Source organism: Dioscorea cayenensis, chromosome 6, assembly GCF_009730915.1.
Source record: "Dioscorea cayenensis subsp. rotundata cultivar TDr96_F1 chromosome 6, TDr96_F1_v2_PseudoChromosome.rev07_lg8_w22 25.fasta, whole genome shotgun sequence".
NCBI classification, from domain to species: domain Eukaryota; kingdom Viridiplantae; phylum Streptophyta; class Magnoliopsida; order Dioscoreales; family Dioscoreaceae; genus Dioscorea; species Dioscorea cayenensis.
In genome coordinates this window covers 21,479,564-21,540,511 of record NC_052476.1, presented here as the reverse complement: position 1 = coordinate 21,540,511, position 60,948 = coordinate 21,479,564, and the positions used below count along the sequence as shown (strand labels likewise).

General features: G+C 37.3%; 5 protein-coding genes and 3 pseudogenes across 5 annotated transcripts; 6 read left to right on the top strand and 2 right to left on the bottom strand.

Moving 5' to 3' along the window:
* The first annotated feature begins 3,363 nt into the window (after positions 1–3,363).
* Positions 3,364–6,455, top strand: LOC120262904 (annotated as a pseudogene).
* A 6,248-nt stretch (positions 6,456–12,703) lies between these two features.
* Positions 12,704–14,870, top strand: LOC120263279. The gene is made up of 4 exons (XM_039271145.1): positions 12,704–12,976; positions 13,081–13,098; positions 13,518–14,175; positions 14,284–14,870. Exons 1-4 carry the CDS (start codon positions 12,704–12,706, stop codon positions 14,868–14,870), a joined length of 1,536 nt encoding a protein of 511 aa, XP_039127079.1.
* A 6,981-nt stretch (positions 14,871–21,851) lies between these two features.
* Positions 21,852–23,793, top strand: LOC120263278. Its single transcript, XM_039271144.1, has 3 exons — positions 21,852–22,252; positions 22,607–22,867; positions 23,427–23,793. The coding sequence occupies exons 1-3, from the start codon at positions 21,852–21,854 to the stop codon at positions 23,791–23,793; spliced, it is 1,029 nt and encodes a 342-aa protein (XP_039127078.1).
* A 325-nt stretch (positions 23,794–24,118) lies between these two features.
* LOC120263277 lies at positions 24,119–34,894 on the top strand (annotated as a pseudogene).
* Positions 29,219–31,457, bottom strand: LOC120263511. The gene is made up of 6 exons (XM_039271444.1): positions 31,224–31,457; positions 30,154–31,074; positions 30,011–30,082; positions 29,879–29,941; positions 29,735–29,809; positions 29,219–29,654 (listed from the first exon to the last, which is right to left on the bottom strand). Exons 1-6 carry the CDS (start codon positions 31,368–31,370, stop codon positions 29,478–29,480), a joined length of 1,455 nt encoding a protein of 484 aa, XP_039127378.1. The 5' UTR covers positions 31,371–31,457; the 3' UTR covers positions 29,219–29,477.
* Positions 34,735–36,828, bottom strand: LOC120263512 (annotated as a pseudogene).
* Positions 36,829–43,178: 6,350 nt separating this feature from the next.
* On the top strand, positions 43,179–44,129 carry LOC120263276. Its single transcript, XM_039271143.1, has one exon. It carries the CDS (start codon positions 43,179–43,181, stop codon positions 44,127–44,129), a length of 951 nt encoding a protein of 316 aa, XP_039127077.1.
* A 528-nt stretch (positions 44,130–44,657) lies between these two features.
* LOC120263275 (zinc finger MYM-type protein 1-like) lies at positions 44,658–48,025 on the top strand. The gene is made up of 7 exons (XM_039271142.1): positions 44,658–44,705; positions 44,938–44,994; positions 45,162–45,282; positions 45,871–46,415; positions 46,496–46,829; positions 47,080–47,348; positions 47,441–48,025. The coding sequence occupies exons 1-7, from the start codon at positions 44,658–44,660 to the stop codon at positions 48,023–48,025; spliced, it is 1,959 nt and encodes a 652-aa protein (XP_039127076.1).
* The last annotated feature ends 12,923 nt before the right edge of the window (positions 48,026–60,948 follow it).

Below are 60,948 nucleotides of genomic sequence, written 5' to 3'. Positions count from 1 at the left end.
TTTTGTCTCTCTATTCAAAAATGCTATCAGGTAGTTCTTTTACTCTTAAAAATAGGCCCACTTATGCCCTCTAAGTTTGAAAATGTGCCAATTAGCCCATGTTTTTTCAAGGGTAGAGGGATTAGTTGGGAAAAGACTAAAAGTAAATTGAGTGGGTCTATTTTCAAGAGTAGAGAGACTGAGTAGAGTGACCAAAAAAAAAAGAGAAAAAAAGTAGAGAGACTAATTCGGGTATTATACCTTTATATTTTATTCTCCAAAGCTAACATTAACCGAAGAAAACATCCTAAACATTTAACAGTAACTGTGCATGATTTGCAATTAATAGGAAAGCATCCTTTAATTTGATCATTAATAATTAATCATTAAAAAAACATACAAGTCTTAATCCCATTCATGATCAAATTAAAAAACTGAAGAAGAAAATTGAAAGCCAATAAAACTAAAAATAATAATCATTCAAAACAATTTCGTTAATTTGAATGATTATAATTTTCAATAATATAAACCTAAAAATATCTAAAAAATTATAGATTGTGGGGCTATGCACGATCATGTTGGGTTATGTAATGTAATAAACACATGTAACTTTGTAGTTATTCGAGATAGAATATCACTTTTTATAGATTTTATTTATTATTTATTTTGTATTTGATAAAAAAATTGACTAGTTAATTTTAAAAATATTTGACTATGAAAAAAATATAAATTACTGTATATTATTTTTTTTATTTGATTTTAATTTTAAATTTATTTTATTAATTAGCATGAAAAACCTATAGTGTAAGACATCCATTGCTAGTAATTGTTTATTACTAGACTTCTACATAAACAATCAAAATTTAACATATAAGTGGGTTCAACTTGCTTGGTTTGAGAACTAGATAAGTCACTAGTTTTGACCTATCACATGTTACCACGTGTCCAATCAAAATATTAATTCACAAAAACTCTTATTATTTGAGGCCACATAATATCATATTTTTACTTTGTTTCACATACAAATTCAAATAATTAAATTTGAAGAGAGAAAAAATTGACTTTCATATTGTCAAGAGGATTTTGTGCAAAATCTTTATAAAGCAATTTTGATCTATCAAATATATTTATTTATTTTGTGATTTAATCAAGTATTGATTAAAAATATCATTGTTGATCTAATTTGATTAGGAGAATCCGCTAAACTTATAGTCCTAATTAGATTTGAAGTGATTTCAACAATTAATCTAATTTGGAATCAAATAAAATAAATTGATATATATCTTTATCATTAAAATCTTATATTAATCTTAATAATAGATAATTTAGATAATGATATACTTTAAAAATTAGAGTCATAACTTTTATAAAAAAATATTATATATATATAAACCAGTACCATGAGCATTCAATCTATTAAAATCAATATCAAATTAAGTCTCTTTTTGCATACGTTCTGGTATAATAACTTTGTTTGGAGGTAAGCATCCACGTTTCTGTTGATTATTACATATACTTCACTAATTATCATTGCGCAACTATTAGGTCTATTTAGATTTGGTATATTATATAATTTTAGCATTTTATAGTCTGATGAGAGCTTTGTAGTCAGCCAGTGCTGCACCAAGATCGGGTTCTAATTTTAAAATCATGTATAACTTTATTTATTTTAAACAAAAATTTGATTACCATCATCACAAAAATAATTCAAATAAAATTTACACTAATATTTATTAGAGATATGATGCTATATTAAACTCCATTTTAGGCTGGGTATATATTTTAAGAGAAGATATTCTATGTATTTATTTTGTTATAATTCTTTTTGCTATTTTAGGTTAAAATTATTTGCTTGGGTAGAAGTTATGAGTAATTTGTGAATCTCAACTTGTATATATATATTGAATTGTATTGGTTTAATTAGAAATAAAGAAAATTTTTACTAGACCACTTTTACAATTTTACACTCTACCAATCTTTGTAGATAAAATGTCGTCACCTGATCTTGTCATCGGCATGACCATCTCAAGGGAAAAATCCAACATCTTTCATTATTGGTGGAAAAAGACGGAACGTGCAACTGTTGTTAAATTGGGAAAAGCACGAACATCATCTAGAAATATCACCAGGAGTCACCTTAGTAATCCCAAGTACTGTCCTAGTATCGATGAACACCACACCAACCAACACCATCATCACTGTAAGAAACCCAAGGGTTGATGGAGTAACAAACATCGTTTGCAAGTCTTCCCAATAATTAATTTGACTTCATGAAATTTGTGGAGTGCTAGTTCGGATTTTATTGTCTTTGTCATTTTATTTAATATTAGCTTCAATTTGATTTGTTCACCAACACAAGTAGTAGTAATTTGATTTGCTTTTCAATTTTTATTATATCAAGTGGTACGAGTGCCACTCTGAAGAAACCTCTCCCTCATCTCCTTGTGGTGGGTTGCGTGTTGCTTAGTGTTGTTTATGTTATCTTTGTCTCTCTATTTTTATATAAAAAAATTAAATTAAATACACGCCCAAATTCAAATCAAAATTTTAAAATATGAGATAAACAAATTTGATATACTCTAGGATCAGCCAAGAAATATGATCTAAAATATTCAAAACCCATATCAGTCAGGAGCACATATATCGAGACTATTTTAAATATCTAAATCCCAAGATCAGTCAATTTTGGACAATTTAAATATTCAAATTCCTGGATCAGCTAAAAACATCGATCTCGAGGAGATCCAAAATATCCAAATCCCAAAATCAGCTCAAAACACATATCTTGAGGCGATCTAAAATACACAAATCTTAGGATCAACTGAGAGAACATATCTCGAGGCAATCCAAAATATCCAAATCTCAATATCAACCAAGAGCACAAATCTCGAGGCTATCCAAAATATCCAAATCCCAAGATCAGCTCAGAGCACATATCTTGAGGCAATACAAAATATCCAAATCCCAAGATCAGCTGAGAACACAAATCACGAGGGAATCTAAAATACACAATTTTCAAGATCAGCTGAGGGCACATATCTCGAGGTGATCCAAAATATACAATTTCCAGGATCAGCCAAGAGGTCATATTCCAAGGCGGTCTAAAATACCCAAATCTCAAGATTGACCGAGAGAACATATTTTGAGGTGATTCAAAATATCCAAATCCCAAGATTATCCAAGAGTACAAATCTCTAGGCAATCTAAAATGTTTAATTTTCATGATCAACCAATATACATATCTCGAGACGATTCAAAATATCAAAATCCACAAATCTCTTGGCAGTCTAAAATATTCAAAATAAAAGAAATATTTAACATTGGGGGGTTATATATAAATAAATAATTTTGAAGAGGACTATATGTGAAAAGTTCATTGATAAACCAATGAAGCCGGCGTCAATGCTGGTTGGTGGTGGTGGCGACGGCGATGAAGGGTAGATAAAGCTTCGAGCTTTTAAGCACTAACCATCGCTTCTCATCATTCTCATCTCCGTCGAGACCAGATCTCTCCAGAGTTCCATCTATGGCGCGCAAGAAGATCAGGGAGTATGATTCCAAGAGGCTACTCAAACAGCATCTCAAGCGTTTGGCCGGAATCGACCTCTAAATCTTATCCGCTCAGGTTTTTTTTTTTTTGTGTGTTCGTTTGGGATTTTGTTGTTACGGATTGGTAATTCTTTGGTTTGATATACATAGGTTACGCAATCGACGGAATTCACTGAGTTGGTAAACCAGGAGCCTTGGCTTTCATCCATGAAACTTGTAGTGAAGCCTGACATGCTGTTTGGCAAGCGAGGGAAGAGTGGGTTGGTGGCTCTGAACTTGGCTCACTTTGTGAAGGGAAGGCTTGGAGTGGAGGTGATTGTTTGTTCGTTTGTTTTTGGGTTCTGAATTTGTATGCAATTAAGGAATTGGTTTAGAAAGTTGAGTTTTCTTTTTATTGGATTTTTGTAGGTTGAGATGGGAGGATGCAAGGCTCCCATTACCACATTCATAGTGGAGCCATTTGTTCCTCATGACCAGGAGTATTATCTCTCCATCGTCTTGGAGAGGCTTGGCTGCACTATCAGCTTCTCAGAGTGTGGTGGGATTGAAATTGAGGAGAATTGGGACAAGGTGTGGTTGGAAGCAATCAAAACTCCATTTTTTTAAACGTGTTTTCTGTTTCTCTTATTATTATTATTATTATTATTATTCTTCTTCTTCTTCTTCTTCTTCTTCTTCTTCTTCTTCTTCTTTATGCGGGTTGCTGCTGGTGACTGATGTTGCAGGTTAGGACTATATTCCTTCCAACTGAGAAGCCCATGACGTCTGAAGCTTGTGCCCCTTTGATTGCAACTCTTCCTCTGGATGTGAGGTGCTTTATGGAGTTTAATTTGTTTGATCATAATCCTTTTGATTTTTGAATGAATTATTCTAGAAAATTTGTAAAATTTATTATATTCACACTTTCTCTGTATGAATGAGTTGTTGTTTGGTGTTCTTCGATTTTTTATTGGATGTATCTGTTGGAACAGGTCAGAGGGAAAATTGGGGACTTCATCAAGGGTGTATTTGCAGTATTCCAAGGTATGTTTATGCATGTATTAATCAGCATCTGATGCTAATGCTGCAAAAAGAGGAACTTTACTGGTTTAGCAAGTCATTCATCTGAAACAACCATTTGCCTTTTCCTTTTTTATGTGTTTGCAAGGATGTTCTGAAGTTATTCTTATATGCTTTTACCATGTAGAAACTGGTTGAAATTAATTGATTGTATGAATTGCAGATTTGGACTTCACTTTCCTTGAGATGAATCCATTTACCTTGGTGAATGGGGAGCCGTACTCATTGGACATGCGAGGAGAATTAGATGACACCGTGACTTTTTAACTTTCAAAAGTATTCTTGAACTCCCATGAATATCTAGTAACTAGTTTTAAATTAAATGCTTGAACGTGAGCCTAAAATGGTGCTCTTACAATGTGTAGGTGGGGAAACATCGAGTTCCCGCTCCCATTTGGCAGAGTCCTGAACCCTGCCAAAAGCTTTATTCATGAACTGGACGAGAAGGTAATTAAAAGTCAGTTTTCCTTATACCGTGAGATATTTAGACTCTGTATTAATAATGACGACAACTATCTATGGTGTTAATTTTTGAAGGTCCTGTATGTTTGTTTCTCTATATTTGATCTTGCATACTTAGCCATGATGAGAACATATGAATGATTTACATGAATTGTGCTGGCTTCCTGCTTCCTCTGATTCTTCACAAGAAATAAATTAGCAGAAGCCATTGATGACATTCGTATGTGCCTTAACTGTTCTAAAACTCTTTTTGTTCCAGACAAGTGCCTCCTTGAAGTTGACTGTTTTAAATCCCAAGGGACGCATTTGGACGATGGTGGCTGGTGGTGGTGCAAGTGTTATATATTCAGATACAGTAAGCTGCTTCTCTATCACCATAAAGTTTCCTGTTTACTACTTCACTTCCTTAAGATTGAGAGACAATTTTACAAATTCATGTGTCAATCTCCTTCTCAAAGTTTTATGCTAAAAAATACCAATTCTCCTGGTGGTGAAAAATTATATCAATCTTTTAAAATTTGATGTGCTATTTTGATTCTCATTACCAGGTTGGAGACTTGGGCTACGCATCTGAGCTTGGAAACTATGCTGAATACAGTGGAGCACCTAAGGAGGATGAGGTCTTGCAGTATGCAAGAGTTGTTCTTGATGTATGAACCTGATGCACTCACTGTCTTTATTCATAACCAACCAGTCCTGCACAAATTCATAAACTGTATCCTCCTTTCCATGACTGACTGCGGTGTGCTACTGCTGATCCTGATGGTCGCAAAAGAGCTCTTCTCATCTGCGGGGGAATAGCCAACTTCACTGATGTCGCTTCTACATTTAATGGAATCATTAGAGCCCTGAGGGAGAAGGTTGTGTGATTAATCAAATATCACTACCTGTGTGACTGTGTCACAGTTACTGAAAATTTCTCATATCTAATTTATGTATTGCAGGAATCCAAGCTAAAAGCTGCAAGAATGCACATCTATGTTCGTCGAAGCGGTCCAAACTATCAGACTGGTTTGGCAAAAATGCAAGCTTTGGGCAAGGAACTCGGCATTCCACTTGAGGTAAACTTCAATCTTCATATCTTAATATCTACATTGAAGTATTAAACTAAGCAAGCTTTAAACATCTTTGAAAAACAACCGGAAAAGTGCTTGAAGAAACCTTAACCGATGATTCTTATATTAATATTATGTTTGCAGGTCTATGGACCAGAAGCTACAATGACAGGAATCTGCAAAGAAGCTATTGACTGCGTCATGGCTGCTGATTAGATTTGCAGACAGTTGTTATGTGTTCAAGTTGGTTATACAACAAATAAACAATATCAAGAGGAGTTGATGTCTCTGCAATAAGTTTGAACTTTATGTTCTATATAAATTCAATGGCATATATATATATATATATATATATATATGTTTCTCTTATTGATGTATTCTAATCCTAAATTAAGAAGAACTATTAAACTTTATTGATTTTGGATTAAACTAATCCTTCCCAAGCTTGACGTTGACCTGATAATGGGTCGGGCCGGTTTGGGCCGAGCTAAGTTTGGTAGATAACTACATTTTAAGCTTAACTGGATTCGTAGACGGGACCGGACATTGACCACCCTAAAAGAAGATTGGTGGCTTGGAAAAATTTGTGTCGCCCCCGAGATCTTGGGGGATGGGGAATATTAGATTTACACTGCTTTAATCAAGCTTTGTTTGGTAAATGGTGGTGGAAATTCATGACGGACTTATCTTGGGGGGTTGCGAAAGTGATCCAATTTAATTACGGTGTTCAATGTTGGAACATGTTTCCCAGGCAATCAGGTAGAGTTTCCTTCTTTTGGAAAGAGGCTCTGAGCTGTCTACCGGCCATAAGAGGATGTGTGGTGCAAGGCGTCAATTCAGGGACGGAGACCTTTTTTTGGAAAGATCGGTGGGTCAATGGCCGTGGTCTATGAACATTTGGCCGGAAGAATTTAGTAGGACACGAGCACCCAATGGTACTATCAGTGAGCTTTCGAGCTTCTTTGATATTGCCCCCTTCTCGGCTGATCCTGATATGCAGGCTATTAGGACTCGACTACGGGGGCCTGCGCTCGGGGAATAGAAAATGGTGGAGACTTTCAGGAAATGGTATCTTTACAGTGAAATCTTTTTATAATTTCCTGATTGACGGGGGGCTGCTGTGTCCTATTGCGCGATTTTTTTTGGCGTAACCTATGTCCTAAAAAGATTTCCGTATTCAACTGGCTGGTATGGCAAGATAGGATTCTCTCCCTTGAGAATTTAGAGAAGCGTAGATGCAATAAGCTCCCTACAGCTACCTATGTCTTGTGTCATGCCGGCTTGGAAACGGTTGATCATCTTTTCCTGTAGTGTTCTTTTGCGAAACAGGTGTGGAGTTATGTGGAGATCCTGCATCTCCCGGAGCCCCCCATTTCTATGCATTTGGTATGGGTCCCTGGAGATCTTATGTTACTTGTAGAGACATGGGGGACTTAGTAGTCAAGGCTATTGTGTGGAATATTTGGATTGTTAGAAATAATTGCAATTTTTAATGATAATTGCTTGTCTACACATGCTCTTATGATTAAAATTGATCTGATGCTATTGTCGTAGTTCTCTTCAATTGCTGAGAGCCCTAAAGCGAAGTTGGTGGAGTCCTGTGACGCCATCGGCTGAAGCTTGGACTTTGCTGACCCTCAGGTGTAGGAGGCTGGAGGGGGCTTTTCCTCTCAAGAGGCAAGAGGAGATCTTCCTTCTGAGGCGACACAGTTCCAGACCACGGGCCAGTCGTCTGAGCTCTCCAGGCGCGGTGTGGCGGCTTGTATTTTCGTTGTCTTTCCCTTTCATGTCTCGTGTCAGTTCTGTGTGCTTTTATTTTTTGTTCCACTTCTTGTGGTGTTCTGTAGCGCTGTTTTGTTCTGCGACAATGTGTGATGTGGTTGTTACTGTTTCTTTCTTTTTTTTAATTGAAGTGGTTTATCCATTTTTTTTTAAAAAAAAAAAAAAAAATTCTGTCGAAGCAAACTTATGACTTTAAAATCAAGGAAATCAAGGAAATCAAGGCATGCACAAGCCTGCCTCGATAGGAATTTTTTTCTTCAAATAATGAATTAAGGTATAATAAAATTTTAAAATAATATTAATGTTAAATTTAATTAAAAAATTATAGCTTATCATAGGTAAAAAAAGAAAGATAAATCACTATTTATATAAAAATCCTCCAAAAAAAATACGGACTTTCGTAGACTTAGTTTATCATAATTTAAATAGAATAGATATATTTAAATTTCTTTTTAGAAAAGAATTAGTATTACTCAATATATCATGATAACAATCAGAGATAAAAAAATAATGAATTTAAAAAAAAAAAAAATCTAAAAATAAGATAACAAACTAACAAATCGTTTATTCAGGAGATCCAACATTAGAAATCTTCAAAACAAGCCAATACTTATCCATAAATTCAAATTTTAAATCAAAATTTATCCAGCCCAATCCCTCATAAGAATTCAAAGTATATATATATATATATATACTAAAAAAACCAAGAGGAAAAAAAATCATGTAAGATTGCTTCCCTTTCATTAACAAATTCTAATAATTAAATCTTAAAAAAACCATGTATATGCTTTAGAGGATTTTGTATCTGTCAAATCTCTAACACATATTCATATATTTTGTGATTAAATATCAATAACATTGTTGACCGAATTTAATTAGAGGATTTTTTTAAAGTTGTAATCCTAATTAGATTAGGAGAATTCCAAACCATTAATCTAATTTTGAATTTAAATCAAATAAAGTGATCTATATTACTTTTATATCTTAATAATAGATAATCTGGATGATGATATATTTTAAAATTTAAAATCATAACTTTTATAACAAATAGTATATATAAACCAATATTATGAACTCTTAATCTATCAATATCAAATTAGTGATCTCTTTTCAGTGCAAAAATTTCAATTCCCTTTGTTTTGGTTCAATAGCTTTATTCGAAGGTAAGCATCCTCCTTTCTGCTAATTATTGCATATAGTTCATTGCTTAGTATTTTTTTATAAAAAATTATTTATTATTGTGTAACTATTATAGTATATTTAGATTTCATATATTCTGTAATTTTTAATAATTTATAGAGCCAACATAGAATTCTAATTGCAAAATCATGTCTCACTTTATTTATTTTGAGCTTAAATTTGATTAATTTCATCACAAAAATAACTCATATAAAATTTAAATTAATATATATGTTATTGATATGATGCCATATTAAACTCCATATTAGATAGTGGTATATTTTAGTAGAATATATATATATATATATATATATCTAACGAAAGATATTACTTTGTTTTATTAAAAAAAGGAAATTCGTTTGTTATGATTCTTTAGGCAGGAGTATATTTTAAGAGAATATATATATATATATATAAGGAAGGATATTATTTTGCAATGATTCTTTAGATATTTTAAATTAAAGTTATTTTCTTGAGAAAGAAGTTAAAGAATAATTTGTGAATCTCAATTTATATATATATTGGCTTGTATTGGTTCAACTAGAGACAAAAGAAAAATTTTACTAAACCACTTTTACAATTTTACACTCTATTCATCCTTACAGATACAATGTTTACAACTGGTCTTAGCATCGGCATGACCGTCTCAGGAAAAGAACCTGACAACAACTCTCATTATGGGTGGAAATGGCCGGAATGTCCCACTTTTTTTAAATCAGGAAAGCAGGAACATCATGTCGAAATATCACCAGGGATCACCTTAGTAACTCCAAGCACTGCCCAAGTATCGATCAACACAACAACAAGAAACATCACAATCATTGTAGCAAACCCAGGCGCTAATCCAGTAACAATCACCTTCAACAAGTCTTCCTAGAAAATTGTAGATCGCTCTTTATTATTTATTAATGTCAGTGTCATTTTGGATTTTATTGTTTTTGTGATTTTATTCAAGATTAGTACTCATGTAATGGTAATTTTATTTGCTCTTCCTTTCAATGATATATAATTTAAACAATCACTCATTCCAAATAATTATTCTAATTCATGTTTGCACTTTATTCTCCTAAATTTCTTTTGTGTGTTTGTGTACTGTGGATTGTGGATTGATCTTTAGCTTTGAAAAGTTGGCATCTTGGTTCAATCTTAAATCAATGTTTGTGTTACTTTGTTTATGTCCTAACAATTTCTTCTCCTAGTTACAAATGGGCGATAAATTTCATTGTTAAGATCATCTCTCTTTTTATGAATTTATCTTTAGCTTTGAAAAGTTTTGCAACTTGGTTCAATCTTAACATGCTTGTGTTACTTTGGTTGCATCCTAATATTGGATGAACAACCTCATCCTAGTTCATATTTATTATTTATAATATCCGAATTGGTCCATTTACTTTGCTGTCTCTTCTTTTTTTGTCTCTCTATTAAAAAATGCTATCAAATAGTCCCTTTACTCTTGAAAATATGCCCACGTAGGCTCTCTACGTTTGAAAATGTGTCAATTAGCACATATCTGTCAATGGGTCGGACCGGTTTAGGAGGAGCTAAGTTTGGTAGATAACTACATTTTAAGCTTACCTGGACTGGCCTGGTCCAACAATACAATCCTCAAATTCTGTCGAAGCAGACTTATGACTTTAAAATCAAGGAAATCAAGGCACACAAGCCTGACTCGATAAGAATTTTTTTCTTCAAATAATAAATTAAAGTACAATAAAATTTTAATATAATATTAATGTTAAATTTAATATCTACAAATTACAACAAATTCAAATGCAAAATAATATATTTTCCTTTGCTTTATTTTTAATAAATAACGTCCAATTTGAAAATCGAGATAGAAATCCCAAATAAATTCATATATATATATATATATATATATATATGAATTATTGGAAATTTATATGCAATGGAGAGATGTTCATCTAATTTAAAGAAGATTACATGGAATAAATATATTTAATTAAAAAATTATAGCTTATCATAGATTAAAAAAAAAGATAAATCACTATTTATATAAAAATCCTCAAAAATACGGACTTTCGTAGACTTAGTTTATGATAATTTAAATAGAATAGATATATTTAAATTTCTTTTTAGAAAAGAATTAATATTACTCAATATATCATGATAACAATCAGAGATAAAAAATTAATAAATTTTAAAAAAAATCTAAAATAAGTTTCGTCCTATACATCCCCTCATATATAGATAGTTTTGTTTGGGCCTCAACCATACAAGAGATCATCTCATCTCATGAATCATGATTCTCATCTCATCACTGAAGAAGTAGATCGCGTGACAGAGTTGGTGACCGGAGCCACGGTTGAGCCAGCAGGCGACACAAAGCAATGCGCTGAAGAACTCCATTAAACATTTTTTGCTTGAGGGGGGCTTCTAGCCTTTCTCCTTGGACAAACTCCGGCGAGACCAGCATATAACAACAATCTTTCCGGTGCCGAGGGGGGCTGAAGCCCCCGTCGCCCCCCCTTGGTTCCGCCACTGAGTAAAGGAGTGATAGATATACAACAGTGCACCTCAACTTCCTCAACTCTACGTAACTTCCACAAATCTCTAATTAACAACATTATGGTTAAAAAAAAAACATGCAACAAGAACAGACCTCACATTATCATGATATCAATAACAGTTCATAAGTCAATAATATCAACTTCTTGATAACAAACCTCATTCTAATCACAAGATCTCTCTCTCTTGTTAGAGTGATTGAAGAATTGAGTAGCAGAAGTAGGCTGAATTGGCTGTTGATTTTGCAGGATTTCTGAATTGCTGCAGAAGAGAGTGTGAAGAGGGTATGGTGGTAATTTCAGGTGTTCAAAAGTTCGTTATGGTTGTTGTCGTTTTGGCTGGAAAAGAATCAATGGCTGAGATTTGTTTGATCAAGGGAAAAAAGTAAGTTCGAGGAGCTGGAGTAATAGAAGAGATCAATGGCTCAGATTAGATCATCTAACAGGGAGTATAAGTTCTAGGCAAGATGAATGGTGGAATGGTTTAAGCAGTTGAATGGGTTTGGTGCAGACATGTGCCATAGTGACTAAGCTTATGTTTCATTTTGGATACCCAAGTTTATGTAAAATATAAAAAGAAAGTTAGTTTATGTTATAAGGTGTCGTTTGTTTGCAAAGAATGGAATTGAGTAGGAATGAGATAGAAATGAGAATAAGGGAGAATAGATTAAGAATGGAAGGAAAACTGTATTTGGTTGGACGGTATAGGAGAGTAATTTATTGGGAATGGAAAAAGTAAAAAGAAAAAATATGTGGGAAATGTCTCTTATGCCCTTATTAAGTGAATAATAAATAAATAAATATATTAGTTAATAATATTATTTTATTTATAATATGCTATCATTATTATTATTATTTAAATCTTTTTTAATTTTTTATAATTAATTTTACAATTAATCTTCATTATTATTGTTGTTGTTTTTTTACAATGTTATCATTTTATTTTTGTTATTTTATAATTAATTTAATTTTTTGTTATTATTATTATTTTTTATAGTATTATTTTTTATAGTATTATTTTATTTATAATATGTTATCATTATTATGTTTTTTATAATGTTCTTAACATTTTTTCTATATATATATATATATATATATATATATATAAAGAAAATGACAAAACATGATGGAAAAACAACTGAAGTTAAGGGTAAAATGGACATTTCCAAATCCGCATTGGGCAATCCTCAAGAAAATGAGAGGAATCCTAATAAGGGTTCTCCCCTCATCTCATTCCTCAAAGACTCCTCCCTCATTCCTATGCCTTCCAACCAAACAAGGGATTTGACCCATTCCCAATCCAATCCCATTCCACTCCTTGCAAACAAACAACATCTAAGAGTTAGAGTGAAATATTTTACTGAAAAACCTTTGTTCTTAGAGCTTGTATGAATTATTTATCCGATGAATGAATTGAAAGGTTTTTGATCTTGGCTTTGTATAAAAAAGTTGTTCCTCATGTTCTTAACTCTTAATATAGTGATTATCAGTGGTATCAGAGCTGCGAGGTGAGTTCTCTGGGTATTTTTTTTGCTTGCTTTACTGATTTGTGGTGTTGTGTGAGTTTGTGTTGTTGTTTGAGGTGTGTGGAGAGAATTGTTGGCTGAGAAGTGGAAGACAAGGAAGTTATATGGTGAGGTGATTTCAGAGGTGAAGAGTTGTTCAGTAGTTGTGTATGAGTAAAGAGAAGTCCATTTTTACTCAAGAAATGGCATCTAGTTCTTCATCTACATCAACACCAGAAATTTCTCATGCTTTGTTGCCAATTTTCAAAGGAGAAGGCTATGAACATTGGAGCTTTAGGATGAAGACTTTTTTCAGGTCTCAGAGGCTGTGGAAAATTGTTGAAGAGGGTTTTAGTGAAGAGAAGAAGCCAACTGAAAAGGAAATGGAAGATGATGCAAAGGCTTTTTTCTTGTTATAACAGGTAGTGGATGAGTCAGTTCTTCACAGATTGGGGAGGTTTGAGTCAGCCAAAGAAGCTTGGGATCATCTCAAGAATGAGGATCAAGGTTCTTCTAGAATGATTTTAGTAAGGCAACAGACTTTGAGACAAAATTTTGATTTACTGCAGATGAGAGAGGATGAGGCAGTTCAACATTTTATTACAAGAGTTCTAGCTGTTGTAAATCAAATCAGAGGTATGAGGATTGAGTTGAAGGAAGATGAGGTAGTCTTGAAGGTCATGAGAAGTCTATCTTTAAGGTTTGTGCATGTTGTAACCTCTATTGAAGAAGCTAGAGATTTGAAGACAATGACTTTGGATGAATTGAGTAGTGCTTTGCAAGCTCATGAAGCAAGGTATAATCAGTTTTTTGAAAAGCATGGAGATAAAACTTTTATAGTTCAAGGAGATAAAAGTGGAGATAGAAATGTGCAAAGAGTAAGGGTAAGAGGTTTTAGAGGAAGAGGCAGGACTAATGGCAATTGGAGAAGAAGTAGTTATGATCAAAGACATGGTGGTCAGAGGCAGCAAGGTAGTTCTGAGTGTAATACATGGCAAAGGGGAAGAGTTGGTTCAAGATCCTTTGGCAGATTTTCAAGAGGGCAAAGGCAATTTGGTGGACAGAGATTCAGTAGAGGAGGTTTGTAGAATATTCAATGCTTTAATTGTAAGAAATATGGGCACACGCACTCTCATCGTTGGTCTCAAAACAGAAATTTTGAGAAGGGATCTAGTTCTAATTCTCAAGATGATACAAATGCTAGTGAGTATGGTAATTTGTTTTTGGTGCATGGAGGTGATGGCAATGTTAGTTCTTCACTATGGTTATTGGACAGTGGTTGCTCAAATCATATGACAGGTGATAAGAATTTATTTTACAGTTTGGATGAATCAGTGAAGCATAATGTGAAGTTAGGTAATGATAAAGATGTTGAAGTGCAAGGTAGAGGCTTAGTGATGGTTATAATGCAAAGAGGAATTAAAAAACTGATTCATAATGTGAAATATGTGCAACAGTTGGCTCATAATTTACTCAGTATTAGGCAGGTGACAGCTTGTGATTATGAAATTGTTTTTAAGAAGACTTGGTGTAGAATCATGAATGTAGCAGGTGAATTAGTGTTGATGTTGCACAGAAATAGTAACAATTTGTATCCAATAGAGTTCTCTGCTGGTGATTATAAGCAAGTGAATTTAGTGAACAGAAGAAAAGGTGATCTATCTTTATTGTGGCATCACAGGTATGGACATTTGCATTTTCAAGGACTTGAAAATTTTGAATCAACTGAAGCTTGTAATTGGGGTGCCAAGGGTTCAACCAGTAGATATGTGTGAAGCATGTGTGTATGGGAAGCAAACCAGATTGCCATTTTCTTCTGGCAAGTCATGGAGAGCAAAAATTACATCTTGTGCATGCAGATGTTTGTGGACCAATGCAGACAGAATCTAATGGCGGCAGTAAGTATTTTTTATTGTTTGTTGATGAATGTACTAGAATGAGTTGGGTGTATCCAATCAAGTACAAACATGAAGTGTTCTCAATTTCAAACAATTCTTAGCTTTTGTTGAGAGGTAATCAGGCCAGAAATTGAGAATTTTGAGAACAAATAGGGGTGGAGAGTTTGTATCTCAGGAATTTGATGGTTTTTGTGCTGATCATGGTAAACTGACAGCCCCTTATACCCCTCAGCAAAATGGGGTTGCTGAGAGGAAAAATAGAACTCTTATTGATAAGGCAAGAAGCATATTAAATTCAAGTCATTTACCAAACTCTTTCTGGGCAGAAGCAGTTATAACAGCAGTATATCTGTCTAATATTTCTCCTACACAAGCATGTGGAATAAAACGCCCTATGAAGCCTAGTTCCAAAGATAAATCACTTAAGGGTTTTTGGTTGTATTGCATACACACATTTGCCTGCCCAAAATGTGCAAAAGTTAGATAGAATGGCTCTTAAAGGTATTTTTGTTGGCTATTGTATTAATACCAAGGCCTACAGAATTTATGTACCAGAATCAGGGAAACTTGTGATCAGTAGAGATGTGACTTTTTCTGAGAATGAATTTTGGCAGTGGAAAGAAGTTCAAGCTACTACAAAGGCATTGATACTACCAGATATGAGAACAGTATTGAAAATTGTAGCAGAATCTACATCTGAGCAATCAGAAAACTCAGTAACAAGAAGTGGTAGTAGTACTAATGGTTATAGCAGCAATGGGAATTCACCAGGTAGGCAGTCAGAACAGCTGAGTGATTAAAGTATTGATGAGTTACCTATACAAAGAGCGAGAGCATTGAAAGAAATTTATGAAGGCTGTACTTTTTCTCTGGCTGTGACTGATCCATGCAGGAACATATGAAGAAGTAGTGAAATCAGAAAATTGGAAGGAAGCAATAGTGGAGGAAATTCAAGCAATTGAGAAGAATAAAACCTGGGCTTTGTGTGATTTACCTGCAGATAGGAAAGCCATTGGTATGAAATGGGTTTATAGAACTACATACAAACCTAATGGTGAAGTAAATAAATTTAAAGCCAAGTTAGTTGCAAAAGGTTATGTGCAAAAGTATGGTGTAGACTATGATGAAATATTTGCTCCAGTAGCAAGAATGGAGACAGTGAGGTTGTTATTGGCATTAGCTGCCCAAGAGAACTGGTTGGTGTATCAATTAGATGTGAAATCAGCTTTCCTCAATGGGGAATTAAATGAAGAAGTGTTTGTTGAACAACCTAAAGGGTTTGTAAAAGCTGGGTGTGAGCATATGGTGTACAGGTTGCATAAGGTTTTATATGGGTTAAAACAAGCACCTAGAGCTTGGTATGGAAAGATTGACTCATATTTTCTTGAACAAGGCTTTCAAAGGAGTGATAATGAGCATACATTATACAAAATGGTTGCTGCAGAAGGTAAGATTTTAATTGTGTGCATTTATGTAGATGACTTAATATGCATGGGATCTTCTGATAGTCTGTTAAAAGAATTCAAACAAAACATGATGAAGATGTTTGAAATGAGTGATTTGGGATTGATGTCCTATTTTTTGGGGCTTGAAGTGAAGCAAGATCAACTAGGTATTCATATTTGCCAAAAGAAGTATTTTGAGGATTTGCTCAAAGCCTATAATTTACAGCAATGTAAACCAGTATTCACTCCTCTAAGTTCAAATTACAAATTGATTAGTACAAGTGCTGAATTGGTGAACAATGTGATTGATTACAGAAAATTGATAGGCAGACTGATGGATGTGACTCATTCCCGTCCTGATTTGGCATTTACAGTGAGTTTTTTTTAGTAGGTTTATGCAAAAACTACTAAAGATGCATTTGGGACAACAAAACATATACTAAGGTATCTTGCCGGTACTGTGAGTCATGGAATTTCCTTCAAGAGGAGTATGAATTGGTCATTGCTTGGGTTTTCTGATAGTGATTGGGGTGGAAATGTTGTAGATAGGAAAAGTACTTCTGGAGTGGTGTTAATATATGGTTCAGGTGCAGTATCATTAATATCAAAGAAACAAGAGGTTGTTGCTCTTTCTTCAACTGAAGCTGAATACATTGCCCTCAGTTCAGCATGTTGTTAAGGGATATGGATCAAGAAATTGTTGTTTGATTGTGGTGTGAAGCATGAAGATGCAATTCCTATCTATTGTGACAACAGTTCATGTATTGCCATAGCAAGAAATCCAGTGATGCATGGCAGAACAAAATATATTGATGTGAAATATCACTTCATCAGAGGATTGGTTGCTGAATCTCAAATCCAGCTTTATTTTTGCAAGTCTGAAGAACAATTGGCCGATATTTTTACTATATCCTTAGATGCAAAGAAACAGATTTGTTTCAGAGAAGCTTTGGGTGTATGTGATCTTTAATCAAGGGGAAGATGTTAGAGTGATTGAAGAATTGAGTAGTAGAAGTAGGCTGAATTGGCTGTTGATTTTGCAGGATTTCTGAATTACTGCAGAAGAGAGTGTGAAGAGGGTATGGTGGTAATTTTAGGTGTTCAAAAGTTTGTTATGGTTGTTGTCGTTTTGGCTGGAAAAGAATCAATGGCTGAGATTGTTTGATCAAGAGAAGAGAGTAAGTTCTGGAGTAATAGAAGAGATCAATGGCTCAGATTAGATCATCTAACAGGGAGTATAAGTTCTAGGCAAGATGAATGGTGGAAAGGTTTAAGCGGTTGAATGGGTTTGGTGCAGACGCGTGCCATAGTAAATAAGCTTATGTTTCATTTTGGGTACCCAAGTTTATGTAAAATATAAAAAGAAAGTTAGTTTTATGTTATAAGAGTTAGAGTGAAATGTTTTACTAAAAAACCTTTGTTTTTAGAGCTTGTATGAATTATCTAGATGGGTACGTGGAGGAGAGGATGAGTCTGCTGGGAGGGTTGTGGGGTAGTGGACGGTCGCCAGAAATTCATCAGGGTGCGCCGGAGAGTGGGGAGGGTTGCACCGTGAAGAAGGTGATGTCGTTCGTGGAGGCCGTCAGCTCATCGTCAGAGGACTTAGAGAGGTCGAAAGGGGCGAGGTGCAAGGAGTTAAATAAGGTTTAACCGATCTCGGGTGCTAAGCGACCTCGGTCGCCTGGTGAACAGACGTGCGACAAGTGCTTCCGGTCGACGCACATGACCTCTGAATGTCACCATCAAGTTGTGTGCCTTCGTTGTGCGGGGGAGGGGCACGTTGCTGCGAAATGCAAATGGTAGCCGTGACGGAGCCCTAAGAGGAAAAGAATTCATGTTCGCTCTAAGCATGTGGCTGAGACTGCGAAGGAGAGCTCGGAGGAGGCGCCAACTTCTTTGGCACAGAGATCTCCGGAGCTATGTCCCCTGACAGCCTCGCATTCATCCCTGTCGTTGCCTCTGATTCCGGAGATAGCTGCTGTTAGAGAGGAGCTGGCGCTAGTGGTGGTGGTAACTATTTTATCTGGTTATGTGTCTGATGCCGGACTGGTTGAGGTGCTTCCAACGGTTATCAATCGTTCGCTTGCCGGACCACTCACCCCATTGAACGATAATATGTATCTGGTTTCATTAGCTAGCCGTGCGTAGGTGAAAGAGGTAAGCAAGCTCGATGTGGTGCAGTTCTCTACTAAGGATGGTTCGTGCTCAGCGAGGTTCGCTCCATGGTCGGCGGAGAACAAGGCGGTGGACAGGGCGTCAGGCGAGGGGATTTGGGTTCATATCTGGAACCTACCACTGCACGGGGTGGTGCTGGAGCGTAATCTTGGAAGTTTTGAAGAAGGTGGAAGAGCTGGTGGCTCTCTCACTGGAATTTAAAACAAACAAGTGTTTAGTCTTTGCTTTGGTGCGCCGGAGGCCGGGAACATCTCTACCCATTGAGCTCGAGCTCAATCTGGGGATGCGAAAGTATTTGGTGTTGCTGACGGATGATAAGGGGAAGCAAACGACGTACCGGCTAATCTCGGGCGTTTTGTTCTCTGCGATCGGGGGAGGTGGTGAGTTGGAGCACCAGGTGAAGCGGGACAAGCAAGCGGCATCGTCCATGGAGGTATGAGAGCGTGCCACTGAGGGATCGAGCGCGAAGAATCCGGAGGGACTGGTTGAGCGTAGCTCCCGCCCTGAGGATGATGGAAAATGTGGTAGTCACGAGAAAGGTGGTCCGACCTGACTGCTCTGTCCAGACCATGCAGAGGGCCGGCATCAGTCGATCGGAGGCGGTGTTGCCAGGTTTGGTTGAGCATGGTTCCCATGCTGGAATTACCGGGAGTTCCCGACGGGAAGAAGGGTACGTGGTGGAACGGAGCTCCCACGTGGACGGCGGCAAAGCTCAGGCGAGGCTGCTGGTTAGGGGACCATTGGGCCGAAAAGAACTACGGGGAGGGACCGTTGGTCGGTCGACTGATGGTATAGAGATGAATAGAAGGGAGGAGATAAAGCCATGAGCGGCGTTGAAAGGACAGAAGAAGTGCGGTGTCGATAGATGGGTGGCTCGCCCAAGTCTAGGGGCAGAGAAAGGTGTTTCTAGACCTGTCACGAAAGAGGTACCGACGTCCGAGGTGGCGGGAACTCAAGTGTGCATGGTTCTCTAGGAGTCCGAGGTTGCATTAAATATGCGGCGAAAGAAGAAGCAGGAGGAGGTTAACGTGGGGGATTATGATAAGGGCTTTGTGGATCCGCTCGCGTTGGACATGGAGCTGCGTCAGGGCGATGGGCCAATTTCCATTGTGAAAGGGAATAGACCTGGATCGGGTGGGCCCCTTTTTGGGCCGGCCCATTCACATAGAGGAGCGGATGGGGATCGTGGATCGAGATCTGGGCCTATCTCTACAAGTGAGGGACCTACTTGTAGGTTGTTAAATGAGGAGGTTCAAACGGCTATTTCGCACGAAAATGGGTTGGCTAGTGAGGGGGAGGGAGTTAATTGTCCTCTAAAGGAGCATGGGCTTTTATTAGAGGGTGTGGATGTCTTGAATGATCATGCAAAACCAACAACTGTTCCCCCAGCGGGCTTCCAGTGGCAATTTCTTGCAAATGTTTGGGTTCTAGCGCCGGTTGCAGTTCACAAGGACATCGGGAAGGAAGGGGAGTTGGGTGACTCTCATGTCTCTGAGTCTGAAGACCGTGATGAAGAGTATGAATCAGATGAACCAATCTATGAATTTGAAAGATCGATTAGAGAATTGCTACCGGGGTTGAAGGAGGGGGAATCTTCACCATCCCACTGATGTGGCAAAAGGGGTTAGGAAGAGCGAGCGACACAAAAAACCATCATCTAGATGGAACGAGGAGGCGGGTTTCATGGCAGAGCCTCCAAGGTCGACCAAGATGAAGGTCATACTGGAGGATCCCTCAGAAGGTGCGCCTTCCTTGCCCCTTGCTATTTCCGACTGGTCCAATTCTCAGATTATTAGCTATTGTAATGCATGTGGTATTTCGTTTGATATTTCTGATGGTCACCTGGATGCATGTATTTATTATATATGTAATGTAGAAAAAACCCGGTCCTTGGCATGTGTTGTCTCCAATTTAGAGAAGGCGGAGACCTCTATGGAGGTCTGCGGAATCTAGTTAGTTGTTTGTGAATATTATTTCCTGGAATGTTAGGGGTCTGGGTAGGCCAGCTAAGCGGTTCCTAGTAAAGGACTTTTTGAATCTTTCATTTTGTGAACGTGTGCTGTTTACAAGAGTCCAAACTTGAGGAAAGTTCCGGTATCTAAGTGGAGGGAGATTGGTTGTCCTCGCTTAGACCAATTTATCTTTCTCCCGTCATTTGGGACGTTGGAGGTATCATTGTCGGGTGGAACAGTGTGCTGTTCCAGGGCACAGTGGTTATGAAGGGTGATTACTGTTTAACGGTTGATTTTTGTTCTAAGAAGGACAACTTAACTTGGCGATGTACCTCAGTCTGTGGTCCGAATGTGTGCCAGCTTAAAAGTACCTTTTGGGAGGATATTCGGAGTTATCCGGGGGATCCTAGTGTGCCGTGGGTGATTTGTGGAGACTTTAATGCTATTTTCTCTCTTGAGGACAAAGGGGGAGGAAATCTGAACCTTGCGGACATCCGTGATGCAAACTTTTTGCTGCACGATTTGTGTCTTATTGAACCTCCGGCGATCAGAAGACGATTTACTTGGACTAACGGACAGGCGAACCCTATTTGGGTTAAGTTGGATAGATTTCTTGTTAATAGGGCTTGTGTCGACCGCTTCCCGCGGTTAACCCAGAATAGTCTTCCTAGGTACTTTCATTCTATGGCTAATGGGAGGAAAAATATCAATTTTATCCCTAGCATTAATGTTGGAACTACCTCCTTCACTGAGGCTAAAGATATTGGCAAAGTGTTTGAACAGAGGTTTCGCGCCCTTTTTGGCCAACGTAGAGCTTTCCTTTTCAAGGTGGATCTAGATTATTTGCTGACTAACAAAGCTCCTGTGGACCTTTCCTTTTTGGAACAACCTTTTACACTTGAGGAAGTGAAAGATGCGGTGTTTGATCTGGGAAGTGACAAGGCTCCTGGACCGGATGGGTTTCCCATGTTCTTCTTTAAAACCTTCTGGGAAATTGTAAAAGGGGAGGTCATGTAACTTTGTGAGGACTTTTATAACGGGAAAGCGAATTTGGAATGAATCAACTGGGCCTGTATTGTGCTCATCCCTAAAGTCTTAAGTCCGTCCTCACCAGGGAAGTATAGACCCATTAGTTTAATCAACTCTACGATGAAAATCATTAGCAAGATTCTGTCCTTGAGGCTTAGTTCGGTGATGGACTCCTTGGTGGATCACACGCAATCATCTTTTCTTAAAGGGAGATGTATTTTAGATAACATTGCAATGGCGGAGAGACAATTTTCAGCATGCACAAAAGAAGGTTGTCGGGTCATATCCTCAAGGTGGATTTTGCCAAGGTATTTGACTTTGTGGATTGGGGTTTTTTGCTTGACCTCCTGAGAACCAGGGGTTTCGGACCCAAATGGTTAGGATGCATATCTACGATCCTGAATTCTTCGAAGGCCTCTATTTTAATCAATGGGTCTCTTTGTGGCTATGTGAGGTACCAAAGAGGTTTGCGTCAGGGTGATCCACTGTCGCCACTACTCTTCGTGCTGGTTGTGGATGTGTTGTGCACCATGTTTGATAATGCATTGAATTCTCAAATCTTGATTGGGGTGCCACTGGGCGAGCATGGACGGATTTGCAATTTGCATTATACGGATGATCTCCTGGTAATGACGGTGGGGGGGCTGAGGACCTCAGGGTGATCAAATTGATTCTCCTGGTCTTTGAAGGCCTCTTTGGGCTAGAAACTAACTTCTCTAAAACGTGTCTATACACCACGAATTTGCATTAACTTCCACGGGTTAGTGATGCCAAAACGGTTAATTGCGATGTGGGACTTCTTCCACTTACCTATCTTGGTATCCCTATTTCGAGTAGGAGGCCCCGTAAACAGGACTGGGAGAGTTTGATCGCCAAAGTCAGAGGGCGTTTGGCTTCGTGAAAATCCTCTTATCTTTCAATTGGGGGTAGACTCACACTTGTCAACTCGGTTTTATCTGCGGTGCCGACGTATTGGATGTCTTTGTTTCGGTTACCAAAATGGGTTTTAAAGGATATTGACAGGATTAGAAGAGATTTTCTTTGGTCTGGCCCGGACATTGAACACCCTGGTTGTAGGCTTGTGGCTTGGAAAAACATATGTCGTGGGAAGGAGCAAGGTAGGTGGGGCATTCTGGATCTATCTTCCTTCAATCTGGCCTTGTTGGGGAAATGGAGATGGAAGGTGCTTTCGGATTCGCAATGGGGGGGAAGTGAAGATTCTTAGGTTCAACTATAACGTTCCCACTTGGGACTTGTTTCGGGTCCTGAATGGGTGAGTTTCCTTCTTTTGGTCTGGGGTCTCCCAGTGTCTCCCAGCCTTTAGAGGATGCGTGTCGGTTCAAGTCAAATTTGGAGCGGAGGCTCTTTTATAGAAGGACAGATGGCTCAATGGCCTTGCACCGATGTTCATTTGGCCAGATGCTTTCTCTGCTTCTTGTTCGCCTCATGGGACGATTCGGGAGTTGGCTTGGTTACTTGAGTTGCCACCATTCGCGAACGACCCGGATGTTGTACGTGTTGCTGCTATCTCAACTGAATGTGGCGTCGCGGAATGATAGGGATGTATAGAGTTGGAGTCTGACGGCTAACGGGTCCTTCTCGGTCAAGTCTTTCTATACTTTTTTGAATGAGGGGGGACTGCGGTGCCCCTTGGCTAAAACCTTTTGGATAGGTCCGTGTCCGCGGAAGGTCAATATTTTCAATTGGCTAGCTTGGAAAAACAAGATTCTCTTGCTAGAAAATCTTGCCTAACGTCGTTGTAATAGGCTCCCGACTGACACTTGTGTGTTATGTCATTCGGAGGTTGAATCTGTGGACTATCTTTTCTTAAGGTGTCAGTTCTCTAGGGAGGTGTGGTCGAAACTTAGTAGTTTCCTTCAGTTACCTGAACTTCCTTTGTCTGGCGGTCTTCTTTACGCACGGTGGATCCCCGGGGGGGGAGGGGGGGTAGGGGATGGGTTTGTCAAAGCTTTTGTGTTGTCTATGTGGTTGACGCGGAATGATTACATTTTTGCTAATAAATGTGATAATCCTCTGACTGTAATGCTGAAGACTGCTCATATGATCTTATCTTGGTTCTCTGCAGCTCCGGAGGGTATGAGGGTGAAGCTTGCTGATCCTATTGCTTCCATCAGGCACAGCTTAGAGTTTGAGGGACCTCGTGATGAGGGGGGAGGTCGTTCCAACCCCAGAGGTTGACCAGTGCGGCGGCGAGGAGTAGTTTATGTTGTTATGTGGGTTAGGAGGAGACCCGTTGTTTCTCCATTTTGTTTTTCTCGCTTTTTGTTTCCACATCTAGTGGAAGGCTTCTGTATCTTTGGTGTCTTTTTATTAATGCATGTGGTTTATCCACATTTTCATTATCCAAATGAATTGAGAGGTTTTTGATCTTGACTTTGTATAAGAAAGCTGTTCCTCATGTTTTTAATTCTTGATATAGTGATTATCATCTCTCTCTATATATATATATATATATCATTCTCTTCAAATTAATTTTGAACTCTCAATCACACAAACAAACACAATGGCAAACTCTACCAAAATGCCAAACAACATCATTCTTCTCCTCCTCCTCCTCTTCATATGTTTATCATCATCATTCACAACCTCATTTTTAGAGCATGTTTGTGATCCTGATCGGTATAAAAAGCTAAACTTGGAGATGAAGAACTTCCCTTTCTGTGACATTTCTCAACCTTATGCAGTCAGAGTTAAGTCTCTAGTGGACTCCATGACAATACTTGAGAGGGTGGCACAGCTCGGTAACAACGTAGATGGCGTTCCACGTCTCGCCCTCCTGAAATACAACTGGTGGTCAGAGGCTCTTCACGACGTCTCCGACATGGGTTGTGGCTCTCATTTTGATTCCCAAGTCCCCGGAGCCACCAGCTTTCCAACCCCTATCACTACCACCTCCTCTTTTAATGAAATCTTATGGAAAAACATCGGCCAGGTTCATTTTATATCATATGCTAAATACGTAATTTTTTTAATAAATTGACAACAAGTAATTTTTTTATTTTTTATTTGCATTATGCTTGAGAGATTTTGAACTCAAGACCTCGCAAAGAAGGAAATCACTCAGCTTTGCATATATTTTTAAATACGTAATTATTATATGTGCTTCTCATCTCATTATATATATATATATATATATATATATATATATATATATTTATATTGTTGTGAAGGCGATATCAACGGAAGCAAGGGCAATGTACAACTTAGATCATGCAGGGTTGACATTTTGGAGTCCGAATATTAATGTGGTAAGGTGTAATGTAATGTTTGTCTCTTTACCCTAAAAAACCGGATCTTGATGAGTGAATTATTGGCATGTGTTGTTTTGTTTAGTTTTAAGTGGGAGCAGCTCAAAGCTTGCTTGCTGATTGGCATCTTCAGGAGGCCGAAATTCTAGCTTTTTCTTCTCTTGAAGTTTGGAGTTGGAGGGAGATTCTCTTCACCGGCGGATCCTCGGAGAGATTAGAGGTAGGTGATTCTTGCTCGTGATTGAAGCTTGATGGAGAACATCATGCTTCTTGCTTGTTTGGAGTTCTTCTTGTATTGTTTGTTTAAGAGTTTAAGCTGCCTGGTGTTTTTTTAATTAACTAGATCTTTGCATGCTTGTTTGATTGTGGAGTTGGTTTAATTAGTGAGATTTCAGAATGTTTGGTTGAGTTTTATTAACAGCTTGAGTCTTGTGAATCTTGTGTGTCTCGTTTTGGTTAATGATAATTGTGTTCATCATCTAAGCTTAACCTATCCTCCTTGTAAGCATGAGAATTTGGTTTTATATGTAGGTTTGTAAGCATGAACATGTAAGCTTGCCCTCTTGATCTTATTGTTTAGTTATATACATTTATATAAATAGTTATAAGCTTGGTGTTTATAATCGTATAAATATGTATATTTATACTTTTGTAAACATGCATGGCCACCTGTAAACATGTTTTGTTTCTAGTATAATTACTTTACTATATTATTATTTTGTATCATCATGACATCTAGATTTAGCTTATGCAAACACCCATGTAAGCATGCTTTGTTCAGGGGATTTGTTAATTATATAGGTTTATATATATACATATATTTAATTATGCATACTTATCCTACAACTTTAGTATGTCTTTTGTGTGGTAGCAATTAAATATTAAAGCATGGATCTTCTTAAATCATTTATATTAGTTGTTATTCACATGTGTGTATATATTTATGTGCTTGATTGTTCTGACTTTGGCTGTGGAATCTTGGGAATTATTTATCCCTTGGTGATTAGAAAGTTTGTTGTTTAAATTCCTGTTATGTAAAGCTTGGGCAATAGTTAAGTTAGGCCCAACCCGAGAATTATTCCTGAGTGTAGTTTATTTTGTTGGGTTAGATTATTGTAGCGAGTCTTGTTCGCGGGACTTGGTGAACCCAACTCTGTAGCTCGGAGCCAGGTAGGCTCTCACACTGTATAATTGCGTATTTCTGGCAATAATTATTATTTAATTATTGCATTGTTTAATGATTTTATTTATTTGCGTGGTATTTATATTTATTTATTTATTTTCTTATTTGCATTATTTATTCAGTAATTCCTCTGTTTGTATTTCGTATTTTCTGCGGTTTTTAGTACATCTCCATTTCTAGCTCGCCCAGCTAGGAGGCCATGTGCACATGTTTTCTGTAGTAGCGCTACCCCACGATTGCGGTCGAAGATCCGGCTACGACTGTTGATATTCTGTTCTGTTCTGTTCTGCTCCGATTTCATAGTCGAAGATCCAACCTCGTGCTGTTGATTTCTGTTATTAGCCAGGGAGATGTATTTCTGCGTGTTTTTCATATTTTTGGATTATTCCAATATTCTGCGTATTTTCTATATTCTGTATGAAATATGAGCTATTATTCTGCAATATCTGCTATATCTGTTGTTTTCTGCGATCCTGCTGGGCCCTTGTGGCTCATACACTCTGTGTATTCTGTTTTCGCAGGAGAAGATCAAGTTTAGGACTGGGGGGTGTCAGAGAGTCGTATTGTCTGCGTTATCAGTATCTCTGTACTTCCCTTTTTTGTGAGTGTAAGGCTTGTACTTTGACTGTATTTGTATTTTTGCAAACTGTTGGATTGTATTTGTATTCTGTAGGGCTGCTAAAGCCCGTACTTGTAGTATTTCAGTTTTCAGTACCCTATTTGTGCTTTTGTGTTACTGTTCATATCTGCTTGTTAGGGTTGACTCTGACCAGGTCAAATCTGAGGCCTTGCACCCAGTGGGGCCTAGTCCCATTGGATGTGGCCGATCTGTCTGCGGGCCCGGCTGTGGGGCTGTGACGTGACATAAGGGATCCAAGATGGGGAAGGATACTTGAAACACCAGGTGAAGATCCCTACACAGTCGTTATGCAGTGAATTTTGTAAGAGGGATGCAAGATATGCCAGGGAATGAAACAAGTAAAGATCCAAACACAAGACGTCTCAGAGTCTCTGCATGTTGCAAGCATTATGCTGCTTATGATTTGGATTTTTGGTCAACTAATGGTAACCTTGTCGTTGACCGTTTCCACTTCAATTCTGATGTAAGTACATGCACGTTAATTATATTGCACTGCATGCATGCACGTATGCATGGATTGGTTGTTGTTGTTATATATATATATATATATATATATGATTCATTAGGTGACAGAGCAAGACATGGTGGAGACTTTTCAAAGGCCTTTTGAGGGTAAATATCCTGTAGCGTCACCAAACTATGGCCAAATATCAAAAGGGGTACCAACCTTTAATTCGTATCTTTTTTAGTACCATAATTTGATTTCGCTTCAACGGGAGGGTACCCGCTTATTTTTGGTGATAATTTTCTGATGTGGCGATTACAAAAGGGTTGCTTGCGCTTCCACGTCATCATCTGCACTGTCATAAACTGGTCCACGTGGTCGTTCCGGCGGCCACGTCAGAAAATTATCACCGGAAATAAGCGGGTACCCTCCCGTTGAAGCGAAATCAAATTATGATACTAAAAAAGATACGAATTAAAGGTTGGTATCCCTTTCGAAATTTGACCATAGTTTGGTGACGCTACAGGATATTTACCCGGCCTTTTGAAGTGTGTGTGAAAGAGGGGGATGTTAGTAGTGTCATGTGTTCTTATAACAATGTTAATGGAATCCCTGCTTGTGCTGATCCAAGGCTTATGAAAGGAACCTTTAGAGATGAATGGAATCTTCATGGGTATGCATGTTTTATCTTTATATGTTTAATCTATCTCTGATTATATATATTGATCATTTCATTTGAAAGGAACCTATAGATACATAGTGTCAGATTGTGATTCCATTGAGACAATGGTAGATGATCTTCAGTGGATGAATGATGAACCAGAAAATGCTGTTGCTCAAGTCATGAGAGCAGGTACATATGTTTGTGTGTTTTTATAATGAATTTCTTCCTTGATTTTTGTTTTAATTGATTGATTAATTCTGGTTAAATAATTGTTGATAAAAAGAACTGGACTTGGATCGCATGCATGACATACTATAAGAAATATCTTGGAAACACACTAGCCAAAGGGCTTATCAAAGAGAAGGGCATGGACAGAGCATTGATGAACAATTACATGATTTTGATGAGGCTTGGATACTTTGATAACTTTTCGGAGTTTGCAAACCTCGGTAAAGCAGATATATGTTCACAAGCAAACATCAATCTCACATTAAATGCGGCAAATCAAGGGATTGTTTTGTTGAAGAACAACAAAACTCAGAAATCGGGTTATTTTTTTAGTAGGGTACCTTATTATACCCGTGCTTCATTTTGAGCACTTTTTTTAATTCGTATCAAAATGAGCATTTGAATTTAATTTGCTTTCACAGGGAGGGCACTAATGCTATTCCGGTGATTAAATGCTTACGTGTCCATCAGAGATCTCACGTGGACTCCAAATTTCCACATCACTTGCACACGTGGAATGGCCACGTGGACAACTAATCCACCTCATCAAAAAACCGCTACGTCAGCCTTCTTCTCCCTTTTGACTTCTCTTTCTTCGCATTCAGAGAGAGAGCAGAGCTCCCCTTGTTTGCCCTAACTATCTCCTGTTGTCCACCTTCTTCTCCTCCTTGTTTGCTAAGGGAGAGCAGAGTACCCAGAGAAAGTAGACGGTGAGAAACCAGGGAAATAGACCACCTCCATAGCCCTCGCGAAGAGACCGAAGAGGCCCATGTATCTAGAGCCACTTGTTCATAATTTGGACCAAGCGATCTCCCCCTTCTTCTCCAAGAGAGCCTTTGATTTATCTCCCTCTTCTTATCATGTAAATGGACAAATAAAATTTGGACACAGAAAATATCATAATTGTGAAAGTTCTGCTAACAAATTTATCACGAAGTTTATCTACCATTATGAGGGTAATCATTTATAATTACAAAGTATAATCAATGGCTTAAACTTCAAGCGAATCACTGTGAAAGTCTGGACAAAGGTTAACCATTGGCATTGACAAAATTGGACAAAGTACCTGGCTATATGCAGGTATATGACATTTACATAATATGTGCAGTATATACAGATATATATTCAAACCAGTTATACATTACATTTGTTTTGGAGACAAGGAAATCAAGTGTGAGACACAATTATGGGAACAAACATTTATAATTCATTCATTTAGCTTGTTATAACAAAATTGCATGTGGCTCGAATACAACCTTAAAACATAATATCACCATGTCACAACAAAATTGCCATTAGGCTATGAGTACATCCTTAGAATATAATTACATGCTGTCATAACAAGAAATATCCAAGAGCAGCATCTTTTTTTCAAACATTCCCTTCATCACTGTAAGCAGTCTTGATAAGTTATGGAATCCATTGTTTCCTCTTTTTGGTTGCAAGATCTGAATTTACAGGATGTTTTTGACCTGTGTTTTTCTTTTGCAATGGTTCTGCAAGAGTCGTTCCACCAGTACTGGGTTAGCTTCAATTATGCCCTTCTTTCTTTGTCTCATTGTTTCAAGTTTTTTCCTTTCTGACCTCCTTTCTTCAGCATTGTGTGCATCCTGCTCTTGTGTAATAATACCCTATATTATTGAAGAACATAAATACTTAAGAAAAATGATGAGCAAGCAATATATTGTAATGCCTAATTTCAATCTAGTACCTGTAAAGGTTCCACTTGAACATTTTCAAATGTTGTAATTTTTTCACTGAATTGAGATTCAATTAGGTGATCAACCTGACAAGTTATGAGAAACCAAATTAAGATCCAACTTGTAAAATTAAATTGATCCAGCGAAAATCTTACCAATTGCAAATGATCCTCTAGAACTTGTGGATCTATTCCATCCATAGGGTCATGACAATTTACCTGCAAAGGACAATATAATTATTTGGACCTACTATACAAATATTCATTCATAGAATGTGATTAAATCACCTCATCCCGGGGCAGAGTTGTTGTTGAAGTCCCAGTTTGTCCTCCATTGTCATCATTGTTAGTATTAGTTCCCTGGAGAGGAATGCAAGTTGGATTTGAATAAAAAAACAAGAAGGAACCTATGTTTAATATAATTCAATTACCTGTTGTCCATGAAACCTTTTGTTATGTCCTGTAACTCCACATATGCTGCAAGTGATTTTCTTCCCTGTCTTGCTCACCTTTCCATTGCAAAAGCCAATTTTCTCAGTTGCATCTTTCCTTCTTAGCCTAACCTTCTGCCCCCTTTTTTTCATAACAACTTCAGGTGGTATCATAGGGCACTGAGGACTCTTTGGCCAGCAGGTTTTGTCTTGTGTAGGGTACAGGATATGGCTGTATATGTCTAGGAAGGTGGACACCTTATAACAGTCCTCTATGTAAGTCTCTGGCTTTTCATGGTTGTAATAAATTGCAGAAATGGCATGAGAACATGGCACTCCAGTTAATTCCCACCTTCTACAAGTGCATGTTTTTTCCTTTTTGTTCACCACAAATTGGCCATCATTGCATATAATTTGGTATTGGTCTCCCCCTGACCAAGTTGTATTATGAAAGTAAGTCATATTCTTTGCCTTTTCCAATTTTTTAACTATCTTAGGACAGAATATATTTCCTGATTTTTTCATTGAATCTCTCTTTCTCTGAATCCTGCACATTAGCTGTGTTCTAATGGTTTCATTTAATGTCACAATCCCTTTGGTTCTAGCACAAAGTATCAAACTATTAAAACACTCGCAGAGGTTATTTAAAAGCATATCACACTTGTAGATTGGTTTAAAGTGTGCCCTACTCCAATGTATGGGGGGTATTTTCCTCAAGAACTCATATGCATCGGGTGACATGGCATTCAAGGTTTCCATTTCTTTGTTAAAGGCAGGGATGTAGCTGGCCCTAGCACATTTCCATAGTTGGTCTTTTAAAGCTTTACCCTTGTAATTACTCCTAAAGTTGCAATGTATATGCCTGACACAGTATCTATGCTCTGAGTTGGGAAATAAATCTTCTAAGGCTGGTATTAAGCCCTATTAATGGATTTAATTTGGCAATCAGAAGACATACATAACAAATAGAAACAAAACAAAAAAATAGAAGAAAAAGAACAATATATTAGTCATTGGCATATTTGCAAAACATTGCATATGTCACTACATAAAGTGTTAGGAAATCTAACCTTTTGTCTATCACTCATAAAAGCAAATCCATGACCGTTATTAATTTCCAAATCTATTGCCAGTAGCTCTAGGAACCATCTCCAGTTATCGTAGTTTTCTTTATCCACCACAGCCCATGCTATAGGGATAGATGCAATCATTTGCATCTACTCCCACAGCTGAGAGCAGTTGTCCTCCAAATTGTCCCTTGAGCCAGCAACCATCTACAGAAATAATCGGCCTGCATCCTGCCATGAAACCTCGCCTCAATGGACCCAAGCAAAGGTACATACCTCGAAATATGCCTTCATTACACTTGAACATTACAGTGGAGCCTGGATTTGTCCGCAGGATTTCAAGCCTATAATCATATAAACTCTTGATCTGCTCACATTCATCACCATCCAATAGGCTGTATCATAAATTAAACAAAAAGATCATAAAAAAATCAAGATATCAAAAATGTTGTCTTACACAATAAAAAATAAATAACAGCCATTCATTCCACCAAAGTAATTGAAAAACATCTTAATAGAAGAGTTACAAATTTACTTTAACCTTTTTTTGCAATACTTTTTGCCCTCCAAGCCTTTAGTCTTGTAATGTTAACTTGCTGATTTTTCTTCACAGCTTGCATGATGCCTGCTACTAACCAGCCTGGATCTGCCCTGAATTGATCCAAATAATGCTCAGCAACCCATTTTGCACTAACATGCCTCACATTGTGATCCCTAGTGCACTCATGTTTGAGGATTCCAGATTTTATTTGTATAGTGTTGTGGTCTTTAATCATAAGAGCTGCCCATAAATAGAAAGGACATCCTTTCTTGCAAATAGCCTTGCACCTCTTCTTGTTACTGGGCCTAAAATTCATTACGTACCTATTCTTAATTCCATAGTTCCTAACAACCTCCTTGAATTCATTAAAACTGCTAAACTTCATTCCAATCTCAAAATGTGGGTCATTCATATCCAATTCAGCATGAAAATCTGAATACTTGGGCTTTTCTAGGCCATCTCCTTCTTCATCTGTCTCAGAACATGATTGCAACCCACCAGATCCATCACTATCAGAATCAGTTTCATTCATTGCATTATTTTGATCTTGAATACATTCCTCTGCAACCTGTCTATGACCCTCTGCACAATCATTGACCAATTCATCACTTTTGAAACTATATTCATAATCTTCCAACTCACTCCCATCATCATCAACTTCCTTTTGTTGTCCATGACTTGCCTCATCAGTATTTTCCCCCACTGCTTGAACCTGCGCACCATCTATATTTTCATCACCTTGCTCACCATCATCATTATCTCTTGTAACTAACTTAGAAACCTTAGCAAATACATTAACTACCCTTTTGTCACTAACATTTGCAGCCAAGTCCAAAGCATCTCCATCATTGATTATCTCTCTCATACTGACATGACAATCTCCACACTCCAACCACCAAAATGTAGTCCCGTCTACTTCCACATTCATCTCCTTTGCCATATTTAAAATCTCTAATCTTGAAATCCTATCATGACAACAATAATCATCAAAACCAGCAAACTCCCGGCCATCGTATTTGTGTGCTTCACCGTATGTATAATACAATTTAATTGTGAAATAGTCACTACTAGGTGCTGAAAAAAAAAGCCCAAATTGTGAAATAGTTACTACCATGTGCTGAAAAAAACCTAAAAAACCCAAGTGCTGAAAAGATTTTGTTATTAGATCACAAACCATAGAGACAGAATCCTTAGACTTCAACATATAAAAAACTTAATAAACTATAAACTATTCAATTGGAAAAACCTAAAACTAGTGTAGATGCAAAATTGGAACAAAAATAATGCAATGTATTACAGTAAATTGGCGCTTCTGCGTTGGGTGGCCTTATCACCCACTCAACTTCCATGCCTTCCTGATCAAACGCTCTGAATATGGGCCTCTTCAGTCGCTTGGCAAGCGCTCTGGAGGTGGTATGTTTCCCTGGTTTCTCACTGTCTACTTTCTATTGGAACTCTGCTCTTTCTTGGGAAACAAGGAGGAGAAGAAGGTGGACGACAGGAGATAGTTAGGGCAAACAAGGGGAGCTCTCTCTCTGTGAAAACAAAGAAGGAGAAGAAATCGAAGGAGAGAAGAAGGGGCTTGGCCTGACGTGGCGGTTTTTTGATGAGGTGGATTAGTTGTCCACGTGGCCATTCCACATGCGCAAGTGATGTGGAAATTTGGAGTCCACGTGAGATCTCCGGTGGACACGTAAGCATTTAATCACCGGAATAGCATTAGTGCCCTCTCTGTGAAAGCAAATTAAATTCAAATGCTCATTTTGATACGAATTAAAAAAAAGTGCTCAAAATGAAGCACGGGCATAATAAGGTACCCTACTAAAAAAATAACCCCTCAGAAATCCTTTCTGCCTTTAGATCCTGCACAATTCAAAGGCAAGACGATTGCCGCCGTTGGTCCTCATGCTAACGCCACGAAAGTCATGATCGGAAATTATGCAGGTATACATTCATTTCATATATTTATATCGTCATTCGAATCAGTTAAAGAAAAAAAATTACTGACACAATGTTACTCTGAATTACTGAAGGTGTACCATGCCGATACGTATCATCAATAGATGGAATAGCAAATACGCAAATGTCCAATACCAAATGGGGTGTGCAGATGTGATGTGCAAGAATGAGAGGCTAATATGGCCAGCAGTAAGAGCTGCAAGAAGTGCAGATGCCACTGTAATTGTAGTAGGACTAGATCTTGCAGTAGAAGCAAAAGGCTTGGACAGGGAAAATATGTAACTCCCCGGATATCAGCTTCAACTCAAGTTGCAAATGTTGCCCGTGGCCCGGTGGTTGTTGTCGTCTTATCCACCAGGCCAGTTAACATCCTTTCCCTGCAACAAAATCCAGACATTGATTCAATCCTCTGGGCTGGTTATCCTGGTCAAGAAGGTGGCCAAGCCATTGCTGATGTTATCTTTGGACAATACAATCCTGGTTAATAACAATACTAACTCATTAATTTACATATAAGTTTAGAGTTTGAATAGTTATTAATATTTGACAGATTGAATGTTCAGCTGGAAGATTGCCAATGACATGGTATCCACCAGAGTATGTATGGCAGCTGCCAATGAGTTCAATGCAATTCAGGCCAATTCAGAGTTTAGGATATCCAGGATGGACATATAAGTTTTACAGTGGTCCTAGTATCTATCCATTTGGATATGGATTGAGCTACACTGAGTTTCAGTATACGGTAGTGAATTCAACCAAGTCAATTGAGAAACAACTGGGGACAATCCAGCATTGCTACACACTAGAGTACACTAAATCAGGGCCAGCACCACTACCTTACAATGCAGCCATTGTTGATGATCTTCAATGTGTGAATGGAGACCTGAACATCGTCGTCAATGTGAAGAATACAGGCCAAATAGATGAAGATAATGTGGTAATGGTTTACTCACAGGCTCCGGCAGGGATTGCCGGAGTTCCGATCAAGAAGGTTGTAGGGTTTCAGAAGGTGTCTGTTAAAGCAGATCAGACACAGACAGTGACATTCTCAATGAACTCATGTGAGAGTCTGAGCATCGTGACGGGCTCAGCATATGTTGCACTGCCGGCGGGGAAGCACACAATCATCGTGGCACTGATGGGTCTGCTGACACTGTCATCAGGACCCCCTTGAATGTTAATATCAATAAGCAGGGTTCATAGTTTTGGTGTCTTATAGTTTAGGTTCATTCATTCAAACTAGTTATGTAATAAGATAGACTCTCAGATTTGTTTAGATGATAATCCTAAAGTTTTGATTCATTCTGAATAGACAAAACATTGCATGAACATAATGATAATAATTTCAGGTGGCTGAAGAGACTTCAAGACAAATTCTGAATATTTAAGATTTGTAAACATAATTTTTACAGCAGAATTTGATGTTTTAGTTTTTCTCCAATATCATATGCTTATAGAATAAATACTTACATCCATAGACAATCTGGTAAGTGAAAAGATCATCCAAATGTTTTCTCACTGCTGTAACACATGTAAAGAAATCCATCTTCATCCTTGTACAATTCATAGACCGTGTCCATTAGGCTTGCTGTAAAATGAAATCAAAATCAAAAGATGTACAAAACACTAAATAAGAATGATGGGAATTAAAGTAAGCATGGCAAAATGAACCTGTTTGGGGTAAGGAGTTCTTGATGAATACAAATAAAGCTTTGCCAGGAGTAAGACGCAGTCTGCCGCTTAGAATGTGAATGAACTGCACTATGGACATGTCTCTCAGAACAAGGAATGAAGGAATCTGAAAAAAAAAAAATACATAAATGACAAACATGACAAGAAAAAACAAAAAACCGAAAAAGCAGGACAACAGTATGTAGCATACAACATGTTTGACTAAGTAATCGATCAACAATTTGACAACTTTGTGTTTGGCCATATGAATAAAGCTATTTGCCTCATTCATGAGGTTTGCATAATTTATTTCAGCCAGCAATCAAAATCCTTCCTTGACATCATCCATCAAGATCAAATTCCACTCTCCAGAATAAAATAGAGAGTAGCAAGCCTTTTCCTTTCACACTTTACTGTCATATTCGACAATGTACACACCAGAGACATCTTGTAAGCTAAATTATTTAGAACAAATGACAAATCTCTCAGCCAAACTCATTAGAAACTCAATCCAAAATGAAGCCATAAGACACTCATTTACAGCAATTTGAACAATTCAAAAGTGTCATTTGGGGTGATCAAGGATGCCTACTTTTTAGTTCATAAATCAAGGTAGCATAACAAACAAAATAGTTATATCAACCAATAAACTGACATACTTTCTTCCAGAACACATATGAATTATTTGATTGTAATACAGCCTGATTAGAACTAGAATAACTTACTTTTTGTTTTCCATCTGAGGTAGGTCACATCTAGAATACCTTTCCGCAATTACCTGCATTCAGTAAAACATAATTCAAAATCATTCGGGCCATCTAAAATCACATCAACATTTAACATTGATCACTCAAAACTAAATTGCAGTTTAGGAAATAGCATATAACAGGCTAATCCAAGATGATATCCATCATAACAAATATTTTGGGCTAAACATTGTCAATTCGTTTTAATCCCATCCGGATCATCAAGATTACTTTTTTCACAAATTTTGACTCACAGAATTAACTAAATCTCTCAGTTTTTGCAAACTATCAAGGAACCCAAGAGAAGAACCACTGCATAGCAATGTACCAAAAAAATTTCTCAATCACGATGGAACGAATAATAATTCCGAAAGGAAAGAAAGGGCACAAATAATCAACGGCGCATACCGGGACACAATCAGGATACTTGGCAACGATATCCCTCGATTCTGCAAGCCGCTCCTCTGCAAGAGACCCAAATTGAGCAATTGAAACACCAGAAAATAAAATATAAAGAAAAAAAAAAAAGACAAATTCAGCTGGGGAATCGAGAAGAAACAACGAACCAAAGGAGAATTCGTCCTTGAAAGGCATGATCTGCTTCATTGAATCCGAGAAAGAGAGGGAGAGAAGAGATTCTAGGGTTTCGAATCAGAGAAAAGGGATGAGGATTAACATGCGATGCTTGGAAAACTACATATTATATACAAAAATGACGGAAAAGAAAACTCTTTTTACGTTTTAACCCTTTCGTACTAATTAATATTACAATAAAACCGCTCCACGTTAAATTAAGTGTCCAGGACGCAAGCGGATGCGGATTATTTACTCGACTTTATCCGTTAGCCCGATAAGACCTTGACCAAATGTTTATTATTAATTTAAATACTTCTAGATAGTTACTTACGTTTCCTTGTGGGCCGGTGGGAGAAGGGGGCTTGTCCGAACCTATTCAAGTGTATGGGCTAGGTTTTGATGGGGAGGCAGCCCAAGGCTCAGCGGCCCAAGGTTCGGCGGGTGATTCAAGACTTTTACTAGAGGGAGTGGATGTTTTGGATGGTAAAGCAAAACCTACGTCTGTTCATCCGGCGGGTCTCCAGTGGAAATTCCTTGCTAATGTCTGGGTTCTAGCTCCAATTATAGTTCACAAGGATCTTGTTAAGGAAGCGGGGATGGGAGTTTCTCATGCCATTGAGACAGAGGATCAGGAAGAAGAATATGCCTCGGATGACTCTATTTATGAGTTTGAAAGATCGATCAGGGAGTTATTGTCAGGGTTAAAGGAGGGGAATTCATCGCCTTCTAATGAAGTACCAAAAGTGGTTAGGAAGAGCGAGCGTCACAAGAAGCCGTCGTCCAGATGGAATGAGGAGGCAGGATACGTGGCAGAGCCTCCTAGATCGACCAAGAAGAAAGTCTTGCGTGATGATCCCTCAGAAGGTGCGCCTTCTGAGCCACTTCTTATTTCTGATTGGTACAATGTTCAAATTGCTAGCTACTGTAATTCTTGTGGTATTTCTTTTGATGGTTCTGCTTTACATCTGGATGAATGCATTGATTATATTCGTAAAGTAGAAAAGATCCGTACATTGGCATGTGTTGTCTCCAATTTGGAGCAGGCGGAGACCTCGTTAGAGGTCCACGATAACTAGATAGTTGTTAATGAATATTATATCCTGGAATATTATGGGTCTGGGTAGACCTGCAAAACGCTTTCTAGTGAAGGACTTTTTTAATCTCCATTTTGCGGATGTGTGCTGTTTATAAGAGTCCAAACTAGATGATATTACGGGAACCAAGTGGAGGGAGATTAGAGGTCCGCACTTAAACCAATTTGTCTTCCTCCCTTCGGTTGGGTCTTCTGAGGGCATTATTATTGATTGGAACAGTGTGGTGCTTTCTGGCACTGTGGTTAGGAAAAGAGCTTACTGTTTAACCGTCAATTTTTGTACTAAGAAGGACAACCTCACTTGGTGGTGTACCTCAGTCTATGGGTCGTGCGTGCGGAATCTTAAACGTTTTTTCTAGGATGAGATTAAGGGTTGCTGTGGTGACCCGGATGTGCCTTGGGTGATTTGTGGTGACTTCAATGTTATGTTCTCGCTGGAGGACAAATGAGGCAGAAACCCGAACTTAGCGGACATTCGTGACGCTAATACCCTATTGCATGACCTTCGGCTTCATGAACCCCCGGCGATGGGGCAAAGGTTTACATGGAATAATGGGTAAGAGAACCCTATTTGGGTTAAGTTGGATAGGTTTATCGTTAATAGGGTGTGCATTGACTATTTTCCAAGGATCATTCAAAATTGTCTCCCGAGACTGGGCTCGGACCATGTTCCAATCAGACTGGAGGTGGGGATGCATTGTGCCAAACCCAGATTGTTCCACTTTGAGAATGTTTGGATTACGGTGGAAGGTTTTTCGGAGCTGGTGGCTGGGTGGTGGGCGGATGTCAATCCCCAAGGTTGCGGTGCTTTTGTTTTGGCAAAAAAAACTGGCGTGGCTCAGGGATCAGATCTGTAGATGGTCTAAAGTGAGTTTTGGTTCCATCAAACTTCGGAAACTATCGCTGTTACATAACTTAGAGTTGATTGATGTCATCAAAGAATCTAGGTGCCTTAGCTCGGAGGAGATTTCTCAGGAGAGTAGATTGAGGAGAGTTTAGCGGTAATCCATTGACAAGAGGAGGTTTATTGGAAGCAGAGGTCCTGGTTACAGTGGTTACATGACTTAGAGTTGATTGATGTCATCAAAGAATCTCTTGAAGAATAAAACCTTGGTGGACCTATCCTCTCTTGAACGACCTTTTACTCCGGAGGAAGTAAAAAGGGCGGTTTTTAACTTAGGAAGTGATAAAGCCCCAGGGCCAGATGGGTTTCCTATGTCTTTCTTTAAATTGTCTTTCTTTAAATTTTACTGGGAGATTGTTAAAGGGGAGATCTTGCAACTCTGTGAGGATTTCCATGCTGGAAAGGCGAACTTAGAACGAATTAATTGGGCTTGCATTGCTCTAATCCCTAAGGTCTTGAGCCCGCCCAAACCGAGGGGATTATCGACCCATTAGCCTAATTAATTCCTCCTTGAAAATCCTCAGCAAGATTTTGGCCTCAAGACTTAGCACGGTGATGGACTCCCTGGTGGATCACGCGCAATCTGCTTTTCTGAAAGGGAGGTGTATTCTGGATAATATTGCTATGACGAAAGAGACAATTTTTCAACATTCACAAAAGAAGACTGAATAGCCACATTCTCAAGGTGGACTTCGCTAAAGCTTTTGATTAGGTTGATTGGGACTTCTTGTTGGAGCTCTTGAATGTGAGAGGTTTTAGTCCCAAATGGTTAGGGTGGATATCCTCGATCCTCTGCTCTTCAAAAGCTTCTATTTTAATCAATGGATCTCCTAGTGGATATGTGAGGTATCAACGAGGGTTGCGACAGGGGGACCCTTTGTCACCGTTGCTCTTCGTGCTTGCCTCAGATGTGTTGTGTACTATGTTTGACAATGCACTGGAATCAAAAATCATGTTGGGGGTGCCATTGGGCAAGCAAGACATTGTTTGCAACCTGCATTACACGGATGATCTTCTGGTGTTGACGGTGGGGGATGCGGAAGATCTTAGGGTGATCAAGCTGATTCTCCTGGTCTTTGAAGGGATCTCTGGATTGGAAACTAATTTTTCCAAAACATGCCTTTTTACTACGAATATGCATCAACTTCCTCTTGTGAGTGAGGCTAAAACGATTAACTGTGAGGTGGGTCTTCTCCCAGTGACCTACCTTGGTATCCCTGTTTTGGGCAGAAGGCCTCGTAAACAAGATTGGGAGAGCTTGATTGCCAAAGTCAGAGGCCGTTTGTCTATATGGAAAGCTTCTTACATCTCTATTGGTGGTCGGCTCACCCTTGTTAACTCGGTGCTATCGGCGATTCCGACGTACTGGATGTCTCTGCTTCGGCTACAAAAGTGGGTGATCAAAGAAATTGATAGGATTAGAAGAGATTTTCTTGGGACTGGACCTGGCATTGACCATCTTGGTTGTCGTCTGGTGGCTTGGAAGAATATTTGTCACGCAAAGGAGCAAGGTGGTTGGGGTATATTGGATTTGTCATCTTTTAATCTGGCCTTGCTGGGGAAATGGAGATGGAAGGTTCTATCTGATTTGCACTGGGGAGGAGTGAAGATTCTTCGTTTTAACTATAATGTTCCAACTTGGGACTTGTTTAGGGTTCCGATTAGGAAAGTCTCCTTTTTTTGGTCAAGTGTTTCCCATTGTCTTCCTGCTTTTAGAGGATGTGTTGTGGTTCAGGTCAAAGATGGGTCAGAGACGCTCTTCTGGAAAGACAGATGGTTCAATGGACTTGCGCCAATGTACATCTGGCCAGAAGAATTTCTTGCGTCTCCTAGGCCTAATGGGACGGTTCGTGAGCTGGCTTTGTTACTTGAGAGTCAACTGTTCGTAAATTATCAGGGGGTTGAACATCTTTTCTCTAGCCTAAATGGGGCGACGAGGGGTGATAAGGATCTAAAGGTTTGGGGATTGACGGCCAATGGGTCCTTCTCTGTCAAGTCTTTCTACTGCCTTCTGAATGAGGGAGGACTACGGTGCCCCTTTTGCTACCTCCTTCTGGAAAGGTCCTTGCCCAAGGAAGGTCCACATATTTAACTAGCTTGCTTGGAAGAACAAGATCCTCTCCCTGGAAAACCTTGCCAGGCGTAGATCTAATAGGCTACCGACAGACACATGTGTATTATGCCATTCTGATATTGAATCAGTAGACCATCTTTTCTTAAAGTGCCAGTTTTCTCGGGAGGTCTGGGCGTACTTTAGTAGGTTCCTTATGTTACATGCGCTTCCCCTGTCGATGGCTCTATTATGGAGAGACTGGAGAGCTGCCTTACAGCCTGTGGTTAGGGTGTTTGGGGATTGGGTTGTTAAAGCTTTTGTGTGGTCTATTTGGCTTACGCGAAATGATTATATCTTTGCTGATAAATGTGACAATCCCCTTGTTGTCATCTTGAAGACTGCTCATTTGATGTTATCTTGGTTCTCTGCAGCTCCCGAAGGTTTGAAAGAGAAGCTTGCTGACCCTATCTCCTCTATAAGGCGCAGCTTAGAGTTTGTTGGACCTCGCTTTGTAGGGGTGGAGGTCACCCCCATGCTTGAGGTAGATCAGGTCGTCGGTGAGGAGTAGTTGTGGTGTTCTGTTTTGGGCCAGGAGGAGACCCGTTGTTCCTCCTTTTTTTTTTCTTTCGCTTTTGTTTCCACAGCTAGTAGAAGGGTAGTTGTACTTTTGGTTCTCTTATTTTAATGCATGTGGTTTATCCACCTTTTCAAAAAAAAAAATATTTCTACTTGTTATATAAAACTATATAATATAGCAAGACAAACAATATTATAAAACTATATAATATATCAAGACAAATATAGAGCAAAGATAAAGTAGTGGAAGTTCTTTTTCTCGTTCTGATTATCTTTCATTCATTTGGTACACACACACACATATAGCATTTAAATTAGAAATTGAATGAATCTTTGGCAAATAAAAAACCAAGAGTCAAGAGGAGTTGAGAGAAACATAATAGACATTCATTTTAAATGTTTTATAACACTACTAATATTTTCCCCCTTTTCTATGTATTAAAACATGGTCATCGATTCATTATATATATAAATGATAAAATAGATAAATTACGATATATATATATATATGAAATAAGAAACAAGGATGCCAGTAAAGTTTTTTTTTAATCAACTTTTTCCAAAAAAAAAATGAAGTTTTTTTATCTAATTTTTGTTTATAAATTACTAGTAGTGCTAAATAAAAAATTTTTAATTTATTTATCTACAATAAAATTACTTACAAATTATTCAAAAATTAAAGTGTGATAACTAATATTCAGAACGCAATGGGAGATATTTTCAGATTTAAACTAAAATTGTGTATAAAGATGTTATATCAAGGCCAAAATGCATTTATGAAGATAATATATATATATATATATATATAATATATATTCCAAAGATTAAAATAGAAATTTGACAAATTGATTTTGTTTGTAGTTTTTTCAAAGATGATAGATAATTATTTTCTAATGCAATCTCTAGTGAAATAGATTGTTACTTAAATATTGAATACACAAACTCATAGTCAAATTAGTACGGTCGTAGTATTGATCCCACGTCTCAGTTCCATTTTATATCCCAGGGAAGCGAGTTAGTGGAATCACCACTCGTGAAGTAATGAGCCTAAGCCTGCTCCCAAGGAGTGGTGATCCGAGACGTGGTATCATCTGATCCGCATATCTTTTAATCAACAGTAAATTTTTTTATATTAAAATATTATCAAGGGTAATTAGGTCCTTCTCCTTCCCTTTTGATCATCTTGTCATTATTCTTCTCCTTCTCTTTCTCCTTGATAACAGCGAAGTTCCACTACGTTCCTCTCGGCCTCGTGGCGGCGCAAGCCTCCTCGCTGAGAAACACCTCGGATATGACTTCACTCTTTTGGTTTGGGCACCCCTACGGCTCTCACTGGTGTAACCTACGTCACATATCCACTTGCCAACTCTTTTCCACTAATCTCCTCTGTCAGCTAATAATCCAGATGAGATGGAAGCCTGGAAGGTAAGGGGTTATCCTTAATAAGTTATAAGTTATGGAATATTAAAAGCCATGACGTTATAGAATATGAAGTGGAAGAGTCATGAGGTTACGAAGTTGAAGAGTCATGACTTACTTAATAACAATAAATGTAGGAGTTCTTAGAATGCTAAGAGTCTTTTATAAGGTCTATATAGGCTATCATGGATGAGTTTATGTAATAAGAAAAAAGAAAATAAGAAGTGAATAAGAAAAGCTACAATGCAATAGACAAGATTGTCCCAATAAGCTTTCTTTGTCTTCCTTTGTCTTTCTTCTTCTTCAATGGGTGTTGCAAACACTGTGAGTGCCTGGGCCTGAGATCTCGGGGTGAGGTCAATAGCCAACAGTTGGTATCAGAGCTACTATTACATGCCCAAATATTTCCAGTTTGAAGAGATGGCGATCACTACTCAGCAAGCAATGAAAGACGGTGTAGAACCACTACATTACCTGATGCTTACGTCCACAAATTATTCCACTTGGGCGATCAAGTTGGAAGCAAACATGGAGACCTTGGGAGTCTGGGAAGCCATCGAGCCCTCTGCTGGAGTGGCAGTGGATATAAGGAAGGACAAGATGGCACGGGCATGCATCTTTCAATCCGTACCCGAGGATGTGCTGCTGCTACAAATCGCTAAGAAGAAGACTGCGAAGGAAGCGTGGGATAGTCTGAAAACTCGGTATCTTGGTGTTGATCGAGTAAAGAAGGCAAGAGCACAAACGCTGAAGAGCAAGTTTGAGGCTTTGAGGATGAGGGAGAACGAATCCATTGATGAGTTTGCTAGGAAGATCAGTGGTTTGGCAAACAAGTTCAGTAAACTTGGAGCTGCCATAAAGGATGCCACTCTTGTCAAGAAGTTGTTCGATTCTGTTCGGAACAAGTACCTACAGGTTGTTGCCTCACTCGAGCAACTACTCGATGTGGAAGCTATGCCGTTTAAGGAGGCAATCGGCCGGTTGAAGGCATATGAAGAACGCATACGCAAAAGTGATGGCTGTGGTGAGAACCTTTTGCACACTCATGTAGAGTGGATTGCACATATGAAGAAAGACAGTGGGGAGCTGTCAAAGAATGGTACTAGCAGCCTTGAGAGGCATGGGCAAGGAAGAGGACGCGACAGGGGCCAAGGCCATGGCAAAGGTGGGCGTGGTAGTTTCAACACTCGTCGCCATTTCAGAACAGGTAGTATTGGGAGCAAAAGCAGGGATAAGAGCCACATAAAGTACTTCAACTGTGATAAGATGGGGCATTATGCCAATGAGTGCTGGAGCCAGTGGCGGCGCCGGGGTGTGGCGAGGAGGGATATTCGCCACACCCTCTGCCAGAAAAAAAAACCTGAGGATTGAGTTGTGCAGCAGACGGGGTCTGATAATCACTATATAGCATCTAGACTTCATGAGAAACAAGTCTCTTATTCACATCAAAATGAAATTCTCTCTCTACAAACTAGGAAAATTCGACAAAGAGAGCTATCTCATAAAAAACTTGAGAAAAACTCAGGAAGAACAATAAAACACATAAAAAACATTAACTAACTGTTCTCTAACTTTATATTAAACAAAATTTGATTACCAAAAAGAAACTAAAAAAGGCTGAGTCATTACTCCACGCATCTGCACCAGACCAGCTCCACCGCTCTTCATCCATCCACTTGCCTTGCCTCGAACTAAAGCTATCCATCCATGATGATTTAATCTCAGCCGTCCATGCTTCTCTTCATTCTCTTTTCAATAGCTGCCTTGAACTAATGCCATTCCACTTGATCAAATTCATCATAGCCTTTGATTGATTCCCGGTCATAACTCAACGAACAAAATGACCATTTAAACACCTGAAAAGACCGTATTACCCTTCTAATCAAAACTAAAGACACCATGACAGCAGCAGTAACTGCAACTCAGCTTCTCTTCATCAATTCATCTGTAAATTCACTTCTGCTTCAATCACAGCTGATAGTCATGTAGAGTCACGAGTGGTAGGCTAGCAGCAGCATATGCATGGCACCATTCATTGCTACTTTGTGATGGTTTAGCTTATAGGATAATTAATGAACTATTTTTTTTCCTCCATATCTATCTATTGATGGAAAGAAGTTATGCTATAAATAAGGCTAATTACTAATTGGATTTATGTTATGTGGTCCATGTGGATCAGTCATCACCAACTGGTGCTGGCATAGCACATCACATGTTTGTAGAAATGCCTCATAGGGTCAGTCATATGAGACTCATCACTAACTGGTACTGGTATAGCACATGTTTGTAGAAATGCCTCATAGGGTCAGTTATATCACATGTGAGCTATTAGCCTATTAGGCTATTACCACTTTGTAATTGTAGTAACTTGTCTCCTTATATTTTGTACTCATGCATTATTAGAATGAAAGGCAACCATTTAGAGATTTGGCATTGACTCATTATGTTTGTTTTTCAGAAAAATCTCATCTCCTGGATTTGATATCAAGATTTGGCTTTGCACATAGAAAGATTGGCCATATTGGTAAGTGTTTGTTTAATTGTTTTTTTTTTTAAAATTCCATCACCAGATATGTTGTTTTTGATTTTTTGACTTCTAGTTTTTCATGTAATATTTTGTCAATTGACTTCACCATCAGATTCTTGGAGGTTTTACATCTGTTTGCATGCTTATGATTTTTTATTTGTTTATTTAAATGCATTGATTGTAAATTGTTATTGTTATTAATAGGAATTATAAAAATGAAAAAGTATTTCATGCCAATAAACCCGAGTCCTTTATCAACTCCCAAACCATCAATAACGAATAATAAAACTCCTATTGACCAAGCTAGTGGAAAAAGACCTCATGTAGAGGTAGAAGTTTCCGATAATGATATAGTTAGTGATCTGGGCTTGAGAAATCCAATTGATAGCTTTCCCTTAGAGATGAGGGATACATTGAGAAGGAGATACTTAGCTAAAGGGCCTTGTCAACTAGTTGGGCATCAATTTCCTCAAACTAATAAAAGGAGGTTTCTCCCTAATTGGTTTAAAAGATTTGCTTGGCTAGAGTATAGCGTTTCCAAAGATAAAGCATTTTGTTTATATTGCTACTTGTTTCCCAATAAAGGCAATAATGGCAATAAAGGTGGCGGCAATGCTTTTACGGAAGTTGGGTATAGTAATTGGAAAAATGGCATGCAAAATTTTATTGCTCATGGAGGAGGTCCGGAAAGCCCACACACATTTGCAAGAATTAAGGTTGAGCAATACCAAAACCAAAGGGAGAACATTGATTTTTTTTTTTCTTCAAAGAATGTTGCTAATGATGATGAGTATCGTGTTCGGTTGCCAACAGTTGTAAGAGTAGCTCGATATCTTTTGGGTGAAGGATTGGCTTTTCGAGGACACAATGAGTCACCAAAATCAATGCACCGAGGCCATTTTCTTGAACTTTTAAATTGGTTTTGTAAGTATAATGAAGAAGCAAACAAAGTGATGCTATCAAATGCTCCTAAAAACAATCAATTGACTTCATCTACCATTCAAAGGCATATAATTGAAGCTTGTGGAAAGGAAACTAGAAAAGTCATTTTGAATGAGATCGGAGACAAGTTCTTTTCTCTTTTGCTTGATGAGGCCCGAGATAGTTCTATGAAAGAGCAAATGGCTGTGGTTTGAGATTTGTGAATGATGTAGGAGAAATTGTTGAACACTTTGTTGGAGTGGTTCATGTAATCGAGACTTCTGCACAGTGTTTAAAGAATGTTGTTGATGAATTCTTTGCTATAAATGGGTTGTCACTGTCAAGACTTAGAGGTCAAGGTTATGATGGAGCTTCTAATATGCGTGGCGAGTTCAATGGATTGAAAGCACTCATTCTAAATGAAAACAAGCATGCACATTATATTCATTGTTTTGCTCGCCAACTCCAGTTAGTTGTTGTGTCTGCTGCAGAGGAAAATCATGATGTGAGTCAATTCCTTGATTACGTTTCTATGATTGTGAATATGGTTGGAAGTTCATGTAAAAGGCATGATGCTCCTCGGCAAGCACACCATGATAAAGTTGTGCAAAAACTACAAAGTGGTGAGATTTCAAAAGGGCAAGGTCAAAATCAAGAAATAAGCTTTGCTCGACCAAGTGCTACTCGTTAGGGTTCTCACTATAAAACATTACTCCGGCTATTTGATATGTGGGATTCATTGGAAGAGGTGCTTTTTGCAATACAACAAGATGGTGAGATAAGGAAAAAATCGAGGCACTGCTAGGGGTTTGTTGGATAAAATGGGTTCTTTTGAGTTTGTATTTCTGGGAAAGTTAATGTTGTATATTTTAGGAGTGACAGATCCTTTATCAAAGATTCTACAAGCCAAAGATCAAAGCATAGCCACTACTGTTCGTATGGTTGAAGCATTGAAATGCAAGTTACATGCATATAGAGAAAATGGTTGGGAAAATTTGTTGAAGGAAACCACTGAATTTTGTCTAAAGAATAAAATTAAAGTACCAAGCATGGATGAAATTATCGAAAGCCGTCGTATTACACTTGTTGATGGAGAACCAATGACTTATATTCATCATTTCCGTGTGGAAATCTTTGCAACGGTATTTCATTCTATTTTCATTTTCTTATAATTGATAAATATGTATGTTATTGGTTTTTATACTTGAAATGAATTGTGTTTTAAATATGGTAGGTAATTGATGAGGTTGTTGAAGAATTGAACAATCGTTTCAATGATGCAAACACTAATTTGCTTAAGGGTGTATTGAGTCTTGATCCTTCCAACAATTTTGCTCCTTTTGATCATCATGAAATACTCCATCTTGCTAGATTATACTCTGAAGATCTCTCTACTGCTGAGCTAGCTGAGCTTCACTACCAACTTGAACTCTACATTGATGCTATAAGAGGGGATCCAGATTTCTATAATCTTGTTGATGTTGGAGCTCTTACAATAAAGATGGTGAAGCATAAATATCATATTTGTTTTCCTTTGGTGTATCGACTCATTGAGCTAGCATTGGTGTTACCAGTTGCCACAGCTACTGTTGAGAGATGTTTTTCAGCAATGAATGTTGTGAAGACCAATTTGCGCAACCGACTTGCAGATGAACTACTGTCAGATTGTTTGGTGTGTTACATTGAGAAAAAAATATTCATTAGCATTGATGAAGAAACAATTATGCAACGGTTTCAAAAGTTGGCATCTCGCAAAAACTATTTGAAACCTCTCAAAGGTTCTGGTGCTTGGAGTACTACATTGGTTAGGAAAAATTAGTTGTTATTCATGTACTTGTGTATAATAATGAAGTTTTCTTGAATTAATTTGACTTTCTTGTTATTTAATGGATCAATTAACTTTTGATATGTTTTTTATGTATTTATGTTTCATGTTTGTATGTCAATTTTTTTTGACCGGTTGGAATGTTTATTCGGCGGTTAGAAATTTTTTTTCCGTCAACTTTTGCCCCACCCTCTGACGAGTCCTGGCACCGCCACTGGCCAGAGTTGTCATTGCCGAGCAGCGCCTGCCACAATTCCCACAAGCTGGTATAGATTATAGAGCACCTCTCCCCAGCTTCCTGAATAGTGCCCAATGCAGTAGTAAGAGCAGTGAGTTCCATCCCGATTCTCGCATCCAAGCTTGTTGGCCCAACCCCTATGGAAAAGATCTTTGCATTAGTATCAATACTAAAGAAATCAAAGCCACCCTTACCTGACGCAGCATTCCAAGCTGTGGCCACGAACACCCCCAAGGTACCAAGAGTGGGATGGTTATGAAAGAAAAAACTCATCAGCTTATGGCTTGATCTATGCGGTCTGAAATCAATAAAGTGATTGATAGCATTCCTTGCAATCTGGGTCATATTAGGCTGCTTGGACTGAAAAATGAGCTCACAGCGACTCTTCCAAATACTCCAAATAGTGGCAACAAGCAAAGAGGCAGTTGTTTTGGAATTCCTTCCCTGCTTAAAATCAAGCCAAGAAGCATGATCAATATTGTCGGGAATACTGATGGAAAGACCAGAAATATTTTCCACCATTTGACTTTTAATGCAGGTTCTGAACAGATGATCGGAAGTTTCAGGTTCAATACCACACAATTTTCAAGGCTCAGAAGGACTTTAACTCATTTAACCCTCTAGGTTGTGATGCATCCTCCTTTGATGCAGAGTGATATAGGTGTGCTTTGATAGCAGAATCAAAACCAGTAGTGACAATAAGAGATGAGCTTGGATCATAGACACATCTCCATATACCTCTTCCGCTGAATGGTTATGAATTCAATGTTGCTTAGAAAAGCAGGCATGCACCCTAAATTATGAATTAAAAGGCATTGTCAGAACTTACATGTGTTCTCTGATCATTAAAAGCTAACTGTCATTGCCATCCATTCTCCACACACGACAAGTACAATCTTCGCTAGTTGTGATAACTATCTAAACCAAATGTTGGAGCGAAAGAACCACCCTTGTTTCTGGTTGTTTTCTTTGTTTTTTGTTGTTTGTTTGTTGTACTTGCTTTTTTATTTCAATAAATTCGTGGTTTATTCACCTTATTCAAAAAAAAATATTGGAGCGAAAGACATCAGTAAACAATTATTGAAAAAAATAATTAAAAAAACCATAGGAATTGTCCATCCAGAGAAGAAGAAGAAGCTTACAGAATCAGATAGATAACAATCCCAGATTCTGGCATCATGACCAAAGAATGTGTGGCTAACCAATGCTTAACCACCATTGTACTCAGCTTGTTCACTACTGTCAGATCTCAGACCATTAATCGTCCAGATTCAAGCACTGTCCTATCATTAAAGCCACATAAAATGGACTAAATAGATGCACACAAAAAATAACCAATGTATATTCATTAATGCAACAGTCAAAATAGTTAATCCATTAGAAGACCAAGCTATGCTGAAAATCGAGCCTTCGTGCCTAGTGAAACAAATAAATAGCAGAATATTCTTTTTGAAGAACTTCTGTCTCTTTAACATGTGAAGCATTGGGATTGGAATGCTCATCCATCAAGGATGTTTGAGATTGAGACAACTTCCAAACAATAATCTGTCCACACACCCAAAGGGTCCAGAAAATCAATGCTCAAAACCATGCATCCTGGGGAAACAGTTAATTGCATTGAAAGTCATCACAAGCTCACCTCATTGTAAATAGTGCCAGATGCCACACAAAGAGCATCAATGCCATCACCCTGCAACCGCATTGAATACAAAAGACACCTCTCTACAACCAAAGATAAAAAATTTGAGGGGAAAAAAAATGCAAAATTAGATCAAACTTTAGCCTTTATTGGAGGGGTACAAAATACATGATTGTAATGATATATATGTACATGAATCTCTTCCAAACTTGGTCTGTCTAGTCCAAAGGCCATGATCACACTACTAAGTACAACCTAGAAGTTGGTTTACAGAGTTCTCATGCAAAAAAAAACATCAAATGCACCAAGAATAAATCAACAAACACATCAATTGCAATAAACAAGATCAAAACATTCAACTACACAAGTTCAACCCCAAAGTTCACGGGTATCCGGTGACCTTGGGGTCTACTCATCCATACAAACAAATACAAACAATAATCAAATGAAAACAACTACAAATGTCATAAGAAAACTCCCTCAAGCAATGAAAATGAGATAACAAGCTGAACTGGGTGGAAAGCTTCCACGAACGCTGTTGCGTGTGAGGAAGCGCGGAACTAGTGTGGCAATTCGTCGAACACTTGGTGTGCAATATAACAATACCTAGCAATCACACAATGAATGGGCAATGCAAGGATAACATACAACCAATCTCATAAAAATAAAGTCAGAGACACCAATTTAACGTGGTTCGGCTAAGAACAAGCCTACATCCACAGGAGAACAATGCTTCACTATATCATGGGGGAATAACAAGAGTACAAGAGTATAAAAATAGGCAAAAAGCCACAAGAGGATTACCAAGCTCTAAAAACTAGCCTTATCTCAAAAACAAGGGTCTTACCTTGCTTTAATGAGATCAAGCAAGAACAAGAGCTCTCCTCTACACCACTCTTTCCACTCTCCAAATACAAGAGAACTCTCCCTCTCTATCTTTCTCTCTTTTCTCTCATTACACAACACACAACAAACATAACCCTATATAAACAATAGAGCAATCTAGACAGTTGGATTAAAAGATATCAAGATTTGGCTTCCCTCGTCGTTTACGAGCTCCCAAAGAAGAGATCAATGAAGATCTAGCCAAACCAAGCTTCTCCCTTTGATTTCCCTTCTCCAAATCGCATGATCTTGCCTCCACAAAGCTAGTGGAAGTCAACTCCAAGAACTCCCCAAAAACTTCTCTCAAAAGGTGTTGTACCCAGTCCAAATTTGGACATAGGATTTTCTCCTATTTTCTGTGAATGCATTAAGGTAAAATGATCATTTTGCATTAATAGATTTTTACTGGATTGCACAGTTGGTTATGTGCGAAAATTTTGCTTAAAACAGGGGGCAATTCGGTCATTTGGATTTTGTTTCCATTCTTGTGTTAGAGGGGCAATAGAGTAATTTAGAAAAGAGTAAAAACATTGTAGCAGCCCATTACTATAGTTAAACCAGCATGTTCCTGTAGTTTTTGCAGGCCGAGAGTTAAAATCAAAATCTTTTCTCTTCCTTCTTCTTTCCTTCTCCTTCTTTGTTTCTCCATGCCGGCCGAACCCTTAAAAAATCTATAACTATTTCCGGCGACCAATTCCGGCGAACCAACACCAAAATTTTATTCCCCACATCCTCTTGAGTAAGGTAAGAGCCTTTATTCGAGTTTTTACCATGTATTTCTTCCGTATTTTCATTGTATTCATTGTTTAGAAACCTAGACCAAAACCTTAGATTTTCCAAGATTTGTGGGAGTTTTTGGGCTTAAAATGAAGCCCTTGATGTTGTCAATTGTTATTCATGAGAATTGTGGCAAAATTTCATCGTTTGATGTTGTAAAATGAGAGAAAACCATTTGTAAGGTTCGGGTTTTACTGTAGTATTCCCGACGTTACTGTAGCACCGAAAAACTTTGGCCTTTTATTGTATTTCTTTGATCCAAATTGAAGCTTTTCATTCATTGAACTTATTGGAACTAGGTTTACTCCATTCTGAGGTCGTTTGGGTCCAAAATGACAATGTTTTGCCCTAAAACCCTAAGGTTTCGTATTAGACATGTATAAATGTATTTGGATGCATTTTCTTTTAGCTATCATTCTTATGTTCATTAGTATTTGGATTCCCTCCTTGTATCTAGGTGGCGAAGCACCTCCAAGGGGAAGGAAACTGCCAATCAGTGTGCGCGTCTCCATGAGAGGCAACATGTCTTGTGAGTGGGTTATGTTGAGTGCACAATTCTAATTGAGTATCGAAAATATTTTATTTGTTTTTCTGAAATGATTTTCATGGCTTTATCATGTTTTCAAATCACTAGCTATAGGAGAAAGAAAGTGTAGATAACCACTAGAGATTATGGTTTATTTAAAATGACTTGTGGTTTACTCTCTGAAAAATCATGAGAAAGCTTGTTAATGTTGTACTTGCGTTAGTCGAGATTGAACTTGAGGATATACATGCTTGGTGGATGAATGGAAATTGCTGATTGTTACAATAAGTTCATGGAGCTTATGGGTTATAAGTAAAATTGATTATGTATGTTCAATGGATGATTTAATCTCCCTAATGATGCATAATTTCTGAAGTTTTGAGGCATGATGTGATAAACATGGTACATGGAACCTGATGAAGTCTTGAATGCTAAGGTATATGACTACACTAGTATATTGGAATTGGAATAACTTGTGGAACCTTATATATGATTTTGGCTAGTCAGTGAGATTTATGCTAATATATTCTTTGTAATATTTGAGAACCATGGGTGACATAATTATACTTATGTTGTAGGATTCTCACAAATTGATGAGGTTTGTTCTTGTGAGCATAGTGTAGGGTGCTTAATTGTAGTTTGATCATATCGGGATATACATATGTATATATATATATATATATATATCGGGTGGATGCCAATGATTATGATTATTATTCTAAATGGAATTTATTTAGAAGGTTGATGATGAATAGCTTGAGTTATATATATGACAAGTGTTGAATTGCAAAAACTGAATATTCTTGTGAATTTTTAATGATAGTTTGATTTAATACATCCTTAGAGGAGATAGTCAACTTGTGAGTATTTTGACAATGAAATTATTATAGATGAAGTAAATATTAATGTTGAGGTAATGGCACTATGATAAGGATCTAAGACATTGTTGAGTATAAGAGAGGCTCGAATAGTAAAGACTTGTGAAAGTAAATACCTGATGATGTGTAAAGTAGGATTTAATCAATGTGTATATTGACATGTGTAAATATATGTGATGAGATGAACATATTTTCATGACTTGTAAAGTATTTAGAGGTTGTGATTGACTAGACCTTGGGGATTAATCTTGTATTTGGAGGAAAACTTAGTGAGCTGAAGAAAGAGAAAGCTAGAATGATCCTAAGTAACTGGAGGTTTAACTAAAACAAAAACTATGCTTGTTTTGATGACTTTTATTGTATTTCAAAACTTAATGGTTCTTTTCTACACTGTTGGCATCAACTTTTAGAAATGGTTTGTAAAACCTTTCACTTGTATAAGCATGCTTTTGATATTTATGGTTATGAAAACAAAAGGGTTTTTATTTCTGAATGGCATGTTCTTCTAGATTGTGGATATTATAATGCGTTTAATATTGGCTGGTTCTATTGTCTAAAGCAATGCTTCAGAGCTTCGCATATTATTATGTTATTCTTGGCATTTGGATAGAAATGTTTTTGAATGTATTAACTCATCGGGATTGGAATACTTTTTGAAAGTTTACATGCATTGCTATGCTTTGGCTTTGGATTTGTGGAAATAATGTTTATTCCCGATATGTGAATGCTTGTCCTGAATAAGGACCCTGTGACATGAGTGATTCAGATTGTATTATTGCTACAACTATATGTTGGTTTGGATGGTGACGGCGGGCTAAGGCCCGACTACTGCAGTAGTGGGTCCCAACGGGCCAGCCTTTAGAGGTGGCGTTGTGGACCTGGGTGTTGATTTCTCCAGATCAGGTGGGAGCGTAGAACCCTGATTGGATGATACATCGGGATCCCGGGGTCACCACACGGGACCGGTGGGCCAACGTCAAAGGTGCGAAGACCTTGACGGCTCTCAACTTAGTCGCGCCGGCGGCTAATGTTGGAGAGAGTGTTTTTAGGCCATTGCTTATTTGATCGAGAATTTTATTTGTTTAAGTTGGTATTTCTACTCATTTTGGGAACTTATATTCAAGTATTTGTTTTATACATGTTAAGGTTTTGTCGATGCTCGTGAGAACCTATGTTTTGGTTTTAAATACCAAGGTTTCTTATATTACACTTTCATTGTGTGGCAATTGTGAAGCGTTTCAGTTTACTTATGTTATTGTAAAATGTGTTTATTGTATTTCATTGATTTGTTTTGATATTCTGTTAGATTTGTGCTAACCCATTCACTGAGTGACTATGGTTACTCACCCCCTCCTCCCTTCTAGGTTTTAGTGGTTTGGGTCGTCATAGCGAGGTGAAGTGTTAGCAGTTTGCATTCCAAGTCAGGTTGTTTATTTATTGTTAATCAGGTTGCATTGTATGATTGCAGTGGATCCACTAGTGTTCTTAACTCTGTAACTGTGATTTGTATATCTTTCACTTTACTGTTGATTCTTCGAGTGAAAGTTTTGCTTTTGGTACCTTTATTATTGTGGTGTTGTTTAGCAGGAGTTTGTGAGCCTTGCGATGACTCGAGGGTTGAGTGGTGTGTGTCCCTCCTCGGGATCGTTGCGGCGGTTGTCACGTGGCGGGCCCGCGGGTCGGGACGTGACAAAAGGCCTCTTCTTCAACTCTAGAAAAACCAACCCCTTCTATATCCGTGATGGCCATACGGGCTCCATGCGGGTGCATGGAGCCCATGAGGCTTACAACTGATCGCCCACAGCTTCAAACAGTGCCCCATCTACAGTAAAATTGCTACAAGACCAATACGTGTAAAACACATACATTTAGGCGAATTTAAGCTTGGCTCTTTTAAGATCTGTAACACAAATAAAGCGAATTTAAACATAAACAAGCACCAATTCATTAAAATAAACTCAATTAATACAAGACCAATAAGTGTAAAACACATACATTTAGGCGTTTATCATTTATGAGATCAGAGGTCATACACTTATCCTTCTTTTTTTGTTGAGTTGTTGAGATTGCTTGAGAAAAGCAACGATTCAAGTCTAGGGTATTTGATGAGTACATTTCATATCATGTTTTTCATACCTCCGATTTATTCTTTTCTTCATCATTTAGCACATTTTATTATATATGATGCTATTTTGTGTATGTTGTATTCATTGCGAAGAATTATAGTGTTCAAAACAAGTTAGAGTGAAATCAGAGGAAAAACCAACTTGAGAACACAATTTCTCTAAGTGTTCAAGCCAAGCACGAGGGAACCACTGGCATGCTCTCTCCTCATGATTATCTCTGTGTGGAAGCCCTAGTTCCTTCAGAGGGAGCATGGTTCTGTGTGCTCCTTGCACTAGCATGCTCAAGTTGAGCATGAGCAGAGCACAGCCGTTCTCTCTCCTCATGATTATCTCTAGATGACACTAAGCAAATTCTCCTCAGAATCCCAAGAGAAGCACGGCCTAAGCATGACCTTGTTGAGCCCGAAAAGTTCTTTTTATTGCCTAGAATTAGGTTTTGAGAGGGATAATTGGTTTGGAGTTCTTCATCTACATCTTTGTGCGATCTTAGGAGGATGATGAAGCTTCACCATACTGTATAAAGGGATCAAGGTGGAGTTGGAGGCACTTGAGAAGTGGAGTAGCTCATCTATGAAGCTTTTGAAGCACAACTATAGGGATTTTTGTAAAAGGGGGAAGTCATGGTTTATCTCCTTTTATGCTTTCAATTCTTTCTCTAAGTCATATGAATTCATAAGGGGCTAACCATTCCACAGTGCCTCCGAATGTTGAACTATGTTGCTTAGTGTACTTTGAACTACTTGTTTTTATTATCTATGTAGTTCTATTGCATTCTTGTGTTATTCATGTGTCGTATAACTTGTCGTGCTTGATTTGCATAGTTACTTTGTAAAATTTAGTGCGTGTCTATTATTGTAGTTGTGATTACCTTATGTAGTTGTAAAACTTGGCTTGTATGAGACCCGTAATTACAATAGAAAAACTTGGCATATTTGAGAGCCGTAGATGCGACAAAGCTTTTGAGCATCCACAAGAATCTTAGAATGTACCCTGGTAGGTTTTAAAAGCAAGTTAGTACACCTTTGGCACATAGGGATCGCCCTCGAGAATTGTTCTCTTCTTGTTGAAAACTAAACATTAGTATGCCTGTAATTCCATCATTCTTTTCTTTCCCCAAGTTAGTTTAGATAACTCTCCTGTCTTGTTGTTTAACTAGAGATTAGAAGAGAAATTAATACTAGAAGTCCAATCCATATGGTTCGACAACTCTATCTCTCATGAGATACCACTTTATTACTGGTTACGATCCTTGCACTTGTGAAGAGCACATCAGTGGTTACTAAATCACAATACATGTTTCTTTTGTCACCCCCTTGTTGGAGGCACTTGTCACATTCGGTCAAGGATTTAAAAACCGGACCGGTTCACGGTTCAACTGGTCCAACCGATTCAACCGGCTGGTCCAATATTTTTATTTTTTTTAAATTTTTGTTAAAATAATAAATATGAAAAAATAATAAAATCATAAAAAAATCCAAAAAATCAGAAAAATACTGAAAAATAGAAATTTAATAAATATAACTATACAATTAAAATTTTATATTTTTTACTAGCTCACAAGTCACAATTCCTACTTGAATTTTATTAAATAAATAAAATAAATATGGTATATGTTTTATTTTGTGCCGATTTCTTGAATTAATTAAATAAATAAAATAAATATGTTCCTTAGACTCATAATTATCCTATTTACTAGTTATCTTTTCAGAAGATAAGATTATCCAAATAAACTTAAAAAAAAGAGATAAAAACCATCATTGAATCTAATGAAACCAAAAAAACTCAAAGGATGAAGTCAAACCTTAACCAATAATCTGTTGTATTACATAATTGATGGATTCTAAATATCAAATAACCATTAAAAAAAACAACAAAATACAAAATAATTGAAAAAAAAAATTAAAAAAACCAGAGAAGAATTGAATAACAGAAAAACAAAGTGAAGAACATGCTTTACTTTGGAGAAGACGAGGCAAGAGCCGGTCGGTTGGGGCCGTCGGATGACTCAGATCGAAGAAGGTGACCTTGGCTTGCTCTAGGGTTTCAGTGATGGTCCTGAATCCTGATGACAACCTTGGTCAATGGTCCTTGGCAAAAGAAACTAGAAAGATGAAGTCCCGTGAGTAGTGCTTGAGTCGCGTAAGAGACTTTTGAGAGAATTTTTTAATTTTTTTTTAAAAATCGGTCGATCCGGGTGAACCGGTTCCCGGTCTAACAACGGTTCAATGCCGGTTCAGTCAAAACCCGGTTCAATATATATAAATGAACCGGACTGGCGGCCGGTTCCCGACTGAACCGGTTGAACCGGCCGGTCCGGTCCGATTTTTAAATCCTTGCCTTCAATCAATATATATCTATACATACTATTAAAGTTGATGTATAAACTGCTCTGGGAGTGATTCAAGGATAGTTGTAAATATTTTTAATTATATTTAAAATTTTATATAGTATCAATAATTAATAAGCATTGATTTCATCATAGGCATTAAATCAGTTTTATATTAAATATTTAATAAGCTCTTCTAATGGAAACGGATGGTAATTTGATTGGAGAGGGTTTCAAGGAAGATTTTTGCATATATTTAAAGTGTCATTGATTTCATCATGGGCATTAAATCTTCTTTATATTAAATATTTAATAAGAAATAGAAGGTATTATGATTGGAGAGGGTTTCAGCTTTTCTTAAGAAAATTTTCCATTGCATTATAAACATATCTATACATACTATTAAAGTAGATGTATAATTTTCTCCCATAGTGATTCAATGAACAGATTTAAATTTTTATTATTACATTTAAATTTTTATTTATATTACTTATGATATTAATAATTGAAAAACTTTAATTGCTCTTATTTATTAGTTTACATTTATTTATTTGGGTAATAAATATTCATAAGACTTTTGAAATCCAAAGTATATAACAATTTTTATTGTAGGGGTTGTTTAATTATATTATTTTTTATACATGATATTACCTTAAATCTCCTCACAATTTTAAAAACTCCGATGCGAAACTGGAGAAAATGCATAGTATATACTATAGAAAAAACTAAACCATAAATAAGAAAAATACTCACTGATTCTCCCCTTTTTAGTTGATCTCAATGGAAACCATTTCCTTGCCATCAACACCAATGATGTGTTTTGATTGCCGAATGAAAATTGGAATGAAATAAGTTAAATGGTAATTCCAATTGAAAAGTATGATAATAAGAATAAAAATTGTGTTTGGATAGAACTAAATTCGAGTGGGTAAAAGAAAAAGGAAAAATATGGTAAAGTTATTATTTTACCCTTAGTAGAAATAAATAAAATTGAAATATTATTTATAATAAATTTTTAATTTGTAAAATATTTTGTATATTTTATTTATTTAAATTATTACCATATATTAATTAAATATTTCACATAAATTATTATAATTTTAACTATTATAATTAGGTTTTATAAATAAAGATTTATTGTATTGTTTTTTAAATAAAAATGATGAAACTACACTATTTCATAATTTATATTTTATTCATTTTAATAATTATAATTAGATATTTAAATTAAATAGTTATTATTATAAAAAAACTAGAACATAGTAAATATGTCAAATTCCTTCGATCCTCACCATTATCCTCATATTTGGATAAACTTATTATTATTATTATTATTATTATTATTATTATTATTATTATTATTATTAGAAAGATCCTCCTTTTATGATGTTATCCTAATTTGACAAAAAACTTATTCAATAAATACAAATGTGCGTCTAAAAATAAAAACTTTCTTGAATAAAGAAAGTCATGATAGTTCTACTTTTTTTTTTTCTATCCTCATGGATCGATCACTTACAGCTTTAAAAAAAAATGTCAAATTCCATTCATGGATAAATGTGCCTGCGTTATTAGCATGAACAAGTGTCATTCGTCCTCATTATTTAGGCTGTTTTTTTTCTTACCGTGTTCATGTGGCACCTCACTAATCAGCAATAAGTATGAAAACCATATAATAGGTTACTAAAAATAAGACTGCTAATGACTATCCTGAACATAACCCAAACAAACTCATTTGATGAAGCACTATTAGCATGTCTATGAAAACAACACAAATCTGGAAATAAAATTATGAGTTGAAAACACAAAACCAATCTTAAGAAGAACTTCAATCCAGGACAAAATTTTGCATAAAAAATGGACACACTTTGGGTTATTATGTGTCTAATCTACTAGGGCATGGTTAACTTTGAACATCAGTTCATGCATCCCAAATCTTATTTTAAGATTGAGTTATACAGTTACAAAACATAGCCATGGTGTACATTTCAAATTTCAGAACAATTAATGTAACATCTTACAATAAATTGGGAGTAAATTTTTTTATATAGTACCAAACTATGTTCTTTCTTCATTTTGGCATTCAAACTTCAATTTAAATCAAAATGGTTACTCAACTTTAATTTTATTTCACTAGGTGATCACCTGAGAGAATCTGTTCTATTTTTGATGATTTGATGTTGGAAATTAGATGATCAAACAGTGTGTCATCTATGTCCTGACAGAGAATTTCTAGCATCTACATCATAAAAAAAAGGGCAATTCCACTATAGCTATCTAAGAAAAGGAGTAATTTGATCCCGTATTCTGAATAATTTTTCTGATGATGTTATAGAATTTATGTGCTAAATCTGAGATTTTGGGCAATGGAGACATGGTGCCTTGTGGATTTATTGCTTTTTTTTGTTTGGGTGAATTTTAGATTTGATTTCAAATTATGGGGCATAATCTTGTAGCCATTGCTTTTATCTCGAATTTATGAAACTTTGTTGATGTTATTGTTCTGATGAAAATTCTTCAACATTTATGAGCGGCTTTCTGGTCAGCGTGCTAATAAATCTAAGTCCAATATTTATTTTCCTTCCAGATTTAATTGCAGACTCAAAAATAGCATTCGTAGTATTCTGGGCTTCAATACGGGAACCTTTTCCTTTACTTACCTAGGGATTTCCATCTCTCCTAAAAGATTAGCCCTTTCCACTTTTGCCAAAATGCTTGATAAAACTGAAAAAATCTTATCTTTATGGAAATCTTCCTATATTTCTATGGCGGGTAAGACTATTCTTATCAATTCTGTTCTAATGTCCACTCCTGTGTATTACTTATCGGTTTATCATGTTCCTGATATGATTTTGGATGGTATTACTAAAGCCGTTAGGTTGTTCTTTTGATCTAAGCGTAACAATAGAAAGGGCATGAACTCAATCAATTGGATAGATATTACTCTTAATCATTCTAAGGGGGGTCTCTCGATTCGTAACTTGCATGCTTCCAAAATTTCTTTAATGGCTAAAAATGTGCTTTGTTATCTTAATTCCAATGATACTTTATGGGTGGATATTCTCATGAATAAATATATCAAGGACAATTTCTGGACTAATTCTATTCCATCAAATTGTTCGAGGTTTTTTTAAAAGGTTTATGACATAATGCAATTGTTATGAAGCCTCAGCTTTGGTTGTATCATTGCAATCCTACATATACTGATTTGATGAATGACCCGTGGTACTTTGAAATTCCTTTAGCTTTCAAGCCCACTTTTATTAACATGGATTTTAATTTGGATATGATGAATTTGACTGACTTTTTTGTGGACAATGCTTGGAACATTAATCGGCTGCATGAGGTTTTTGGTGAGTTTCTGAACTTGGACTATCTTAATAATGATAAATTTAACAACAACAATGGCAATCGGTGGGTTTGGTATCCTAAATCTAGGAAGCATAATCTTACTTCAATGGTGTACTCTCACTTTAACAAATCTTCAGGTTGTGAGATTCCTTGAGACGGTTGGGAAAATAT

What these genes read in the sequence shown, in the direction of transcription:
- LOC120263279 (XM_039271145.1), top strand. Translation starts at nt 12,704, where the DNA reads ATGACAAAACATGATGGAAAAACAACTGAAGTTAAGGGTAAAATGGAC. An exon ending in ACAGAGATTCAGTAGAGGAG is followed by an intron (nt 14,176 to 14,283) that starts GTTTGTAGAATA and finishes CTAATTCTCAAG; the next exon opens with ATGATACAAATGCTAGTGAG.
- LOC120263276 (XM_039271143.1), top strand. Translation starts at nt 43,179, where the DNA reads ATGGCGATCACTACTCAGCAAGCAATGAAAGACGGTGTAGAACCACTA.
- LOC120263278 (XM_039271144.1), top strand. Translation starts at nt 21,852, where the DNA reads ATGCACAAAAGAAGGTTGTCGGGTCATATCCTCAAGGTGGATTTTGCC. An exon ending in GGGGGGCTGAGGACCTCAGG is followed by an intron (nt 22,253 to 22,606) that starts GTGATCAAATTG and finishes TGGGTTTTAAAG; the next exon opens with GATATTGACAGGATTAGAAG. An exon ending in TTGTTTCGGGTCCTGAATGG is followed by an intron (nt 22,868 to 23,426) that starts GTGAGTTTCCTT and finishes TCTTTTCTTAAG; the next exon opens with GTGTCAGTTCTCTAGGGAGG.
- LOC120263511 (XM_039271444.1), bottom strand. Translation starts at nt 31,370, where the DNA reads ATGCAAATGATTGCATCTATCCCTATAGCATGGGCTGTGGTGGATAAA. An exon ending in TTATGAGTGATAGACAAAAG is followed by an intron (nt 31,075 to 31,223) that starts GTTAGATTTCCT and finishes ATCCATTAATAG; the next exon opens with GGCTTAATACCAGCCTTAGA. An exon ending in TAGAGGATCATTTGCAATTG is followed by an intron (nt 29,810 to 29,878) that starts GTAAGATTTTCG and finishes ATAACTTGTCAG; the next exon opens with GTTGATCACCTAATTGAATC.
- LOC120263275 (XM_039271142.1), top strand. Translation starts at nt 44,658, where the DNA reads ATGACAGCAGCAGTAACTGCAACTCAGCTTCTCTTCATCAATTCATCT. An exon ending in TTCTCTTCATCAATTCATCT is followed by an intron (nt 44,706 to 44,937) that starts GTAAATTCACTT and finishes CATGTGGATCAG; the next exon opens with TCATCACCAACTGGTGCTGG. An exon ending in TGAAAGAGCAAATGGCTGTG is followed by an intron (nt 46,416 to 46,495) that starts GTTTGAGATTTG and finishes ACTTCTGCACAG; the next exon opens with TGTTTAAAGAATGTTGTTGA.